This window comes from Mytilus trossulus, chromosome 4 (assembly GCF_036588685.1).
Source record: "Mytilus trossulus isolate FHL-02 chromosome 4, PNRI_Mtr1.1.1.hap1, whole genome shotgun sequence".
NCBI classification, from domain to species: domain Eukaryota; kingdom Metazoa; phylum Mollusca; class Bivalvia; order Mytilida; family Mytilidae; genus Mytilus; species Mytilus trossulus.
In genome coordinates this window covers 9,812,365-9,873,810 of record NC_086376.1, presented here as the reverse complement: position 1 = coordinate 9,873,810, position 61,446 = coordinate 9,812,365, and the positions used below count along the sequence as shown (strand labels likewise).

The window sequence follows — 61,446 nt, the reverse complement described above, 5'->3', positions numbered from 1 at the left end:
TCTTTATTTAAAAAATTCCCATTTTTGGTTGTTTTCTATTATATTTAGTATATTATAAACATGCAAGTCAGGATCCTGTAAATAGTGGTTGCCATTTGTTTCGTGTTACATATTTGTTTTTTGTTTATGTTTTGAACATAAATAAGGCCGTTAGTTTTCTCTTTTGAATTGTTTTACACTGTCATTTCGGGACCTTTTATAGCTGAAATTTTGTAAGAGATTTATTGACGAGAATTATAGAAAAGGAATCAAATGTCAAAGGTACCTTGGGATTGGACAGTTATTTTCTAGCCCGGCTCATCTTTTTCCCCCAAAATTCCCCCTTTTTTATTTTCTATTAATTTTGATAACACATGGATAATATTAGCGCTTAAATGCATATTATGTGCATTCATTCACAAATTTTTGAATTGTTTGAAATACTAAGTCTTTTCTACCTCAGTCATAGCTTAACTTAGCTGTATTTGGCAAAACGTTTTTGGAATTTTTGTTCTGAATGCTCTTCAACTTCGTACTTTATTTGGCATTTTAAACTTTTTTGGATTCGAGCGTCACTGATGAGTCTTTAGCAGACGAAACGCGCGTCTGGCGTATATACTAAATTTAGTCTTGGTATCTATGATGAGTTTATTATTCATAACTATAAATTGCATATTTGTTTTTCGTTCGTATTTTTAACATAGATAAGGCCGTTAGTTTTCTCGTTTGATTTGTTGAACATTGTCATTTCCGGGCCTTTTATAGCTGACTATGGGGTATGGACTTTGTTCATTGTTGAAGGCCATACGGTGACCTATAGATCTTAATTTCTGTGACATTTTTGTCTCTTGTGGGGAGCTGTCTCTTTGGCAGACATACCACTGAAATCCATATTATATTTGTAAAAGATTTAATGAATTTCAGAAAAGGTATCAAAAGTCATAGGTACTTTGGGACATGACAATTGTTTTTTCTAACACGGCTCCTCCTTTTTTCCCAAACAAATCCCCTTTGGTTTCTTTTAATTCTAATAAGACATGGATAATTTTAGCGCTTATCTGTATAGTATGTACAGTAATTACTATAAATAAAGTGTATTTGTTTTTTACTTTTAATTCGCACTTTACTAATCGATCAACGGACCAGCGATCATGGATATATTAGATATATTCTACAGACTCTCTCAATTATTAAACACTGTAACCGCCGTGGATAGTTAACTTGGAAATGATATCAGATAGAAAATACTCTTTATTCGTAGTATTTGTATGTTCAAAGTATAAAGAAAACGCAAACCGGAAGTCTAATCTGACTTAAAAATTCGCCCAATTTCGGAATAATATCCGGACGCCTTTTTACTCGTTTTTCTCCCAAGATAACTCAATCTGAATAATCATATTAATGGATGACAAATGCGACTATGTCATGTACCTATAGGATATATAGGCATGATGATTTATTTATTTTGGAAAGAAGGAAGCGACACACAAAATGAGGTCTTCTCATTTAGTAGTATAGATATAGATTATGTAGTTTAGATGTAGACAGTAAATGTCATTTCACCGTTTAATAGATTCCGATCATTTATGAAACATTTACTTAAGGTGATAGCCAGTAAGTTTTGAAAAGGTATAGGAATTGGAAGCTGACTTAATAAATTAATGTTTTTATTCTAAATAGTATCTGATCGTTAGATTAATGATAATACAAGTAGCGTCAACCTGATAATTTCTAAATGCCATAAAGAAATTGCAAATTGCAGTTAAGAAGATCATAAAACGCATGTTAAACTGTAATGTGTATTTAACTTGAATTTAGCTTACAATAGAGCTTACAAATAAGATACAAACAATACATATAAATGAGTCTAAAGTTTTCTAGATGTAGCTTCAACAGCAGCGCTTCCAACTTAAAAACACAAAATCAGACGAAACGCGCGTCTTGCGTACTAATTTATAATGCCTAATACTTTTGATTACTATTTACACATATGGGTCGATGTCACTGCTGGTGGACGTTTCGTCCCCGAGGGTATCACCAGCCCAGTAGTCAATAATTCGGTGTTGACAGGAATCCCACGCATAGATTACCTTAGCCGTATTTGGCACATTTTGAGGGAATTTTTGATCCTCAATGCTCTTCAAGTTTGAAGTTGTTTGGCTTTATGAATATTTTGATACGAGCGTCACTGATGAGTCTTATGTAGACGAAGCGCACGTCTTGCATACTAAATTATAATTAATCCGTGTACCATTGATAACTATCATCAAATGCCAACTATTCATTGAGGAATTGAAAACGCAGTTTGTTCCTCTCTGAATTTACCAATTGATTCCATTGCACTCAAACGTTGAAATTGCAAAGAAGTAATTTCTTTCATATTTATAGTTAAGATGATTCTTACCTTGATATCTTTGAACTTCCCATGACAGCCGTGAATTTTCCTCTCGTATATAATGTAATGTACTTTCAAAGGGACCAAAAGACCTGATTCTTTCTTGAAGTTGCGCATTTTCGTCTGAAATAATAAAGTATCAATGAAAATATCTATTGCAGTTTTCAAGAATATCATGAATAGTTATCAATACATAATGATTATAAGATAAGTAAATAGTTTCGGAAAGTTTAGTTTGAAAGCCCTATAACGATTCTGCATAATTTAAGCAAATCTAAGCAATTCTTAATTCAACAAAGGCAATAAGCCGCTAAATGAATTAGACGAAGAGTTATGTCATTGGAACTCATTCTACATCTTCCGATATCTAAAGAATCAGCTGCAGAGAGGTATCATGCATCTTGTTGTGATAATTTTTACATTAAAAACCCATTGACCGAAATAGGAATTTAACTTTGGAAAACAAAAATATAATGACAAATAAGATAATTAATTGAAGCTTACCCATGAGATACTGGTTCGAATTCTCAATAACCTTAAAGTGGGCTTCCTTCTGGGGAAGATCCCGATATTTTAACTGAAGTTCCCGGCTTTCTATTCTTACTTTATTTACCTCTTCTGTAAATAAATGATTTATATTTTAACTTGCTTCGATGCATAGTCACCAAAAAGTAACAACCTTTGTGTAAAATATAATATTTTTACTAGTTAACAGCCATAATGAAAATAAAACATTATATGCTCTGTTTGAAACGCTCTTTCAAAATCAACTTTACAAATATATCTACAGTTATTTCGGAGACGGCAAGATCTCTATTCAGAACAGAGAAGCTCTTAACAAGGTAATTCATAGCAGCAGCACTCTTGCCGGGATGTTTCAAGTTAGTTTATAACACAAGAAATGACCCTGTCCTATGATATGATCCACTATATGAAAGTTTAATGTAGAAAAAAAGTATATATCACTAATATGAAATGTTCAATTTGTGCTTTACATCCAAACTCGTCATGATACGGCATTTGAACGTAGAGTCACAATCTGTTTATATTTCTAGATAACTTTACGTCAAGTGTTTGAAGTGATGAAGCTAAACTAATTATTATTTATTGGGAGGTTTGTGGTCAAGTGGTGTAAGTTGTTTAAATACTGCATCACAAGCCTGTAAACACTGATGCAGTGTAATCAAATACCGCACCAGGCAGGTAGGTGGATTCCACTACAATCTTAATTGAGTAGGATTAAATGTCCACATTTCAAATATTTATATTCCGCGTTTCGTTTTGCTTTTGTTGTATGTCTTTTTTTTTCTGCATGAAAGCTTAGTATGCGTCTTATATATTTAGCTCAACAAACTTTCTGCATTTTTCAAATCCGGTATAGTTCATTCATGACACACACTTTAATAGTACTTTATGCTATTTTACTTTTTTGATTACTTAAAATCAAAGTTTGAAAAGAATGTAAAGAAGTATAAAAACCTGAAAAATTTGACTGTTCTAATTATGATGTTAAGTACACAATGGCTTGAATTATGTGAAATAATCTGCTGTATTAAAATGTTCATTATAATTCTATACAATTAATGTGATGGTGAGTAATTTATACCTTGCATAATTTCGATCTCTTTGTCCTTTGACTGTACTTGTGAATTCATTTTCTCCATACACTGAGTTAGAGTATTTCTTGTCTCTAAAAAGATTTTTAAATAATTCAAGCACCCATTCATATTAAGCCATACTTGCTTAGTTTTATGACAAATTAAGTATAATTCTTTTAACTAATATTTTTCTGTTAAGAGATTGATATTGAAACCTAATGTATTAAAACTATTTGCATTCCAAGGTGTTCTAAATTGTTCACTAGCTCATGTAACTTTTACACAATCGACGAATATAAAAAAATATATAATCGGAAAATGTGTCAAATTTAAAGATAGTCATACAGACAAAGAAATATATGCCTGTACACTTTTATGTACGTCCTGAGACAATATATGAGGGTCTTTTTTTATTTATCTATCTATTTCTTTATTCTTTTCTGTTTAGACAAAATTTCATTATTTATTTTAATAATCATCATAGTTCAACGTATCATAAGTCTCCATTTTTAATTTATTTTTGCCAATATTTCTCTGTTATTTATCATTCTACACTTTTTTGTCATTTTTCTCTATTCCGTTAAAAAAACACCTCAAAATGACCAAACTTCCAACCAATGACCCCAAAACCCCGTTCAAAGCCTCATATGTATTTAAAGATACTAACGATTATGTTCCAGTTGTTCCCGTTGTAAATCACTCTGTCTTGTCTGTAATTCTAAACTTGTCTTGATAATATTACCTAGAGATAATATAAAAAAAGTCTTCAATATATTTACTGGCTTAAATATGAAATGCAACTGTTTAGATGATCAAAGATGTTGGATCAACTTCAATAATAACAGCCCCATAAAATCTTTAAAATGTTGCCCTTATTTGCATTGGTATACCTTTTTTTATATTATGAATCGGCTCTCACCAAACTTTTTAGCCATTTTTTAAAATCCGAAAAGTTTAGAAGAAATTTTGGCACACACACCATACATACAAACAAATTGACAGACAGACAAACACACACACAGTACTCATGACCTAAATCAGTTCTAAAGATATACAAAAAAAAATCTTCCATTCCGCTGTTAAAAGCAAAAAGACGTGATAAAACTGGTAAAGATTTTTTTTCACGAGCATTACCTTCCAACTGTTGCTTTAGTGAGCTTATTCTGGCTATTTCTCTTTTCTGATTTTCTATCTCTGAATCTCGTAACTGTCCCATAGTTTGAAGTTGTTCTAAAACAAAATAATAAATGCTGTTTAAAACAACTTACAAAATAACTCTTTGACGAATAACGATAAAAATATCAAACTCACAACGATAATATGATCAAGAGTGAGATTTGGTATTATTGGCGAGGACATCATCCGTCAATTATATATATATAATAATGAAGTAGTTTTTAACGTTAAACTTACGTATGTCGGAAGATGGAAGATAATTCTAAATTAATGTATGCTTTCAAAAATATAGAATAAACACCGGACCTTTCTTGCAGAATAAACAAGTATATAAATAGATTAGAAATAGGTCTATTACTGAAATATCCTCGATATAACCCATCGTTAAAAATCGCCAACATTTTTGTTTTTGAAAGAAGTGGATGATTGCCTGGTAAACTCAAACTTTCAAATAGCCATTACTGGAATATGGCTTTAATGTAACATAGACCTAAAATATTTACCAATACCAGCTGTATATTGTCTTTTGATCTGAAGGCTGTTTTCCTCCTTGATCTGCACATCAGCTCTTAGCTGTTTGATTGTTTCTAAAATAAGAATGTTTTATTTCATCAAGTCACTTTACGGATCGGAACAATTGAACAAAACACATTGATAGTAGCTATTAAATCTTGTTTTATCCAGCAGATTCTACATAAATGCCTGTCAGGTATATGATTGTTGTTTATTATTCGTCTCATGTGTTTCAGTTTTTCGTATTTTCATATCATGGCCTTTTAAAGCTGACCATACAGTATGGATTTTTATCATTGTTGAAGGTCCTACTGTTGCCCATAATAACTTGCTTTTACTTCATTTGAATTTCGGTTGAAAGTTGTCTCATATAAATCATACCACATGTCCTTATTTTCATATAACCATTTAATTAATATAAATAATTTTTTCAATCATATTTTTCAAAGAAAATCTATAAGAGATAACACACTTGTGTCTAACACAAATCTTAAATGTTAGACAATTCAATCCGACGAAATGAATCATAATTTTAATATCTGTTTGATATGATTTACCATCTTTCATTTTCCTTTCTTCTTTCAAACTGATTAAAACCTCTTCTACTAAATCGACTTTATTCCTTAGTTCTTGTATCTCTTTGAGGTGATTTTCTAAATCAAAAGATATTGAATAAATTTCATTATAATCGTAAACTGTCTACAATTATGTCATCAAATCAAGTAAACCTTTATTTCTCCTATAATTCCTTATCAATATATCCATTGGTCAATTCATGCGCTGAACAAATTGAACCTCACTTTTTTGTGAACAAGGTGTATTTTTCGTTATTGAGTAGACATGATATTTATAATGTAATAAGTTATGTGGTTTTAGTAACAGATTATACCTAGATTTTGACATCGAAACCACTAACTATGTTGAGTATCCATAAGTATAAATATCAAAAGAAGATAAAACTGAAATAAGCTCAGGAACAGGACATAGCTTAGCAAAAACGTTTAACAAGATGACAAAAGCACCAGAAATTTAAATGTGCATTGACCATATTTAGAAAATAAATAAAAGCTAGACTGGATGTGGTTACGTTTTAACACAGTCAAATCGTTGTTCATCTGGCAAGTGTATTTCTTTATGACTATGATATAGATATTAAAGAGGTTGTTTATGAAGAAATAATTCAATAGATTGAAATGACAAACTTTATAAGGCTTTGATGTGAAGTGTCAGTACCCTTTTCTCTTCCTAATGTGACAACCATTGTCTCTATATATCGGTAGTGGTCTTCTTTTTCAGTTTTCCTAACTGAAATAAAAAAAAAACATTAATTCCACTAATCAAGCATGATTCTTATGACTATTATAACGTAGAACATTTTCTGATTTTTGATGAGTCTGCTGCCTAGTTATTTAAATTATCCACTAAGTATACATTAACTAAGCATGTAGTAGAAAATAGAAACTAATAGAAAAACTAAATACATTACTTTTGCGAAACTTGATTTTGGAAAGTATGTAAACTATATATATGTTTTCTGAAGATGATACTAGATTTAACATTTAAACATTCAAATCAACAGAATCTTAATTGTTAAGTATCATTAGACATTTAAAAAATATCATCTTTGATTTAAAACAAAACTAAAGGTATGAGAATATCATGATCTTGAATTAGAAAAATATATGCGAAAAATGATGTATGACTACCTTTAAATTTATTTTTAAAAAATGCGTATAAAAAAAAATGTAAAGATTTTCCAAAGGTATATTGTACTTGTAGGAAATGGCATATCTATTCATGATATATTTACTTTACTCACCTAGATCTGCAGACAGTCCTTCGCATTCTTGACATGATTGTTCTAGTTGTTGTTCGGTGGTCCTCAACTGGTCATTAATCTGTTGATATTGTTCCCGGTACCTTTCGTTTTCCTCTGTATTAGATGTAAGCAATAAAATTATAAAAATGAATATACATGTATTTCAAACATTGTTGTGTTTCTGTTTACCATATGTCGTTGCTTAACATGGCAAATTAAACATCTGATTTTTCGGTGATTCTTTTCAAATTGATTTTGACCAAATACATTAAAAGACTACCATTAACAAATTTGTCTCAGTAAAAAATAACAATGGAATTGTACTGAAGAAACATATAAACAATTTTATTTGATACAGAAATAGGCAAAGTACACAGTCATACACGTATACATTATATAAGAAATGTTATAAAAAAAAATATCATACAGGAAAACAAAGGACATTGGTTTAAAAAAGAGCAGTTGAGATAAATCTACCCAAAACTTTTAATGATGTTACTATTTTAACAATTCAAAGATCGCTTGATCTGTATATACAGACAGTTAAAGCAACAATGCTATTTTATAGCTTGTAATAATGAACGAATTTAGTAGAAACGAAACCTTGATTCGATTAAAGTTCTATATCTAGTCCATGCAAGAATTAGGTACGGGACAATAAGAAGCTTCTATCCTCTTAAGTTTCCACAATCACATTGGTTATGCAAACTCGGAGTTTTGGACTTAGCGGAGAAAAGCTTAAAAAATAAATATTTTTATTTCACTTTACCCTTCATAGATTCTAGTTGGGCTGATATGTCTTTCATTCTGGCAATTTCTCTTTTCTGATTTTCTATCTCTGAATCTCGTAACTGTCCAATAGTTTGAAGTTGTTCTAAAACAAAAGAGTATATGCTGTTTAAAACATCCAACAAAATAACTATTGGACGAATAACGCTGTTTAAAACATCTTACAAAACAACTTTTGGACGAATAACGATACAAATATCAAACTCACAACGATAATATGATCAAGAGTGAGATTTGGTATTATTGGTTAGGACATCATCCGTCAGTTATGTAAATTTGATATTGAAGTGATTTTTGACGTTTAACTTTTGTTTGTCGGAAAATGGAATAATTCTAAACAAAATTAAGCTTTATAAAATATAGAATAAACACCGGACCTTTCTTGCAGAAAAAAAAGAAATATCCTCAATATAAACCATCGTTAAAAATCATCAGCATTTTTGTATTTGAAAGAAGTGGATGACTGCCTGGTTAACTGAAACTTTCATATAGCCATTAGTGGAATATGGCTTAGATGTAACATAGACCTAAAATATTTACCAATACCAGCTTCATATTGTCTTTTGATCTGGAGGCTGTTTTCATCCTTGATCTGCACATCAGCTCTTAGCTGTTTGATTGTTTCTAAAATAAGAATGTTTTATTTCATCAAGTCACTTTACGGATCGGAACAATTGAACAATACAAATTGATAGTAACTATTAAATAATGTTTTGTCCATCATTTTCTACATAAATGCCTGGCAGGTATATCATTGTTGTTTTCTATTCGTCTCATGTGTTTCAGGTTTTCGTATTTTCATATCATGGCCTTTTAAAGCTGACAATACAGTATTGATTTTTATCATTGTTGAAGGTCCTACGGTTGCCCATAATAACTTGCGTTCACTTTATTTGAATTTTGGTTGAAAGTTGTCTCATATAAATCATACCACATGTCCTTATTTTCATAATAACATTTAAGTGATATAATTTTGTTTTAAACATATTTTCCAAAGAAAATCTATAAGAGATATTACACTTGTATCTAACACAAATCTTAAACGTTAAATAAATCAATCCGACGAAATAATTCAGAAATGATACATAATTTTAATATCTGTTTGATATGATTTACCATCTTTCATTTTCCTTTCTTCTTTCAAACTGATTAAAACCTCTTCTACTAAATCGACTTTATTCCTTAGTTCTTGTATCTCTTTGAGGTGATTTTCTAAATCAAAAGATATTGAATAAATTTCATTATAATCGTAAACTGTCTACAATTATGTCATCAAATTTAGTAAAAAAAGATTCTCCTATAAATTCTTATCAATATATCCATTGGTCATTTCGTCCGCTTACCAAATTGTCCATTACCTGTTTGTGAACAAGGAGTCTTTTTCGATATTTAATAGACAGGATGTTTATAATGAAATGAGTTATGTGGTGAACGTAAATGAGACAGCTGACCGTTGCCTCAAACAAAATAACACCAAGAGATGCATGTTCTCTTTAACAAACATAGATGACTTGAAATCAAGCGAGCTTGAAGGTGGTACCAAACACTTTTCTAAAATTAATTTGGCTCGATTAAGGTGGTACCTTACACTACAGGGAGATAACTCTGTAAAGTCAGCTAAATGTTTTAATTATGTTGTGTTGTAAAGGGAATGTTAAGCTTCTCAATGTTCAAAATTGGTATTTGTCAAACTGCTATATAACCAGTGTAATATTTTTGACAAAACGGTTGGTTCAAAATTTTTAAAATTTTTATATTTTTGTTAAAGGGTCAAAGTAAATACATTGTAAAAAATTCATGAAAATTAAACGAGCCAAATTAATTTTAGTGAAAGTGAAGGGTACCAACTTAATATTCCCTATAACAAAAATATAAAAATTTCCAAAAATTTGAACCAACCGTTTTGTCAAAAAAATTACACTGATTATATAGCAGTTTGACAAACACCAATTTTGATTATTAAGAAGCTTAATATTCCTTTTACAACACAACGTAATTCAAACGTTTAGCTGACTTTACAGAGTTATCTCCCTGTTGTGTTAGGTACCACCTTAAATAGCTCGAATCAGCAAAGACTAAATTCGGTAAATAAAAAAACCGCACCATTGACTAGATTCCATATAACAGACAAACATATTTTATCTAGTGTTTAAGATTGAAACCAATTAATATAGCAAGTATCCATAAGTAAAAATATCAAAAGAAGATAAAACTGAAATGCGCTCAAGAAAAGGACATAGCTTAGCAAAACATAAGATGACAAAAGCACCAGAAATTTAAATGTGCATAAACCATTTTAGAAAATAAATAAGAGCTAGTGGACTGGATATGGTTGCATTTTAACACAGTAAAAGCGTTGCTAATCTTCGAGTGTATTACTATGTGACTTGGATAAAGAAATTAAAGGGGTTGGTCATGAAGAAATACACAAATTGAAACTCAATAGATAAAAATGACAAACTTTATAAGGATTTAATGTGATGTGTCAGTACCCTTTTCTCTTCCTAATGTAACAACCATTGTCTCTATATATCGGTAGTGGTCTTCTTTTTCACTTTTCCTAACTGAAATAAAAACATTCATTCCATTTATCAAGCATGATTTTAATGATTATTAGAACATTTTCATATTTCTGATGAGACTGCTTCCTGTTTTTTTAATTACCCACTAAGTATACATTAATAAAGCGTTATGAACATAAAACGAAGATTTATAATTCAAACATAAAAATTCATCCGAATCTTAATCTTAAGTATCATTAGAAGTTTTCAAAATAGTAACAAATCTGAAGATCTTTAAAAAGAAGAATATATGCGTAAAATGATAAAGAACTTCTTTTAACTTTATTTTTAATATTTTAATTTTTTTCCTATAAAAGAAAATTTGCAAAAGAGATGTTGATTTTAGTGAGGTTCGTATTGCATAGTCTTTAGTTGTCTATGTTGTCAATGGTTTTGTCTTCTGTACTGTTATTTGTCTGTTTATCTTTTAATCTAAAGCCATGGCGTTGGTAGTTTATTTTCAATCTATGAAATTGACTGTCCCTCTGGTATCTTTCGTCCCTCTTATATTTGTAGGAAATGGCATATCTATTCACCAAATGTTTACTCACCAAGATCAGCAGACAGTCCTTCGCATTCTTGACATGATTGTTCCAATTGTTGTTCAGTGGTCCTCAACTGGTCATTAATCTGTTGATATTGTTCCCGGTACCTTTCGTTTTCCTCTGTATTAGATGTAAAGAATAAATTAAATTGAATTCAAGCGTTGTTGTGTTTCATTTTACCATATGTCGTCGCTAAACATGACAAATAAAACATCTGACTTTTCGATGATTCTTTTTTAAATGATTTTGACTCAATACATTAAAAAACTATCATTCGTCCCAGTAATTTTGAAAAAAAAACCCAATTACAATGGAATTCAAATGAAGAATGATAGAAACTATTCTATTTGATACAGAAACAGGCAAAGGACACAATCATACATGTATACATTATATGAGAAAAGTCCTGAATGAATTTATTAGCACAAGAAAAAAGAAGATTGATTAAAAAATGAGCGGTTGAGATTAGTTTACCCAAAACTTTTAAAGATGATACTATTTACAATTCAAAGATATGTAAAACCAGACAGTAAAATCAACAAACCGATTGTAACTCCTGTCAAATGGACGAATTAAGGAGGAAAATAAACCCTGATAAGGTAAAAGTTCTATTCTCTCAAGTTTTCACAAAGACATAGGTTATGCAGACTCGAACTTTTGGATTTTGCAGAGAACAGCTTTAAAATAAGTATTTTTTATTTTACATTACCTTTAATAGATTCCAGCTGGGCTGCTATGTCTCTCATTCTGTCAAGTTCTTGTTCCAACTGATCTTTTTCTTCTGAAATAGGAAAACAATATCTTAAGCGACTCAATTTAAATCACATATCTAATGCATCATATTAAATATTTTGCCCTATGACGAGTGTTTCGTTATCTATACTGTACTCGTTCTATTTGAGCAGTCAAAAAGCGTTGACCGTGTATTTCTATGTCATATACAGTCACTACCCTGATATCACTTTTCCTCGTGAATATTTTAATAGAAATTGCCGAAATTATAATTAACTATTCATACGACCTATTCAACCTGTTCTTGTTCTTGTTCCAAATGTATACAACGACTCTAAACTTATTTTTTTGCAATTTTTAGAAAATATTTTGGATTTGCAAATGTAAATCATTATGTTTTATGCTTGTTGTTGATAGTTTAGTTCATTCTCAAACAAGTTCGTTCACCATCGAATGCGGTTTTCAACAGGTGATGTACATTTTATTGTGTTGTATATTTCTCCGCCTGCATAATATGAGCACTTTTTTTAAAAGGGTGAAGTTTTTCCAATATTTAAATAAAAAAACAACATTAACAACTATATATTGAAAATGTATATTTTGAGATTGCAGTATAAAGACAATAATAGTGCATTGACTTGAAATATCAACGATATAAGGATTCGGCCCGAAACGGGGAAAAAGCTCGGCTCGCATTTCACCGTTTCTAAGCATCATCCTTATATCGTTGATATGTCAAGTCAATGCACTATCAATGTCGATATAAAAACTATGCACTAGTGACAACGCAATTTTGACTGTAATGTATCTTTAAAGACTGAACGATAAATTAATCTGTCATGTTCAGTCTTTTACAAAATACTCAAACTAATCATCTGAAGTAAAAGTTATGCTAAGACACATCACTTGCAGTTAATGTATCTCTGTTCTGTCGATTTCTTCTAGTTAATCATTTTTGATCTGACATGTTCATTCTGAACTAAGCAGCTCATAAGAGAAATAACAACAAAATACTAGTCATTGAAATTCCAGACTTATCCACTGCTGTTATTCAGTACTGTTCAGATTCTTCGCTTGTAATCAGTTCGTTTCGGCTCAATATCGAATATTACATATATTATTATGTGACTTTTTTTGTTATAGTGATATACCAAATACCGATTTATAACAGTATTGATAGGTGAATTGGATAAATTTTAATTGTGGAAGATTATTTATTAATTAATATGCATTTTTCAATTGCCTGTTTGATAGATGCACTCTAACAATTCAAATATTTGTGATCATATACCTGTTACATTTTCCAGCGCCACCAATTTTTCTTTCATTTCGTCAAGTTCACTATTAACTTGCATCAATTGTTCTTCGAGCTGATCTTTTTCATCTGAAATAACAGTATATTTCGAAAAATAAGCGGCAAACGATTGAAATCTTAGGAAAAAGACTTCAATTTCACACAGTATCTGTGAGAAATTTCATTTGTTTTCACGTTTATTCAAGGTCCAACCTACTCCTATGACATACTAAGACTGAATAGAAAAACATGTATTTCATCGGTAATTTTCCGAACAAGTCACAGACGGTAGTAGGAATATGACATGGATCAAATTAGAATAAAAAATTAAAAATGCTATATAGAAAAAATATGATATCAAAGCTCCTATCGAATCCTAAAATCAAGTTAGGTCACAAAAAAAATAGCAATGCATTTTGATACGTAGCCATCATGGAAAATATATACAGCCTTGGAACTTAATCCATTTACATTATTACACAGTTTAGTGTCGTAATAATGCATTGATCATTTGCAGATATATTTGTAAATATCAAAGCAGAGGAAGAAGGGGGAAATTGTCGAAATATCCGTCAACCTAGCTATTACCTATCATTTATTAGTAGAATTAACATTATTTGAATTGCACGAGCAAATTTGGCAATTAGATTGGCTAAATAATTGCTGTTATTGTACCCTCTCTGTAACACCAAATTCTTAGGAAGAAACTTAACACAGCTAGCAAGATGAACGTATATTGTAACACGTGTTATGAGCAGGTAGTATTAAACAAGCTGACTGACGAATAAGGTCAATGAATTTAGAGTTACAAATCTAAAAGACAATTATCTAATTCTATCACAGTTCTGTGTTCATCATTGTTTACTTACTACTGTTACAACGTATATGAAAACACAATTAGTATCAATTCACAACAAAAGAAAAAACTAACTAGAAAAAGTATTGTACAATTCTTGTATAAATCTTTTTGCAATACTTTCAAATATATTATTTATTATTTGAACAATTGATCGACTGCATACCAAATATCTGCCATAGATACAAAACGTATTTCATTTGGTTTTAAGATAGTTGTTCCATTGGTAATGAAACTACACCATGCTTAATATTGCAGCATTTTCATGTTTGTCAATGACATGTCAACTGAATGTGTTTTAACTTATGCAGTTTGGTTGCTATCACGTCTATCTAGCCTACATCTATACATGTACAAATAAATGGTACACATAAAAAATAAAATCACAAATATACTGATCTCAGAGAAAAATACAAAACGGAAAGTCCCGAATCAAATGGCAAAATCAAAACCTCAAACATATCAAACGAACGGACAACTGGCATAATCCTGACTTGGCGTAGACATTTTCTAAAGTAACAATTATGTGGATTAAACCTGGTTTTATTGCTAACTAAATCTCTCACTTGAATGTCAGCAGCCAAAACTGTGCCACTATATCAATCACAAGCAAAACACATATAGAAACTAACATTTACCATAGCACCATAACACAATGACGTGTTGTATAAGCACAAAGCCACTTCATATGTAAGAAAAAAACACAAAAAAGCATATAGACAATAAATTAAAGATATAAGGAATGTGGTATAAGTGCCAATGAGACAACTCTCCGTTCAAGTCACAGTTTGTAAAAGGAAACCATTATAGATCAAAGTAATGTCTTCAACACGGAGTTTTGGCTTACAAAACAACAAACTATAAAGGGTCCAAATAATGACTAGTATAAAACATTGCAAACGGTAAAACCAACGGTATAATTCCATAAAAAACGAGAAACAAGAAAAAGATGCAAATTCCACCAACAAATGACAACTACTGAGCATCAGATTCCAGACTAAGAACAGATGCAAACATATGCATTGGGTTTAAACGTTTAAATGTACATGCTTACTTACCACTCAATCTTTTATAATCATGTGTCTCACTTGATTCTAGGTGACTTTGAATTTCTGAATACTGTTGTTTAATGGTTTCTTCAATGACTTTAGTAGATATATTTACTTGCTCTTAAAACAAATGTTTTTAATCAATTTTATACTTTGATATAATTAAAAAGAGTGTAGTTCTATGTAAACATGTCATTATTAAAATTGGGGTTCTCAATATTTTATTATACTCCCCCAAAAATTTTAAACTTGTATTAAAAACTCATATAAGTTTGGAAGCAAAATAATAGACATAATTTCAGAACATTAAAAATAAATCCAAATATTGTTTTGCTTAATATGGCTGAGGCAATGAGGCGGCAAAAAAGTATTATGATAATTGTTTGTAAGGGTTACTATTCACAGTAAGTAAAACAAAATACCGTAAATTGGAAACGTCAATTACATATATAAAGAAACACATTACAGCAAGCATTATCTATCAAATAACACTATATGTGATTTCGAAAAAAGTAGAGCCTAACTATACATTTTTGCTCAATGTTGAAGGCCGTACATATAGTTGTTTGTGTCATTTTGGTCATTTGTGGATAGTTGTTTCATTGGCAATCATACCTCATCTTCTTTTTTATATTTAAATCGAGAATAACTTTCTAGAATTACCTTTTCGGTTTTCTAACTTCGCTAGCTTCGATTTAAATTCATCGAGCTCGTCCGTGAGTTGCTGTTGTGATTGGACAAGCTGTTCTTTCTCATCTAAAAAGGTTAAATATTATGAATGTCAGTGGAGGTTTTCAAATTTTAAAACGTTGTCAACAAACATGAGTGAATGTCAACACCAGTTTCAATATTTCAGTTAAAGAGTGGCATAAACAAAATTTATTTTTAGTATAAAATGGTAAAAACGAAAGCCCATTTGATTGGATCATGATACACTGTATTATATTACTTTCATAAAACGAAATGAAAAGTTTTTATAAAAACCCGAATTTGATATTATAACTAATTGCTTTGTTAGTGCACCCATTTTTTTAATATTTTTTTATAAGATACTATAATATTGAGAATGGAAATGAGGAATGTTTCACATAGACACCAACCCGACCATAGAGCAGACAACAGTCAAATGTCACCAATGGGCCATCAATGCAGAAAGAAACTCTCGCACCTTGAGGAATCCTTCAGCTGGCCCTTAAACAAATATGCACAAACTGTAAATACAAAAACTTAAAAAAGTAACAAAAAGCCCCCATATTGTAACTGACCTCGAATGTTTGAGTTTTCCTGATTAAGAGAGTCAAGTTGCTTTTGGAGTAATGCCAACTCTTGATGCAGGGACTGTTTAGTTTCTTCAAAAGATTGCTGAATTTCTTCTGTAAACAGATATTTTCATACAGTACCTTTTATATTATCAATAATCATACGTGTTATTCCAAACAAACACGTTATAATTTGAAAAAATAAAATCATATTACATGTGATAAGTGCTATTTAAATTAAATCAATCATGTGTTTTAGATTTAAAACCATAATATCGTAATTCAATGTATAAAACGTAAGACAAGTTGAAATTATTGAGAAAGCTACCTATCGACATTTGAATTCAAAAGACATTTTCAAATCAACTTTGTTGATAAAAGATAAAGAGACAAACATTGCTAAAAAAACGTCAATGTAACTGTTTTGATGTTATTCACGCTTGGATATGATTTCATCAATGGTTCGATTGTAATCATAGTACATGTATGATATACTGTGTAAAACTATTTAAAGAAAAATCAATTAAATGACAATTTGTGAAACGCGTTTATCTAGGCATTACAGCGTCATATATGAAATGGTTAACTTGATTCTGAATATTGATACTGTTAAATGTTAGTTGTAAGTCAAGCTATGGAAACCTTTTGAATTTTGGGCACAGATAACTATTTTAACAGGCCTGGCATTTTGTTGAGCAGCTGATATTCAAAACGCATTATGTGATACAATTTTAATAATCGGATTAAATGTGTGTCTTTTTTAAAGAGAAAACCAATATATTTCATATCACATGTATACAGTTGTACAAATCAAGATATTGACGTGGACATAAATTGATGCACTTAAAAGAGATTTATACATTTTTATAATACCATTTTTATTTTGTAATTCATTCGAATCCTCTCTCGATTCCTCAAGCTGGCCATTTACAGTTTTCAAATCCCCTTCTAATTGAGTTTTGCTTTCTAAAATGAGAGAAATATAAAAGCGTAAATACAGTTTGCAGCAAGTAACATAATTTTGTTTCAACATTTTTTTAGGTCATATTTAAAGGGACGGTACTTTTTCTATGATAAATTTTCATAGTTGTTTTTAATTGTTTCCGTTTGTCCTTTTTCGCCCTTTAAGTTTCAAAATTCTCTGTGGTATCTCCCGGTTTGTTTTACAGGTTGACGTATGAAACAGAAATAAATATACATGACCGAAAACTCGGCAACGCTTCTTAGAGCTGGCTATGGGATGCGGTACGTGTGTTGGTCATTTGTGAAGGTGCGTTTGATATCAATATGCGTCGTAATCTTCAAGGGGGTGAGTTCTATTCCAAGTGAAGGTAACTAAAGATGACAAAAGTTAAAAGTAAGTTTGATTTTAAATTAATAAGTATTAGTGAACAGAAAGCAGTAGAGTAGCAAATTTAAACTTATAAAATTAAGCTCACAATGGAAACAGATGAATCAATTTTGTCGTTTCATTTCAGCCACGGATTTAAGAAGCCTTGACTCTAACAATCTTCGGTTGCATCTCAGTAAGGCAAACAAAAAACAACTGGCAGTTCTGCCATAGCACATGTCAGCTATACTGAGAGAAAAATATCAAGATAGATATGATAGATCAACACTCTTCTGTATTCAAAACATTCTAAACGATGTTGAAGACTTGCCAAATTCTGCTGAAAGTTATTTTTAGTTTCTTCCATGGACTGCTGACATTCTGCTATAAATTTAAATTCAAATTATAACCGCTTGTAAAGGTTGTTTGAGTTTAGGTTACAACTAAAGCAGCATTTAAGATGTAACTCGCCCGCAAATGTTTCCCTTGATTACTTTGAAACTAAGACAAATCTATACTTTGACCAACTTATGTCAGATGTTGGAGTGTTTAAAGTCACTAATAATGAGATCAAAAGTAGCTTAATCCGTACATCAGCAATGTCACTTTTTAACATTATGTATTGTAAGATAAACAATAAATGTATTCAGTAAGAGGATCAATCCCAAAATACGTTCACTGTTAAAAGTACCAAATAAATAATAAATGATTACTAGTTTATAACCTAAAATACCTTTTTGACTTTCCAGCGGAGCATTATTTTGTTTCCATCCTTCCAATGCGTCATTAACTTGTTGTAATTGTTCTTCAAGCTGATTTTTATGCTCTTAAAAGAAATAACAAAGAAACGCCATTCGACATAACATAAACTAAACAAAGGGAGCAAATGATTTATGTTTTTATGTATAGATGACTATCCGTTTGTGACAGTGAAATGAGTTTGGAAGTTGCACAATGTTTTATATCCTCTTGAATTTTTCCATTATGCAAACGTCTGTGTTATCAAAACTGTAACCTTATAATTCTTTCTCACTACAGATCTTTCACACAAGTAACAAATGACAGATATGAAGTGGATTGGATAGCTTTTCCATGTTTGCCTTTTTTTGTCATCTCCAAATAACTTCGTTAATTGCCCAGTTACTAAATTACAGGGAAAATATCGCAATAAGAAAAAATAAGGTTGACTTTCTTTCTTTTGAGGCTTTTCCATGTTTGTCTTTTTTTTTCATGTCCAAATAATTTTGATAGTTTCCCAGTATCTTAATAACAGGGAAAGTAACGCAATAAGAAAAAAAGGTTGCCTTACTTTCCCTTTGACGTCTTATTCTTTTAGCGTTCTTCATTGTTCTTGATTGATAAAAAAATATGTCAATTTGAACAGCCTTTCAAGAAAGTAACATTTAACTTACCAACAACTTGTTCTTTTTCTTGGAGAGCAGATGTCAATTCTAACTCAAATGATGTAAGCTTTTGTTGTGTTTTCTCTGCAGATTCCTTCCAACTTTCAGTGATACTGTCTGAAAATTGATAAGTATTCTGATTAAAACTGCAAAGACGCCAGTTAGGTATCACTTATCAATAATACACATGACGATATAAATAAATATTCGGGGAACAATGTCCCAGAAAGGGACAAAATAAAAAGATCCGCAATCAATACTCCAGCTAACTAGTCTCTTTCATTTTAAGCCATGGCGTTGTCAGTTTATTTTCGATTAATGAATTTGACTGTCCCTTTGGTATCATTCGTCCCTCTTTAAGAAAGTTATGACAAACTGCTGGTCATGTTACAAATGTATCGACGCAAAAATGTAAAAATGTTTTTGTTATATTTTGATGATTTCTTCCAAAAAAAAAATCTTTATGCAGAATAAGGGTAAAATTTATGTTCTTAACAAAAAAATTATTAAAATCGCAAAGATATGGAAAAATGAACAAATTGAAAACAAGTAATTTTCAAACATAATGAAAAATAAATCCATAAGTCATTTTGTACCAACTGATCTCTGTCTTCTGAAGTGAGAATGACATTGATACTATGGATACAAATGTTCATAAAGTAAGGTATTCGATACTTATCTACGGAAATACTGTAATGATGATTTTTTTTTCACTGAGCGAATAAGAAACGAGAAAAGAGTAAAGAGTAAACAGGATTTGGAGAAAAACAACCCTTAGAAAATTAATCACACAATATAGTAACTCAAGAAGTCTTTATAATTTTGTTTTCCTGTATATTACAGAACCACTCAACCAACTATTAATTTGGTTTTATCATTGTGCCTATTGTGTTTTATTATTCAGTGTTCCAGTAAGAAAACCTTGGCGTATAATTAAAATTTCGCATTTCAGCAAACCTTTTTCACTTTCGAATTCATTTGCTCTTTCTGTCCATACATCAAGCTCCTGTTTTCCACATTTAAGTTCATTTTCAAGTCGAATGTTGCATTCTGAAATAAGTAAAAGAGGAAAACATTACAGCAGTCATTTATAAGTAACAGCAAATTAAAAAAATAACCTTTCACAATCCAAGCTAAAAAATGAAAACACCACAGTAAATATATCAAGTGCTTTTATAGATTCACAAGCACCACGAAAGCTCATAGAAGAATATGTGAAAGCCAAGAATGTATACGAACCTAAACAAACCGAAGAAAATAAAAACTAAACTTTAGGAATACATGAAGTTATAACAGCATTAACAACTACCAAAAATTCAAAGGATATACTCATAAGTTGATTGTGACGTAAAAAAACTATAAGCATCAGAAAATATTTTGAATAGTTTTAAATTCTGAATAAAGATCATGCAAAGGCTAACACTGCTACGGTTGATAAATTCATATAGATTGAATACAGAGACATCACAAAGGAGTAGGTCTTTAAAACTTTGTTTTCCATGGTTTTTACCTCTTTATTCTTTCAGAGTTCCTTATCTCATGTAACTTGCCAGCTAGACGAATAGGTAATTTTATCAAAGTATTTGATACCCATGAGAAGATCATCGAGGTTTAATCAATATATGTCTTCTGTATATTTATTTTTAACATTCGAATGTTGTAAAAACTTTTCGAAAAAAAAATTTACCTAATAAATTACCATTTTCTTTTGTTACTGATTCTAATTGTTGTTGAAGTGTTTCCAATTTTTGGAATGCTTCTTTAGTATCTTCAACAGACTGTTGAATTTGAACTGAAAATACCAAATAATACACAGATACATAATTACATTATTTAAATGCATTTTTTTTTCTCCATTTTATATCGTACATAAAACAAAATAGATGTGTACTTATCAGAAAACGTGACTCACAATTCAGTAAAAGCTAATGAAAAAAAAGGATCGCTTTGATAAATTTCTGTCAGACAGACAGGTAGTTTAAGAATGACCTTTGTCAATCTTTTTTGAACCAAATGATTAAATCGTAATACGTATGAGCATACGAAGCAAAATGTACTTGTCGAAGTTGATGAAGACATTTTATGTCAAGCATCCGTCATATATTTTGCTAATGATGTGTTAATCATTATAATGTTTTTTGTGTCGTTGTTCACCTCTTATATTTAATGCGTTTCCCTCAGTTTAAGTTTGTTACCCCAATTTTGTTTTTTGTCCATATATTTACGAGTTTTGAACAGCGGTATACTACTGTTGTCTTTATTTTTCCCGATACATACAAGTAAAAATTCATGCACGCAGTAACCTTATGTTTGATAATTCAGTTAGAAAACTTTTCTTTTGAAGTTAAATTGTTTGCCATAACGTAATAATCGTTAAACGTGAATTAAATCATAAATTTATGAACACTTACAAAAGAAGAACTAATGAACATTGAAAATAAAAAAAACTAAAAGTCTTAATTATTACCAAAACCAGTAACATTAAGTGTAGTTTACCCATATTATGGTAATCTCAAAAGCATCATTGTTAAAATAGATGACAATTGTGCGACACAACATGGTTTAAAATAAATTAGTCTAATTGAAATTTTACCAGTTTAAAGAATGAGCAAACAATAAAAGTTTATATACGTACACCATGTACACGGATTAGCTCATATAATATTAGTAACTCACCAATACTGTTTTGTCCGTTTGATTTTTCAAATGTATGCTTATTTCGAGAACTTCCATTATCGTCATTCCCGATATTCTCTTCAGCAAGTATATTGGTGGACTCTACTTGTAGTTGTTCATGATTACGAAATCGTTCGTTTGTTGTATCTAACGTATTATCCATATCCATGTTTACATTATCTGATGAACCAAATTCACTTGAACCTGTTGTCGATGAAGTGTCAGCTGCAGAATGATTCAATTTTGCATGGATAAATTTTCTTTGTGTTCCACCTGTAAATTCGCCAGCAATGTTTTCAATCTCAGATGTGTCATTAATCTCTTCCTCTGGGGTATTTTTGTCATCCATTAAATCGTAGCTACTTGCACCTTCTATTTCACTTTGGCTAGTTGTTGACAATTGATCCATACCTTGTAATGTTGTTGAACTTTCGGCTTGCACTGTGATATCGTTCAGTTGAGACATTTGGTCATGTTGTCCCTGATAACTCGAATCAATGGCTGGTGTACTGCTTATGCTTTCACATTGTTCCTCACAGTTGATGGTATTTGTAGATGTAGAATTTGCCTTTTTGTGGTTGATTTCAGCAAAGTTTTCTTGGTTGTGGTAGTTTTTCTCTTGGTATTCTGGAGCTTGATGTATATTATCCCCTGCCATGTTGGTGAAACTGTCTCTTTCAATAAATTGTTGTTCATCGTAACTCTTGTCTCTGCCATCTTCTCTAGTATTAAAGATTAGAGAGGTTTCTGTGTTGTTTTTGGCGCCAATATTACTATCGTGATCGTCCTCGTCAGTATGTGGATCTGTACTTGTATCGGACATCGAGTTATTTTCATTCTCCGTAGTTTCTTCCTCATTGTGATTATTGTCAAGTGTGTCATCTGTGTTCAAAGAATGAAACGTATTGTCACCAGTCTCCTCGTCTATGAAATCTCCCTGACTTTTTCCTTGTTGGTTTTGAACACCGTTGTCAACGCCAATTCCACTTGTATCATCTTCAGTGATTTCCTTATCTGAATCCGCGTTTAATTGCGGAATATGTCCTGTAATGTGAATTTATTGATCTTACAAAAATAAAGAAAATTATTCAAAAAAACACAAATATTGGATAGTATGACTAAATGAACTGATAATTTAAATAGAAGTAAGATTTGAAGTGCGATTTTTTGCTACTACAAGACATAAACATGGACACAAGGAAAATATAATAAGTCCTTGTCCTTTTGTCAATTGTATAAAGTTGTCTCAATAACTATATCATCATTGAGTTTTCATATGTAAAGATTAATGAAAATATGAAGAGTATGGCAGTGCTTACATTTCTTGCTTTATGCTTATGACTAAACAGAGGGTTTAAACACATTGAATTCCTTTGGCCTTTGAACAGGACTTCTATTATAGATAATATATGATATCAAATATGTTTTAGGTTTCCTGAAAACATTTACTCACCATCTATACTTTTCCCGTTTTCTGTTTCATTTATAAAACCGTCACCATCATCATTTCCTTTACCATCCTCAGTATTCTCGTTAGAATGATCATCGAGTGGTCCAAATTTGTTTTTAGTTTCTGTGCGTGATGTACTCAACGTATTACTTTCATCATTGGGAACATTACCGGTTGACTCGGATTCTTTAAAAGTATGTTCAGTAATTAAAATATTAGATGAAACGTTAACAGCTGAACTTTTTAAATTAATAAGAACATCTTTGCCTTGTTTATCACATATACAGTCTTCATGAATGTTTTTAATCTCAGATTGACCATTATTCTTCTCCTCTTGTGTATTTTTGTCATCCATGAAAGTATTTGGATCGTTTTTATTTTGATCTGTGCTATGTGTGATCGAAGAACTAATATTTTCGTTTTTAATATCCTTGTCTGTATTTCCCCCGTGTTTACTGTTGTCAACATCAGTTGCATTTGTTTCTTTTTGTTTTCTTCCCCCTTGTTTACTGTTGTCAACATCAGTTGCATTTGTTTCTTTTTGTTTTCTTCCCCCTTGTTTACTGTTGTCAACATCAGTTTCATTTGCTTCTTTTTGTTGACCTAGACCGACTTCATTCTTGCTTGTGTTGGAGTCATCTCCTCTATTCACGTCTTGTTGATGTTCGATCAAACTAGAACTATCCATATTTTTACGATTTGGACTTTTTGGCTGTGCGATTAAGCTAGAACTATCCATATTTTTACGATTTGGACTTTTTGGCTGTGCGATTAAGCTAGAACTATCCATATTTTTACGATTTGGACTTTTTGGCTGTGCCCTGTCTGAATCAGATATATCAGTATGTTCTGTTTTACGTTTCTTACTACCAGTTCCCTTTTGAGTTGGTGTGACATGGGTCTGGTTTTCGTTTTTATTCTTTGCATCTCTCTTTGCCTTTTGTCTTTGTTTTTGACTTTTACCCATACTTAATCTTTTACTGTGATATAAATTGATAAATGCAATTAAAACAAACGATATGAATTTAGCATCCCGAAATGATAATGTTTCAAATCAAGTTCTTTAATTCCATCTCAAGGGCTACAGCAAAAACTGAAAATGACAATATTCGATTTATTTTCTGAGAAATTGTAATTATCTATAAATGCTTTAATATTAAGATATACACTAGAGTAAAGATTGTCTACCCAAGGAAAAAATAACTGTGTTTAACAAAATCTTTCAGAATTTTCGGTCTTCAGTGCTCTTCAGTTTTAAATATCATTTATTCCTTTTTAGAGTTTATAATCCGAAAGTCACTGATTGATCTTTTTGTAGACGAATTGGGTGTGTAAAAATAATTTGATTAATAGGTCTATATGTTTGATTGTAAGTTATGATCAGTCAAAGAGAATTTTAAATAAAGTTCTAGATTTAAAATTCATAATTATAAAAAAAATAGGCTTACCAGTATTTGGTTGAATCAGTTTTTCAAAACTATCAATTATTGAGCAATCCAAATCAAAGCTCTGCCGCATATTGTGATGCGATTTTGTGTTCACAAGTTTGAAATGAGTGTGTTTATATTTTATTAGAGTGAAACCTTAATATATAATATGAAATATACTCATTTTACTAGAACACTGCAGATTACTCCATTCAAATACTTAAACATATCAACTTCACCAAATACTATCCAGCTATCATGAATTAATTTATTATCTGATTTCTTGTTTTTATCGATTAAAATTACATAATAAGAACAAACATGCACACACAAACTTGATTTCGGCAATTATTTTCATAAGGATAAATATACTAGATGATGGTACTTTGCAAATATATAATATGTTGTGTTCAATTTAAATCAAATGTGCATTTATAAAATTAAGTTTACTAACTATGATTTAAAGATTCAGATTTTTCAAGAATCTAAATATATGATGTAACTGTTTAATATATATAGAAAGAGACATGTATGCTTTTGCAAAAGAGGGGCGAAAGATACCAAAGGGACAGTCAAACTCGTAGATGGAAAATGAACTGACAATGCCATGGATAAAAAATAAAAAGATAAACAGACAAATAATAGTACACTATACGCAACATAAAAAACTAAAGAGTAAACAACACGATCCCCACTAAAAACTTAAGGTAATCTTTGGGGCTCTGAAAGGGTAAGCAGATCTTGTTGCACATGTGGCCCGTCGTGTAGCTCATGTCATTACAAATCCAGTTAATCCGGCAAATTGTTCATCGGCAAACACTAAAAACTTTCAATGTAAAATAAAAGATGTGATTTGATTGTCAATGCCAGAACTATCCAACATATTCCAAATGATGTGAATTTTACACAAAAAATTTCACGTGCAATCAGCTAAAGCATACCATATATTGGTCTATAAAACTCCTCGACATGTCTAACTGTGACGAAAACAACTGCCTGATTTATGATTATTCACACAAAAAAAGTAGAGCATACAGAAACTACTGAATTGTTTATTACCTAATTGGATAACGAAGTTAAACTATATTTTTATTAGTAGGAATGGAATTGAAACAACAATACTTATCCATTTTTCCCGGTCAAACATTCACCAATATATTTAAATATGTACACATAGACATATCTATATGTCAATTCATAGAGGTTGTTTATTAAACAAATTTAGAATAGCATCCTGAAAGTATACTAAAAGATAAGAAGATGCTCATTCATAAACACTTACAAATACTTCTTATAATGCGATTAGACGTCCTAGGCCTTATTAGAAGGTAAAACCCAAAGAAACAAAAGTTGGTGTTTGAAACAATTCGATTTACCATGTCTAGGTTCGTAAAAAGGTCACAAAAATTTATAAAATTGGTTTCAATTGAGATTATCTTTTATAAAGATGTAGCAAAAATTATTTATAATTCATTAGCATTTTATTTTAATATGACCTTACATATATACAGCAACGAACAATTAGTTCATTTGTTTTGTTAACGAAAATCAGCGATAGTACTAATTTTAAACAAGGATGAACAATTTATCTCATGGTGGTACATAACCTTTAAGAACAAGTTTCTTAAAAACTTAAGGTACAGGTTAAAAGAGGGACGAAAAATACCAAGGGGACAGTCAAACTCATAAATCTAAAACAAACTGACAACGCCATGGCTAAAAATGAAAAAAGACAGACAGAAAAACAAAAGTACACATGACACAACAGCCTAACTTATGAATCAAATATTTGTGTATTTAAAACAATTAAGTAATACTTATACTTAATTTGTTTTCTATTTTGAATTTTCTGTGTTTTGTTTCAGTACTTATTTTTAATAAAACAAGATCATAGGAAATTTGAAACATATATCCTTGTATTTATGATATGTTTACCTATATCTATCGTTACACTTTCAAATCTGTTCTAAGGCTTCAACAAACATATAATCGTAAAAAAATGTTCAATAGTCCTGTGTTTGTCACTCTGTGATCTAGATTCATAATATTGTTTACATTTTCTTATAACATTATGTATCGCTAAATTGTGAAGTATTTGAAGGCAGTTTAAAATATGACAGCAACATTAAGGTGGTTTTCCCGCAAAACCGAATAATCAAAGAGCTGAAAGCTCTGAGGGAAAAGACGGCCTATGATTCTTATTTTTTTGTATCAAAATGATGGTAGTATAGACATATCATCATTAATTCTTATATGAAGCATGGTATTAACAAATTTGTAAACTTTGCAAAGTGTCAGTTAATGAACCATAATCATGATAATGGCATGGGGCTAATAAACCTCCATGAAAATGAGACTTCTAGATGCCTCATTAAATTTGCATACCAAAGATGATGTATTTAACATGAGCAGTTTCATTTAAAGTGATCTAATCACACAAAAACAACATTATTTTAACTATGCAAATGTTGTAGTCAATATACCATGATTTAGGAGGCTAGGCCTTTTTTGCTCCATGAAGATTAAAATTGAGAATGGAAATGGGGAATGTGTCAAAGAGACAACAACCCGACCAAATAAAAAACAACAACAGAAGGTCACCAACAGGTCTTCAATGTAGTGAGAAATTCCCGCACCCAGAGGCGTCCTTCAGCTGGCCCCTAAACAAATATATACTAGTTCAATGATAATGAATGCCATACTAATTTCCAAATTGTACACAAGAAACTAATATATTAATAATACAAGACTAACAAAGGCCAGAGGCTCCTGACTTGGGACAGGTTCAAAAATGTGGCGGTGTAAAACATGTTTGTGAGATCTCAACCCTCCCCCTATACCTCTAACCAATGTAGAAAGATAAACGCATAACAATATGCATATTAAAATTCAGTTCAAGAGAAGTCCGAGTAACATTGACCCATCACATACAGTATCTTTTGAACTGACTTAATTACTAACTAGTTTGTGGAAATTAAGCTAAAGTATCAAAGAGAAATGATCATTGAGGGGCTAATATTCTCTATGGGAAGGAGATGTGTTCATGCTATACATTAGCATACCAAATATCAGTTCTCCATTAACTGACCTAATCACAAACTAATACTGCTGTACCAAGTGTCCTTTTCTATCAGTTCTCCATAAATTGACCTAATCACAAACTAATACCTGTGTACTAAGTGACCTTTTACTATCAGTTCTCCATTAATTGACCTAATCACAAACTAATACCTCTGTACTTAGTGATCCTATACTATCAGATGTCCATTAACCGACCTAATCACAACTAATACCTGTGTACTAAGTGACCTTTATTATCAGTTCTCCATTAACTGACCTAATCAAAAAATAATACCTCTGTACTAATAAGTTACCTTCTATTATCAGTCCTCCATTTATTGACCTGAATACTATATAATACCTCTGTACTAAGCTAAAGTTGCACAGTAAATATACCATGACTTTAGAGGCCAGGACATATTCGTGTAATGTCCATGGAGGTGAAATGCAACAAGAATACAATTGCATACCAAGTGTCATTGGCCTGTAACTTGTGATTCAACATTTACTAGATCTGAATACAAACTAATAAATTAGCTGATGCTGCTGTTACTAGCAATAGCATATGCATGTCTTTATTTTTTGACTGGTCTGAAATGAATAGCATGCTGGTGTCTTGGTTTTAGTTCGTGTCAAGTTTGAAAAAAGATATGAATGAGTTGATATGCACATCTATATAGAATGTCTTTATTATATACAAAGAGTCAAAAATTATTCTGTGTTGTTTCAGTGGATTTGCAAGGACAAATATTGGATACATTATACATAACAACAGTTGTTTGGGAATGACAACTTTATTACAAGATGGCTTAAAAATATAGGGGTTCATATGACTTCATTTTTTATTTTGTGTTGATGTATGTTTTTTTGGTTTATTCAGTATATCAGTTCATATACAAAGTTGATATCATTTGATGTGTATTTTGTTGGTGATAATTTCAAGTAGCACATTAATTTAAGCTTTGGTATAGATTTCATCAATGCTTGATATGCTTATATTAAACAAGTATCAAAACTAAAGATATTGAAACATTTATTGTATCAAAATAAACCAATCAGTATCAAATACAAGATTTGTAAGAACTCAAATGTGAATATTATTCAGGATTTCATGTATCAAAGTTATTACTGTACAGTTTCATTTACAATACATGCATAGATATGTTTTATTTGCCTCTAACAGTTTGTTTAAACATCAAGTAAGTGTATATGATTTGGTATAGAAACCATATAATTCATTTACAGTCATCAAAGACAGAACATTTTTAAATAATATTTCATATTTTCCATCAGCTATTGCAGCTGGTTTCTTTATCTTTTGATTGAAGACTTTGCAATAAAATAATGAATACTTCACAATATGTCTATCATGTTTTGTCAAGAGATTTGCTATAAATATGAATGCTGGAGAGAAGTTGAATTTTTTTTTTTTTTACTTAGCCTTCTGATATTAATGGTTGTAGGTTTTTATTTTTGATTGTAATATCACTAGAAAGTTGTGTTGGGCGTTGTTATACTTTGTCGACAGAGCATAAATATTCTGGGTTGAAGCTATTAACATAAGAACTTTATAAGAATCTATTAAAAACATTTCTTGTCTATCAATTTAGCACTGAGTATATGATCAGTAGTTAACTTTGAATCATTTATTGTAGACTAAGAGATACACTGATAATGAATAGATAGTTATAGTTTTTTTTGCTCCATTGCATTATTTTAAGTTCAGTTGAGACACGAGTTTAGAGGATTGCACCAATAAATATACATTTTCGTGAAAAAGCACCTTAATACTATAATATTTACTATTGCACCATCATTATATACATTTCAACATCAACAAGTTATATTGTATCACTAATAAAATTTCAAAAAATACAACAATACATTAAAAATAATGTATCAAAAAATAAATACAACAATACATTAAAAATAATGTATCAAAAGATCACATTAATTGGATGGAATGTTGTTAAACTTGTAGCACCATAACTATTATATGTAAAGTAAATGGTTTATAAGTTAGGATTAGGGTATTAATCACTCATCTTTTTAACAAGTTATGATTGGTTAAACAACTCAACAAGTTATCATGCACCATTTACAAAACTTCACACTGTATAATAAAAGTCATAATAAATAATATAATAAAAAGAGATCACATGAAAAAATGAAAGATTCACTACTAAACATGGTAAAAAATATTAATATATCGAGAACATATAACATGGACGGGAGCTTTGCATACTAATTGCTTTATTGTATTTATTATAAATATCATCATACTTAAATGGATACCTTGTATGAGATAAAATTTATCAAATAGTGTTAAATGTTTGCATTACTTTTGTATGTTTTTCAAATACTAGGAAGTAAAGAGAATGCCTTTCATAGGCATGAACCATTATTTTTAAGATGATGCATCCATTTCCGATTCACTGAATGATACTTAAATATATACATTGCATAACCTATCACATTATGTACATCAATAACTTGTTGTAAACTTTTTGTTTACTTTTGTAAATGACACAAATGTCATGGAGTGTTCCATTCAAATTGATATGAAATTATATCATGGTGATAATGATGATTTGCATTTTGAAATATCATATCAATAAATTTTGAATACGTGAGTAGAATTGACATGTATATATATAACTTAACTTCCAGAGTATGAATGTAAACAATTCATGTGAAAATTCAGGCTTATGATTTGAGGTAGCATTTTCATATCTACATACATAACGATATCTTTTTGAACATTATGAATGCACATCATATCTTTATAACATATATATTTGGCAACACATGGATATATAGATTATATATCAAAACTTAACAATTGGCACTAAATTATTAACATCTACTTTCAACAAACTATACAACAATTCATATAATTTACATCAGAGAACAATTAACCAACAATCTGAAGATTATGTGCACTTATTATTTATAAACTTCATATGCACTCAAATTGACATAAAAAAATAATTTGATTGAGAAGAAATATTAAAGCAACAAATTGTGATGAGTTAAAAATTTCTATAATGTAAAAAAGCAAATTTTCAAAAGGTACTTTCTTTACTTATAATGATAAATTTGTCTTTATAGAGATTTGTGATACATATGATAATTGAAAATAAGTAGTGGTTAATGTTGATTTTAAAGTATAGCAACATTTTAATACAGTAATTTGGCAATAAAATTCATCTTGTTTGGAATTTCAAGTGTGTCTAAAAATTTAAAGTCATTTAAAATCTGTTGTTATTTTCATTCAAGTTACATGTCAATGGATACAGATGATACTGTATTGTTTGCTGATACAACGATGTTTGCAGTAAAAGGAATCATCCCTTCAATAACAGCTTCTATTTCTTCATCTTCTGCAACTATATCTTGTAGAGCTGCAAGAGGGCATTTATAGTCTGAGAAAATATCTCCTTCATGCTTGCAGACCAGAAAGAAGGTATCCTCCTCTTTGTAAAAACCATCTACTGTCACATTATGCTGTTCTGATACAAACTACAAAATAAACAATTCAAATTAGATATTCATTTTAATCTTATGCATCTTTTGCTTGGCAAGATATTTTATTAGACTTTTAATTTCACATGTTTCTACAGATGAAGTCAACATAAGATATGTCGTAATTTCAAACGTATTGGTGTGTATGTATATATTATGACTTGGAAGAGGGACGCATGTAAACATGTGTTTCAGGTAATACAGCACATCAATATTAATTTCAAAATCTTTATTACTAGAATCTTTGTGCGACCTATATTGTGCATGTTAATCAATTGTTCAAAGTCTGAATTATAGTATTTTTCATCATACATCCCAGTATGTTATTTTAACTTTTTGGAACTTTAGTTATTAGCAAATAATATGGTATGAAGTCCAGTTACTCCTTAACCGATATTTGAACGCATCTCTATAATGGTATTTGAGTTTGGTTGAATTATTGATTTATCATCTATTTGATATGTTAAGATTGTTGTTTTGATTATGCAATATCAGTCCTTTTAATTTTTTAAAATATATAAACAATGCATATTTTATCTTGCAATAATATTGGACTAAGTTTTTTTTGTGATATACGTATATGGTCCAAAGATACATGCAAGAGGTGCATACAGGTACTGTACAGACATTCTTGTTTAAGTTTTGATTGCATTTATATTATTGAACATTTACCTCAAGAGTGCTTTGTGGTATTGTCTGAAGACTGATTTCTCCTTTGTGCAAATTTAGTTTAAGAAATGTCACTTTGACGGTTTTCCCCACTTCTATTGTGTTTTCAGCCAATTGCCTCCACAAACTGATCTTTACTTCAGCTGTGGAGTCTTTCACATATATCTGCCGAAGTTTGATAGTCTCCTGCGTCCTCTGAGTTACTCTCTCTACTATGGCATCAACCTAAATAAATTGATCATTGATTTCATTATGTTTGTAAAATGACAATCAGATTTATTAATAATTCTACATGGTTACTTTTTCATTTCATATGTATTATTTTGATTAAGCATATATAAAGATGACTTTAGATGTGTTTTCCATTCAATAATGGAGTCATAAGCATCTATGTCATATGAAACAAGTGACTTGCGAATAATGTTTTACCAATTCTTAAACCAATGCACCTATATATATTATAAACTACAGAAATGTAAGTCTTCTTTGCACTATTTTACAATTTTTATGCAGATATATTGTATTATCTTCTAATTTGTTCTCTCTTTTTATGTGATTTAAAAAATATGGCAGTTCATTGAATCCTGTGTTTTGACTTGGAAGTTTACCGATTATCACTTTATAGTATAACTAATAGTTTATATAAATTGGATTTCTTATATATATATATATATATATATACATGTATATGGGAGTGCTGATGTTGTATGCTTATTTTTTTATCCAACTAGTGCAAGTCTGACATTTGTCTCTTTCTTTGTGTAAGAGTAGCTGTACACTGAGGTATTCTCAGGTTCAATTTTCTATAGATATATGCTTTTTTGTTTTCTATGTTACATGTATTAACAAAAATATTATCATATGTTACAAGACATACTTACTCTCATAACTTTGCCTTTTATAGAGACAAATTGATCTGGAGTGGTCTTTTTTGCTAATTCAATAGGCATCACTGCTGGAGGTGCAGGTGGTTTAGCCAATTCAACAGCCAGAGTTTTGTATTCCTCTGCTACATCTCCAACTCCACCTGTGACAGATACCTTGGTTGCTGAAGTGATGATGATCATCTGATCTCTATAGATGAAATTCCTGATCATGAGTGTTGAATTTGGTTTTATGGTGTTCAACTTGGCCATATCAAAACACTGGCCTTTGATAGCACCAGTCTGGTCAGCAAAGCCTATTGTGGTGTTCGATTTCGTTTGCCCATCTCTTATATAAGTGTTGGTGGCTCCTACATGCACAGTCTGGACTTTTATCGGAACTCTATATGGAGAATTTGAGGATTGTTCCTTCAGTTTGGCAATTGTGAACATTTTCTGGAAAAGAAAAATTTATTTGTTAGCAAAAACAATGGACTATTATTATATGCAATAAGATAATTATCAAGTAACATGAGGCCAAATAAGAAAGTATGTGTGGATCCAGTTACATCTGAAAATTAATTATGGTAGGTAGGTAGGGATTTTTTTTATTTTATGGTTTTTTTTTACATTGAGTCTATGGGAGAAACATTCTGATTTTAACAGTGCTAAATGAAAAATGACAATAAAATCTTTAGGGTTAGCAATCTTTAAGCCAAAAAAGTAGGGATGGTAGGGTTTCTGGAACCACACATATATTTTTATTTGGCCTGATAGTAAAACATAAGAAGATAAGTCAATTTTGAATATATAGCAATAAGTAAATGCATGAATGATGTCTTATATTCATCAACTACTTTTCATACACCCTTGACTACATATAGGGATATATAATGTTAACTTACCAAAATATACTGCCTTATTCAAATCAGGCAGGAACAGATTCAGAACTGGTGGCCAGTTATACCAAGAAAATTTTGTATATTGGATCTAGTATTATGTTATACTTATAATACCACTTAGAAATTATATATATTTTTTTTTATTTAAAGTTGCATCGTTGTGTGTTTCATTATCTTTTAGTCTTTTTCATAAACAATCTTTTCATCAGTAGCTATCAAAAATTTCACAAGGAGTAATGCACACCGGATCAATAATTACAAATTAATTATTATTGTCAGCAATGTTTATTTGGTGATGTTTTTAGGAACAAATCAGATAGGTTTTAGTTTTGTAATAATTGATTTAGTGCAAAGAATTTTGTTATATTATGGGAACTTAATTAATTACTAATGAACTATAGCTAGGTTGCAATATCATGGTTTTGTGTCAATTAAATAATTGGATTTGTATTATTTAAGACAACAGAAGTACATGTTTTAAGTTCTGATTTGATTGGGAACTGGAGATGAGATTGTATAGGATATAACAACTATTTATAAACTTTTTGAGTGATCATTAGATGAAAAATATTCCTATCAACTCAAGAATAGTAGATAATATAAAAAATTAGATTGAACAACTTAGAAATAACAGAGTTTTAAATTGCTTGATGATTTCAAAAATTTGAGTACATTATGATGATATCATGTATAGCATCAGCGAGCATGTGTTTTTCTCAACTTTGAATTCAATGAAATAAAACGAACACCACATTTGGGAACACATTATTACATCGGTAAACATATGAAAATTGGTTTATGATCTGAATAATAACATTCCAAAACACCTGACTTAGCATTGTTATCAATGAAGTTCACAAAGATTAAATCCAATGAAGTATTGTAATCTGTAGTGACTTCTTCAATGAGCTGATTAAATCCATAGGTTTTCATTAAATTTATCAGGGAGCAGTTATTTTGAATGTCAACATTGAAGTCTCCCATTAGGATTGTTTTCTCTTCAATTAAGGAAGAAACAGACTGCATCATAATACTGAAGTTGTTCAGAGTTGAAACTTTTGGAGGACAGTACAAGAATATTACTCGCACCCTTGTATTTTGTTTAACAATTACAGCAGATGTGATTTCAATGCCTCCAGGTCTTCCTTTATAAGTACTTGATAATTGATGCTTTGAATAGACAACACTGCCATGGTGGGGTCTAATCAAGGAGTTACTAACAGAATCATGTCTGTATAGTGTGGCAAAACCTGTTATAGCAACACAAGAATCAGCCTCTTCTGGTTTCAACCGAGATTCAGTTATGCCAATTAAGTCACAGGAACTCAAGTAACTCTCCTCTTTTACATCTTTGATATGTAAGTGCAAAGATCGTACATTGTGGCAAAGTATATTTAACCAAGTCTGTGGATCTGGAAGTTCAATTACAGAGTTTAACACCTTGGTTGTTGAACGCATTCTGTCCATTTCAACTGTTACATCAATGCTAACAGAAATCTTATCTTCTGAGAGATGCAGTATATGCAATCCTTCAAGACTTCGAACACGGCTAAATGCTACATAGTGCATGTGATCATTTTTCCTCCTTCCCAAATGGGCAACTAAATTGTTTACAGTTGATCCTTGTGATTTATGAATGGTTTTGGCAGCTGCCAAGCGTATAGGAAACTGACGACGGAGTATTTGATATGACTGATTGTTGTTTATAAGGAATTTCCTTGTTACTTCAAATATTGGTGTCCATGTTTTGTCAATTTGGTCATTTTTCAAGTATTGAAACTGACGTCTCTGTTCTTTTCCTATGCCTATGTCATTAAACAACACCCATATAATACTACATCTACTTGAATTTACAATTCTATAGTCCAATAACATAACCTTTCCTGCAGCTCCATTGGTTAAACCATCTTCAATATTTATATTCAAATTAATTTCAATCTGCAGGCCTTCAGCAATTTTCAAGTTTTTGTACAATCCCATTGTTTTACTAGGATCATTTGGTACTCTCTTCAGAGCATCATCATGTAATGTTTCTGATAAGTCACCTGTCACTGAATCTATACATTCAATTGTGTCACTTTTTGAACTAGTTTGTGAGAAAACATATTCATTGAATGTGTCAACTTCTGCACAAGTAGTAAAAAGATGTGGCATAGAAGATAAACTACCAGTTTCTGTTTCAACTAATCTTGATTTTAGAGTATCTATATCTGAATGTGTATGGTGACCTTCTCTTAACCTGTTAAGTAATTCAGCAAACTCAAGATCTCCCTTTTGACGCATTATCGTTTTCAATTCATACAAACTAAAGTTATCTTGCCATAAATTTGCTGCCAAATTTCCATATTCTGTTGCAGTGTTGTGAAATATCCAACTGTCCATCACTGGTTTCAACTGATACAAGTCACCAACAGCAATTATACTAACTCCACCGAACTGTCGATTGTTTCCCATTATTTCCTGAAGCCTACCATTAATGAAATTGAACATCTTACAACCTACCATAGATATTTCATCAATTATAACCACTTTCAGATTTTTATATTTTAATCTGTAGGTATTAAGCTGTTCCATAGCTAAAGGTTTGTATGAGAACCCTCTGCTGACAGGTATACAAAAGGTTGAATGGATGGTATTACCACCAATGTTATGAGCAGCTTTGCCAGTTGGAGCACATAGAAGTACTTTAACATCATCTGGATTAGAACCTGGAGCCATATTCAAAATTCTTAAAAGGCCCTGATATATTGCTCTAATCAAAACTGATTTTCCAACACCTGCACCACCTGACAAAAAGTTGTACACAGGCTCATCTTTGGTTTTAAACCAATGCAAAACATGATAGAAGAACCCTTTTTGTTCATCGTTTAAATTCCTTACTAATTCCCTATAGTCATTTTCGGGCATTTTCATCAAACAGTCCTCATCACCTATTTGTTTTCTTGTTATACCTATATCCAGGCCAACATCATATTGTTCAGGTCTCCCAGGATCAAAACAGCCATATTTTTCTGATAAAGTTAAACCTTCAGATCTATCATTTTCTTCTGCATGCAAATTTTCAGGCATAAACTCTGTATTCATATTGTCATCAAAATTATTCTGATCTCCATTATAACTTTCAACCTGCTCAATTAAGCCTCGGTTTCTCTCGTATAGTTTTTTCTGTTTTTCAATACATACTGAATTCTGGGTATACATTTGTTTAAGTAAACTGTACGAATCAGGGATGTCTCTCTCTTCATTTACCCATGGATGGAATAACATTATCAATTCACGGTAATAGTTCTCAGTGCTATGATCTTTATTGAATCTAACATACTTTAGTATTCTTTGAGTCTTGCGTTTTTTCAGTATTCCACCATCTGACATACAGATCTCCTTGTCGGGGCAACTTTGCATGTGATCATACGAATCTAGCAAGGTTGAAGGTTCCTCCTCCTGTGGATCTTCTACATTTTCATGTTGGGGGTCATCTTCCAAACAGTCATTGTCATCTACCTCTGGTAATTCTGATAATGCATTCAGTTTATCAGATTTACATGGATTGTTCTTTTTAGGATAGGATACATCATACCAGGAGGCAAAATCTGCCAGGCATAACTTTAGCAGTTGCTTTGGTCGTCGCTGGTATCTTTTAACAACATTGTCTGCTTCCACATTTGTTGAGGTACTAGACATTTCTTCAAGTTTAGCAACAGATTTCAACAGAGTTATACGCTCGCTTGGAGGACAAGTGTTAAGAAATAAAAAACTACGGGATGATCTTCGCATGGGCAATTGTAAAACAAAATAAGCTGCTTCCTGGGCACTAACTTCAACATGTGTTAAGAATTGATTTGAAATATGACGCATTTGGTGTTTCAAGTCCATATTGTTTTCTTTAGCTTCTTGGGAAGCCCTGTACATTAAATTGGACATCCCTCTTTGACCTTTACTGATGTATGAGACTATGTATGAAGCACAAGAATATGGATCAAGTACAAACTGAACATCTATATTGGCTTGCCAGCATTTCAACATAATTGAATTGTAGGAATTTATTCTTATTTCTGAAGGGTTCCTTTTCAGAAATAATTTAGCTCTTTTCAAAGAAGACCTTACTGCATTACAATATTCCTCATTAGTCAATTTCAACTCATTCAAAAATTCTTCGAAAGATATTTCACTGCCATATTTCATTTCATCAAGTTTATCTAATATTTTATTACAATTCTTTTTACATGTGGATATGAATTTAACGTCAGCTTCTGAATCTATAGGTTGCAAAAGAGTGGTTTTGCTCATAGGAGGAATTGGAAAATTGAATCGACAAACAGAATGACCTTTCTTTCTACATGTACGTGCATGTCGATGGGTTTGATAATTGATTAATTCAGTCATTGTCTCATCTTTTGCACAAGTAACATGCTTGTCTACAAATGATGTTATTTCTTCAGATGTTGCTTTCCCTAACTCAGGTCCATCAACAACCCAAACTACCATATGAATATGAGGTGAGCCCCTTTGCTGAAATTCAACCCGGTAAAAATAATCCTGTATTTTCCCGATTGGTTCTAAAGGACTCATCATTACACTGTGTAGGAATTTTTGTACTCTATAATCAAAATACCTAACACAAGTTACCGGATCTGAATTAATTAGATGGCACTTATCTTGCCAGGACATTTCATCAACATCTGATGTTGAATATTCTTTATTGTTTACTAACTTTCCCAGGGTTATCAACAAATTCTTCCATTTAGTTTCTGCTGCTGAGAGTGAAACAAAGAAATGTGGAATCCCAAGTTGTCTTATCATACCAAATAAATCCTTTTTAGCAACTTCCCAGTAAGCAGTTGAACCTCTTATTTGTCTTAGGATTTGATAGCCTTCATTATGTTTAATTAAATTATCAACAGCTCCAGGAGCTAGTACATCATTAACAGTTATTTTCTTTCCCTGCAATTTGCATTTTCTGATGGCTAATTGAATTCGGTCTTGTATATATTTAATCTGTAGCTTCTTCATTTTGAAGAAAATATTTGGGATGGACATAGCAACTCTTCTATCTACATTACGCAGCTCCCACTTACTTATTGTACTGTAATGTAAAGGCACATGCCTCAAATTATTTGGCATTCGAGTTTCACCACAGTATATTGATGGAAAGGCTAAGAATTCACTGTTGAAATCTTGGAATATGCCAAGGGGAGTATTTCCTTCACCAGGTGCAATATTCAAAACTTGTTTATGTTGCCTAAATCCTATCGGATTGAGCATAGTGTCTAAATTGCCACTTGGTTGATTTTCATGATTCTGTTCTTCATCCCAACTATCACAATCATCATTTGACAAATTATGTATGTCAGTTTCTGCCTCAGATGGAGGCATTTCACATGTTTCATTAGAACGACTTTCTAAAGACCAGTTTGAATCAATATGTATACCTTCAGATTTAAACAAGTTCTTACTAGTTAGCAACTTAACTGCATCAATCACCCTATTAGGTCTGATCATTTCTTGAGCAACACTATGTTTGAATGATATCTTACGTTTCAATTTTACAAACACTGTTTCATCATTATCTAAAGTGCGTGGTAATACCCTAACAGTTTTGTTAATATCTGCAGGTACATTAACAACGTTACCTTTCATGCATAGCTGACCTCCCCTTGGTTGTTGACGTATTGACATAAATGGGATTCTTGGAGATATAAGTCTTTGCTCTAAGTTTGTCAAGCCAAGCAGTTCATTTGGTATGGGAGGAAATTTCATATTGTTACCGACAGAACATTCGGGAATTTTTCCAGACATTAAGTGTCGTTTACATGTGAGACATACCCATTCAATATTGTTTACTGATTTTATACCAGATTTACACTTTTCAAGTAATTTGAAGCTACTTTTGACAGTACTCATGCGTACTACACCTTCTTTAAACCATGTTTGACTACAGGAGCTACAAACATACAAAGGACCCTCTAGTACTGACAAACTGAATTTTTTAACAATATCGTGCGTCAAAGCTTCCTCATCAAGCTTGCTTCGCTTTTGTGGAATAGAATGAGAGCTTGTTATGCGTTTTCTTTTTTTATCTAGTACATCTGAATGACAGGTAACTTGAACTGTTTGTTGTTCATTTGAACATTCTTTTTCAGATAATCTGACTTGGTTTCGGGCAAGAACATTAAAACTGAAAATACAAAAGTTTTTACCACGTGCATTCAGAGGGGTTTTGACCTCAACTCTAATCATTTCGTATACAATCTGTTCTAAATTTTGGCTACTCAAAGAGCAGGCAAGATCACGTATAAAGCTGCACAGTGCAGATAAGTTTTCAAATTTTGAAATATGGCAAGCTCCGTCTGGTATTGGAAGACCATTTCTGCAACGACTGTGTGGGTCAAACAAGTAATATTCATTATTTCTTTTTCTAACTGATATTGCTGAGTCACAGAAAATAAGTATTGCACTATATTTGGAATTACTAGAACTTAGGATAAGGTTGAAAGCAAATTCCAGAGCCATAGAAAAATTATTTTCATAAAAAATTGTTTTTGTCAATGTACCTCCATACGATACTTCTTTCATCAATGCATATTTTTGTCCCAAGAAAATGAAGTGTTTAGGAATATCGTTATACAACAAAAAATCATGTGTTACACCACAATGTTGACGAACATATTTGTACATTTCATCTCCTATGTGCATTATTATTTTCAATTTTTCTTGTGTCCACAAGTGTAGAGGTTTTGTTTCAGACAATGCCGAGAACACTACACAATTAGCCATACATTGTCTTCCCCGTGATTCATTCCCAAAAACCTGATCACCTTGATGGTAATTGCCATATAAGAACAACATTTTCATTTAAATGCACTTCAATATGCCTTTTAATGCCTGTAACCTTTTCGAAAAGCAAAACGAATGCACATTGTATTATTAAGAATTGTAAAATTGAAATTGTTTTCTAAGATTAATTCAATTTTTATCAAATAATCAATCAAAATTCTTGTCTAAGCATTCTACTTGATCAAATTATTCTAGAATTATTATTTGCCAACTTTGAATGATTATTGTAAGAATTATCAAAATATTAAAACTGATTTCTAAGATTTATTTCTAGAAGTGTTGAGTTCTTGTATTATATATTATTCTAGATACATGTACAACACATGTCATTCATGCCTGATTATTGTTAGAATTATCAAAATAATAAAATTGATTCCTAAGATTTATTTCTAGAAGTGTTGAGTTCTTGTATTATCACTAGTATTCATTCCAAGTTCAATGTTATAAGTATTCACCTTGATTATATATTATTCTAGATACATGTACAACACACGTCATTCATGCCTGATTATTGTTAGAATTATCAAAATAATGAAATTGATTCCTAAGATTTATTTCTAGAATGTTGAGTTCTTGTATTATCACTAGTATTCATTCCAAGTTCAATGTTATAAGTATTCACCTTGATTATATATTATTCTAGATACATGTACAACACACGTCGTTCATGCCTGATTATTGTTAGAATTATCAAAATAATGAAATTGATTCCTAAGATTTATTTCTAGAAGTGTTGAGTTCTTGTATTATCACTAGTCATGCTAGTATTCATTCCAAGTTCAATGTTATAAGTATTCACCTTGATTATATATTATTCTAGATACACGTACAACACATGTCATTCATGCCTGATCCAACATATATAATATCTAAGAAACAAATAGACACTTGTGAAGACAAATTGAAATTATAATAACAACATAGTTTCATTCCAGATAGGACCTACACGTTAATCAACCATGTCAAAATTCATACAAAAAGGAAACTGAACTTGATTTATACCTTGATTATAAAAATGTCAAACCATTTAATGAAAGTTTAAAGTGTAATTAATTTCCTATCACAGACTGAATTGCTGGACATGAATTAAATGGATGTAATAATCTTAATCTGAACAAAGCAGTACATATTCAAACATATCAAAAAAGTTCATAATTGCAAAAAGGAAAACTGAATCCAACAGTTAATTAACACATTTTTTCCAATCAAGAGAAAATAAGAAACAAAACCAAAATATTCTTCAATGAAACTGACAGGCAATAAAGTATCTTTCAAATGTCTTCTTTTATGAGACTGTTTCAACATACAAAAGAAAAACAATATATTCTTAAATAATGAGAGACAAATTATAATTTATGTGTCTGCTTTTACGAGACCCCAACAAAGCTTGTGCGCATGCGTAGATGTAAAATATCAGCTGGGAGGTATTTCTTCGTGCAACCAGAAAGGCCGAGTTGTTCCGATTGCTGGGACTTATTTAGAAATTCAACTATCACAATACTAAAATATTTATAAAAATGATAAGTAAAGATTCAGAGATTTTTTTTTATATATAATCAACTGGATGAGAGGAAATAATCATTTATAATTTTGACCTAAATAATCATACTAAAAAGTACCTGTTTGCGCATGCGTAGATAGAATATTTATTTACGTAAGCGGGTGTTTGGACGCTTCCAAAGGCTGATAGTTATATAGTTATTAGAACTTCACAATAAAACTAGTGATTTGTAAAAGATTTGGAATATTAATAATTTAGAAACATTGCAAGTAAAAATTAAGTGGCAAAACAACGATGAAGTACAGCTGTTCAATATTTACAAAATGGCGGACGGGGTCAATTTACTGATAAAGATTTTGCAAGGCCACCTCGTATATATTTCTCCCTGAAATGAACTAATATGAAGTTTAATCTACTAAATTGACACAAGTCTAAAACCTTGAGATATTTCATAAACAATATACTTACGATATATCTTGTTTTTCTTTCTTTCTCGGCAGTTTAGTCTTGCAGGTTGCAGCAGCTGGGTTATCTGTATACATACGCACCGCGTGGGTATAGCCGTATTACTTTTTTTCGAATTTAAATAACTCGATAATCAAGAATAAAAACATTCTTATTCTATGAAAGTATCAAGATTACTAAAATGAGAAGAAAAAAAATGAAATTCGAGTTGATCTGACGAGAGAAAATTACATTGTTCATGGACTATTTTGAGAAGCGACATGTTCAAACATGTGATTCGTCAACACGATTATCAATCGGCAAACTTCGGGTGACTCAGCCTCTACGGAAAGATCGACCGAGTTGTGACGAATAAGAATGCAACGCCCTCTATGTCATAACATACAATCGGAACTACTCGGCTTTTCATATTGCAATTGTGTATTGCATCGCGAGTTACGAGTGTCATAACACAATGCGAAGTGTGGAATTCCCAACTTGACGTCACATGAGATATTTTTAATTATTTACTGATTTTCCGGATTGTAAAATAAACGTAAATAACAATAGTGAGAGCTCGAAATACTACAATTTTGCAAGCATTAGAAATGAAATCAGTTTAAAGACAGTCTGTTAATTTGTTAATCTACTTATAAGCAAATGAGTGTGAAATGTTGAGGGGGTTTCCTAAAAAGTTGCACAGAATGAATGACGTGAGGGAATGATACAATGTCCAATCCCATTGGGATTAAGACGGCTTGAAGCCGTCTTTTCCCAAAAAAACAGTGCAGGAGTTATTTCCCCTATCTAGATCAGAATGTGTAATGGCGGGCGACTTTTGACGTTGCAGACACAGTAACAAATGTAGCAATAGGTAAGGTACGCGTATCGCATGAATAATGAAATATATGGCATATGGTGTCTTTTTTAATATTTTAATGTATTTTCACATCAAGAAATGGAAATAATTTGAGTGAAAGCTGTATTTATCAAAAGAAAAATAGCAAGCGGAGTTTAAGCTCCGCCCACCTGTTTACCTTATTTGGAAATTCAATGTAGTTGCGAAGCTTGCAGTTCATTTGCAAGTTGGTTAATTGAAAATTACTAAAGTAGCCGTGCACTTGTCAGTTGAGATTATAACGACCTGGTTGGAGAAACTGATGAGAACAAATAGAAAATTTATTCAATATGATCCAATGTCTGGACAAAACACGACTTCGGTGTAATTTATCGCTTTCAGGTATTACAATCAAGAGATATATACTAAAATGCAGAGGGAATGGCTTGTGCACTGCAGAGATCAGATAATAAGGTTCCACTAAAGTCAAAATATAGGACACTTCTTAAACATCTAAACTTTGCCTGTATCAGAGGCGGATTTAGGGGGGGCAGGGGGCCCGGCCCCCCCCCCCTTTTTGAGAAAAAATTTGGTTGCTTATATAGGAAATCATTGAAGCGTGACTGAAGCGGCCCCCCTCTTAGGTCAGTCAGTGGGCCCCCACTTATGAAAATTCCTGGATCTGCCACTGTGTATTTTTCAACCTATAATGAATAAAGTCATAAACTATGAGAACATATGTTCGGTGTCTTTCGTATTAAAATGTGTCAAAGAGATAGCAACCCAACCATAGAACAGACAATAGCAGAAGGTCACCAACTTGTTTTCGTGTTCAGACGTTTTATCTTCTATGTTTCGTGTTTAGTAGGATGACTTGATGTGTGCTTCATGTTTCCCCTTCTTTATTTTCCATGTTTCCTGTCATACTCTTTAACTTCTCGTGCTTTTGACATACATCATGTACATGACATATTATTTTTATACAGTATTTATAATAATTATTATCAGTATTAAAATTGAATAGTCACTGCATTCACTTTCCCTCTAAAATTAGAGTACATGGATGATATCAAATATCTGAACTGTGTCCCTGTTCAGTGTTCAGCTATATATATCCCCAGTAAACAGAATCGAGCCATAATGGTATTTTTAAAATTTTCATTGCGAGACCTCATGTCCAAGAGGCAAGATCTGAATTAATTAGATGGCACTTATCTTGCCAGGACATTTCATCAACATCTGATGTTGAATATTCTTTATTGTTTACTAACTTTCCCAGGGTTATCAACAAATTCTTCCATTTAGTTTCTGCTGCTGAGAGTGAAACAAAGAAATGTGGAATCCCAAGTTGTCTTATCATACCAAATAAATCCTTTTTAGCAACTTCCCAGTAAGCAGTTGAACCTCTTATTTGTCTTAGGATTTGATAGCCTTCATTATGTTTAATTAAATTATCAACAGCTCCAGGAGCTAGTACATCATTAACAGTTATTTTCTTTCCCTGCAATTTGCATTTTCTGATGGCTAATTGAATTCGGTCTTGTATATATTTAATCTGTAGCTTCTTCATTTTGAAGAAAATATTTGGGATGGACATAGCAACTCTTCTATCTACATTACGCAGCTCCCACTTACTTATTGTACTGTAATGTAAAGGCACATGCCTCAAATTATTTGGCATTCGAGTTTCACCACAGTATATTGATGGAAAGGCTAAGAATTCACTGTTGAAATCTTGGAATATGCCAAGGGGAGTATTTCCTTCACCAGGTGCAATATTCAAAACTTGTTTATGTTGCCTAAATCCTATCGGATTGAGCATAGTGTCTAAATTGCCACTTGGTTGATTTTCATGATTCTGTTCTTCATCCCAACTATCACAATCATCATTTGACAAATTATGTATGTCAGTTTCTGCCTCAGATGGAGGCATTTCACATGTTTCATTAGAACGACTTTCTAAAGACCAGTTTGAATCAATATGTATACCTTCAGATTTAAACAAGTTCTTACTAGTTAGCAACTTAACTGCATCAATCACCCTATTAGGTCTGATCATTTCTTGAGCAACACTATGTTTGAATGATATCTTACGTTTCAATTTTACAAACACTGTTTCATCATTATCTAAAGTGCGTGGTAATACCCTAACAGTTTTGTTAATATCTGCAGGTACATTAACAACGTTACCTTTCATGCATAGCTGACCTCCCCTTGGTTGTTGACGTATTGACATAAATGGGATTCTTGGAGATATAAGTCTTTGCTCTAAGTTTGTCAAGCCAAGCAGTTCATTTGGTATGGGAGGAAATTTCATATTGTTACCGACAGAACATTCGGGAATTTTTCCAGACATTAAGTGTCGTTTACATGTGAGACATACCCATTCAATATTGTTTACTGATTTTATACCAGATTTACACTTTTCAAGTAATTTGAAGCTACTTTTGACAGTACTCATGCGTACTACACCTTCTTTAAACCATGTTTGACTACAGGAGCTACAAACATACAAAGGACCCTCTAGTACTGACAAACTGAATTTTTTAACAATATCGTGCGTCAAAGCTTCCTCATCAAGCTTGCTTCGCTTTTGTGGAATAGAATGAGAGCTTGTTATGCGTTTTCTTTTTTTATCTAGTACATCTGAATGACAGGTAACTTGAACTGTTTGTTGTTCATTTGAACATTCTTTTTCAGATAATCTGACTTGGTTTCGGGCAAGAACATTAAAACTGAAAATACAAAAGTTTTTACCACGTGCATTCAGAGGGGTTTTGACCTCAACTCTAATCATTTCGTATACAATCTGTTCTAAATTTTGGCTACTCAAAGAGCAGGCAAGATCACGTATAAAGCTGCACAGTGCAGATAAGTTTTCAAATTTTGAAATATGGCAAGCTCCGTCTGGTATTGGAAGACCATTTCTGCAACGACTGTGTGGGTCAAACAAGTAATATTCATTATTTCTTTTTCTAACTGATATTGCTGAGTCACAGAAAATAAGTATTGCACTATATTTGGAATTACTAGAACTTAGGATAAGGTTGAAAGCAAATTCCAGAGCCATAGAAAAATTATTTTCATAAAAAATTGTTTTTGTCAATGTACCTCCATACGATACTTCTTTCATCAATGCATATTTTTGTCCCAAGAAAATGAAGTGTTTAGGAATATCGTTATACAACAAAAAATCATGTGTTACACCACAATGTTGACGAACATATTTGTACATTTCATCTCCTATGTGCATTATTATTTTCAATTTTTCTTGTGTCCACAAGTGTAGAGGTTTTGTTTCAGACAATGCCGAGAACACTACACAATTAGCCATACATTGTCTTCCCCGTGATTCATTCCCAAAAACCTGATCACCTTGATGGTAATTGCCATATAAGAACAACATTTTCATTTAAATGCACTTCAATATGCCTTTTAATGCCTGTAACCTTTTCGAAAAGCAAAACGAATGCACATTGTATTATTAAGAATTGTAAAATTGAAATTGTTTTCTAAGATTAATTCAATTTTTATCAAATAATCAATCAAAATTCTTGTCTAAGCATTCTACTTGATCAAATTATTCTAGAATTATTATTTGCCAACTTTGAATGATTATTGTAAGAATTATCAAAATATTAAAACTGATTTCTAAGATTTATTTCTAGAAGTGTTGAGTTCTTGTATTATATATTATTCTAGATACATGTACAACACATGTCATTCATGCCTGATTATTGTTAGAATTATCAAAATAATAAAATTGATTCCTAAGATTTATTTCTAGAAGTGTTGAGTTCTTGTATTATCACTAGTATTCATTCCAAGTTCAATGTTATAAGTATTCACCTTGATTATATATTATTCTAGATACATGTACAACACACGTCATTCATGCCTGATTATTGTTAGAATTATCAAAATAATGAAATTGATTCCTAAGATTTATTTCTAGAATGTTGAGTTCTTGTATTATCACTAGTATTCATTCCAAGTTCAATGTTATAAGTATTCACCTTGATTATATATTATTCTAGATACATGTACAACACACGTCGTTCATGCCTGATTATTGTTAGAATTATCAAAATAATGAAATTGATTCCTAAGATTTATTTCTAGAAGTGTTGAGTTCTTGTATTATCACTAGTCATGCTAGTATTCATTCCAAGTTCAATGTTATAAGTATTCACCTTGATTATATATTATTCTAGATACACGTACAACACATGTCATTCATGCCTGATCCAACATATATAATATCTAAGAAACAAATAGACACTTGTGAAGACAAATTGAAATTATAATAACAACATAGTTTCATTCCAGATAGGACCTACACGTTAATCAACCATGTCAAAATTCATACAAAAAGGAAACTGAACTTGATTTATACCTTGATTATAAAAATGTCAAACCATTTAATGAAAGTTTAAAGTGTAATTAATTTCCTATCACAGACTGAATTGCTGGACATGAATTAAATGGATGTAATAATCTTAATCTGAACAAAGCAGTACATATTCAAACATATCAAAAAAGTTCATAATTGCAAAAAGGAAAACTGAATCCAACAGTTAATTAACACATTTTTTCCAATCAAGAGAAAATAAGAAACAAAACCAAAATATTCTTCAATGAAACTGACAGGCAATAAAGTATCTTTCAAATGTCTTCTTTTATGAGACTGTTTCAACATACAAAAGAAAAACAATATATTCTTAAATAATGAGAGACAAATTATAATTTATGTGTCTGCTTTTACGAGACCCCAACAAAGCTTGTGCGCATGCGTAGATGTAAAATATCAGCTGGGAGGTATTTCTTCGTGCAACCAGAAAGGCCGAGTTGTTCCGATTGCTGGGACTTATTTAGAAATTCAACTATCACAATACTAAAATATTTATAAAAATGATAAGTAAAGATTCAGAGATTTTTTTTTATATATAATCAACTGGATGAGAGGAAATAATCATTTATAATTTTGACCTAAATAATCATACTAAAAAGTACCTGTTTGCGCATGCGTAGATAGAATATTTATTTACGTAAGCGGGTGTTTGGACGCTTCCAAAGGCTGATAGTTATATAGTTATTAGAACTTCACAATAAAACTAGTGATTTGTAAAAGATTTGGAATATTAATAATTTAGAAACATTGCAAGTAAAAATTAAGTGGCAAAACAACGATGAAGTACAGCTGTTCAATATTTACAAAATGGCGGACGGGGTCAATTTACTGATAAAGATTTTGCAAGGCCACCTCGTATATATTTCTCCCTGAAATGAACTAATATGAAGTTTAATCTACTAAATTGACACAAGTCTAAAACCTTGAGATATTTCATAAACAATATACTTACGATATATCTTGTTTTTCTTTCTTTCTCGGCAGTTTAGTCTTGCAGGTTGCAGCAGCTGGGTTATCTGTATACATACGCACCGCGTGGGTATAGCCGTATTACTTTTTTTCGAATTTAAATAACTCGATAATCAAGAATAAAAACATTCTTATTCTATGAAAGTATCAAGATTACTAAAATGAGAAGAAAAAAAATGAAATTCGAGTTGATCTGACGAGAGAAAATTACATTGTTCATGGACTATTTTGAGAAGCGACATGTTCAAACATGTGATTCGTCAACACGATTATCAATCGGCAAACTTCGGGTGACTCAGCCTCTACGGAAAGATCGACCGAGTTGTGACGAATAAGAATGCAACGCCCTCTATGTCATAACATACAATCGGAACTACTCGGCTTTTCATATTGCAATTGTGTATTGCATCGCGAGTTACGAGTGTCATAACACAATGCGAAGTGTGGAATTCCCAACTTGACGTCACATGAGATATTTTTAATTATTTACTGATTTTCCGGATTGTAAAATAAACGTAAATAACAATAGTGAGAGCTCGAAATACTACAATTTTGCAAGCATTAGAAATGAAATCAGTTTAAAGACAGTCTGTTAATTTGTTAATCTACTTATAAGCAAATGAGTGTGAAATGTTGAGGGGGTTTCCTAAAAAGTTGCACAGAATGAATGACGTGAGGGAATGATACAATGTCCAATCCCATTGGGATTAAGACGGCTTGAAGCCGTCTTTTCCCAAAAAAACAGTGCAGGAGTTATTTCCCCTATCTAGATCAGAATGTGTAATGGCGGGCGACTTTTGACGTTGCAGACACAGTAACAAATGTAGCAATAGGTAAGGTACGCGTATCGCATGAATAATGAAATATATGGCATATGGTGTCTTTTTTAATATTTTAATGTATTTTCACATCAAGAAATGGAAATAATTTGAGTGAAAGCTGTATTTATCAAAAGAAAAATAGCAAGCGGAGTTTAAGCTCCGCCCACCTGTTTACCTTATTTGGAAATTCAATGTAGTTGCGAAGCTTGCAGTTCATTTGCAAGTTGGTTAATTGAAAATTACTAAAGTAGCCGTGCACTTGTCAGTTGAGATTATAACGACCTGGTTGGAGAAACTGATGAGAACAAATAGAAAATTTATTCAATATGATCCAATGTCTGGACAAAACACGACTTCGGTGTAATTTATCGCTTTCAGGTATTACAATCAAGAGATATATACTAAAATGCAGAGGGAATGGCTTGTGCACTGCAGAGATCAGATAATAAGGTTCCACTAAAGTCAAAATATAGGACACTTCTTAAACATCTAAACTTTGCCTGTATCAGAGGCGGATTTAGGGGGGGCAGGGGGCCCGGCCCCCCCCCCCTTTTTGAGAAAAAATTTGGTTGCTTATATAGGAAATCATTGAAGCGTGACTGAAGCGGCCCCCCTCTTAGGTCAGTCAGTGGGCCCCCACTTATGAAAATTCCTGGATCTGCCACTGTGTATTTTTCAACCTATAATGAATAAAGTCATAAACTATGAGAACATATGTTCGGTGTCTTTCGTATTAAAATGTGTCAAAGAGATAGCAACCCAACCATAGAACAGACAATAGCAGAAGGTCACCAACTTGTTTTCGTGTTCAGACGTTTTATCTTCTATGTTTCGTGTTTAGTAGGATGACTTGATGTGTGCTTCATGTTTCCCCTTCTTTATTTTCCATGTTTCCTGTCATACTCTTTAACTTCTCGTGCTTTTGACATACATCATGTACATGACATATTATTTTTATACAGTATTTATAATAATTATTATCAGTATTAAAATTGAATAGTCACTGCATTCACTTTCCCTCTAAAATTAGAGTACATGGATGATATCAAATATCTGAACTGTGTCCCTGTTCAGTGTTCAGCTATATATATCCCCAGTAAACAGAATCGAGCCATAATGGTATTTTTAAAATTTTCATTGCGAGACCTCATGTCCAAGAGGCAGGAAAAAAACCACTTGTAATAAAGCTGTGTATTCTGTTATAACAGACAATTGTGTACAAGCATGAACGGATGCAAATCATATCATTTATTAAATGGAAAAGGCCACAGCCTGTTTAGAAACGGTCAATTTTGACGGTATATTAAATTCAGTCTGTCTGTCTGTTCCAGAATTGAATATTTTTCGTCGCATCTTTCTCAGGAAAATAACATGGACTTCTTAAATTTGGTTTGAGGGTTTATATGAGTCAGCAATACCGTGTGATGCTTTTTCATATTCATCACTCAACAAATTCCTGTGTACCTTAAAATTCTTAAAGTGTATGGGGGTATCAAAAGTGATCAGTAGCTCACAGATTCACTTGTTTGTTTTATAGTATTTTATATTTTTTGTGGGGGAGGGGGCTGGCTATTGTGAGCAGTGTTCTCAGCACTTCTAGTTAATCATAAAAATTACATTAAGACGAGCAAAAATTAGCAACATGCATATCCTGGGTTCATTTAATTTGCATTAATATAAACATTGTCATTAAAACATTTAATCCCGCTGCAAATGTTTGCACCTGTTCTAAGTCAGGAATCTGATGTACAGTAGTTGTCGTTTGTTTATGTAATTTATAAGTGTCTCTCGTTTCTTGTTTTTTATATAGATTAGACCGTTTGTTTTCCTGTTTGAATGGTTTTACACTTGAAATTTTGGGGCCCTATATAGCTTGTTTATTGATGTGAGCCAAGGCTCCGTGTTGAAGGCCATACATTGACCTACATGTATAATGGTTTACTTTTATAAATTGTTATTTGGATGGACATGATAGAGAGTTGTCTCATTGGCACTCACACCACATCTTCCTACATTGTATTTCTATTGTATGGCAAAAGTGATTTTTATTTTAAAAAATATATGATTCATTATCATGATTATACATGTTACGATGTATACACAGGTTCATACTATTTTTGACATACATGACATATAGCTCTGTAATTTTATTCACTACTTGTACATCTTTGGATTTTAAATGTTTGGCTTTGAGCGTTCCTGATGAAGGTCAATCTAGACTCAGCCAGAAAAGTGCTATGGACGCATGAAATTATTGAACCTGCTGTTTTCAATTTTTCATGCTCCTTTATTTTTAAAAAAAAGTTTATAATTACATTCTCTTTTTCTTTTAGGTCACCTGACAATAACAGGATTGAGGTTACAGTATGCCATTCAAGCTGTGATGAAATATAAAGTTTGGTTTGAATTTGGAGAGCTTCATTACATGTATTATAGACAGGTAAATTGTTTTATCCTGCAATTATCTACATGATCTAACTATTGTACATGTACAATGGGACAACTCACCTGAAGGGTCCCAAGTTAAACAGAAATTAAAAACTATATATATGTCATCATTTAGGCCTTATGGCCTTCAACAATGAGAAAAACACATTCTGCCACATTGTCTTCTCTAAAAGGCGCCAAATCATAATATTAATAAACCTGTTGAAGTAGAAAACTAATGGCCTTATTTATGTGAGAAAAAAGTGAATGAACAAACAAACAAACAAACAAACAGCAACAAACAACAAGTGCTCAATTAAAATATTAGACACATACATAGTCATGGGTAATACATTGTAATACATGTATTTGTACAAGTTTATTTTATTTTATACTTGAAGAAGTAAAAAAAAATACACATAACACGTATAAGTAAAAAGATAATGTTTGAATAATCTAGCCTTAATTTTCTCAAAAATTTACTTGTACAAGTAAACCATGTAAACATTTCTTTCAATCCTAAAAAAAATCCTCAAGTTTTGAGATGTGAATCATGCCTTTAATGATCATGGTGATTTTTCCCAGTTTAGCTCAATTTTTTTTTTATTTTAAGTTCAATGTTTCATCTCATTATATGAATCCATCAAAGAAATTGATTGAGCAAAGATCTTGCATATTTGTGCAAGGCCTTCAAAAATTGCTCCTTTGAGGCTTGTAAATGAGCAGTGTTGTGAAGATAACAGACAAATGGGATTTTCATTGTCTATGAAATTACACTTAAATGATTGGTAAAGACATCTGCAGAGAGTCCACAATTTAAAATTCGATTAGTGCAAAGAAATCTCAAGAATACAAGAAAAAAAGGATGTAAAACAAGTACAATGTAAAACATTCTGAATGTGTAAGGGACATAACTATGCCATTTTTTGGTTTACCCATACAACATGTACAAGTAAATAAGATTCACTTGTATAAGTATCCTACAAATTCACTTTTTTTTTCCATTCTTCAAGAATTGCAATACAATAATTAATGTACTTAATATAAATCATGATAATTTCTGAATTCAAAATGAAGTAAAATTGAGAATGGAAATGGGGAATGTGTCAAAGAGACAACAACCCGACCAAATAAAAAAAAAATAACAGCAGAAGGTCACCAACATGTAATTCCCGCACCCGGAGGCGTCCTTCAGTGTCTGTATATATATGTACGAGCAGTAATATTTATTTACACAGACATCACAGATATGCCTATAACCATGATAATAATAATATACTGAACTTGCTAGCTAAAATTTCTTGTGGATTCTTGATATTGATCATGTTGATATTGAAGTATTCCTGTCATTGTTCACATTTGGAAAAGGAGATACAAAATAATGAAGTTCAACATAATATTTAAATATTTAGTACATAGTGCGCCTTATTAAAATGTGTTTGGAAAATTTATTTTTTGTTCAAATGTTGAATGAAGGCATTACTACTGGTAAAAAAGGACGAGAATTATTTTGTTAGCATTTTAACAGTACTTTTTGAAGAAGTATGTTTGCACTAACTTTTGATTACTTTTCTCATATTGAAAATTTCATTTGATATATACATTGTACTTGTATTATATTTGCATTTTCATATTTCAGGGATGAAGACCTGCAGTCAGACACCAGTTAAAAGTTACTTATAACTCATCATGGCCATTATGGAAGATCTGATTAAAATTTGTCTAGAAAGCCACCAAATATGTCCATGAAAAATAGAAAAATGACAGCAATTCTACATAATGCACCGTACTAAGTAGAAGCATTGACTGTTTCAAAACCAAATAAATTGGAATTTAGTGTATTGATGCTGAAATAGAGAGGAATATTATTAATTGGACAATTTAACTTCTTTTTCATCATTATTGAAGTTGATGTATACCATCTTAAAGAGTTTTTACTTGACACATGTGACAGTTAAAAGGAATACCAAATATACATAATAAAGGCCGTTTGGAGATTTGTGAATAGTCTTAAAATAGGAGTTTCAAAAAGGATTTCAGTTAAAATATTGTATTTCACGGATGTCAGAAATGTAATTTTATGTCTCTTTCATGAAATGTTTTAAAAAATCTGCAATATCTAACCAAGACGAGTGAGAGATCTACAGATAGACATACATTGTATGATATTCAGTTGAACTGTAAACATGGTAAAGGGGAATTTTGAAATATTCATTTATAAGACTTCTATGAGTGTTTTGTTATTTTTATGGCAATTACAGGAAAGCGATGTAAAAAGTAATTCAATATAGATATTAATCCTACCAGAAAACTTACAGATATCATATGTACATTTCAGACATATACAAATTACATCATGTACATTGTACATGTACAAATGTAAGCATGCAATTCACTGATGCACCACCTATGTAGTTACATGTACATGTAATTATAAAAGTAAGAATATGACATACATGACATATGATTGTCAATGAAACAACTCTCAATCAGAGAACAACTAGTCATATACATGTATTAGCCACCAGAGAACAAGAAAATCATATTTTGTCATGGTTTATATTTCAATCTCATTTCATAACACAGACTATACAGGTTTACAAAATGTTCAAAAGCATTATAAAGTGTTTTGATTTCAGTTGTTGGTCATATTGATGTTGGCCTTCAATACTGAGCAGGACCTCTGTACAAATGTACAAATGTAACATCCACAGAATGTTTGAACCAAAAAATGTTGGATATTTTTCTTTGCTTGCATTTATCATGTAGTTGCTCTTTTGTACATATGTACATTAACATGTTCATATGCATTTAATTTTCTACTGGTATACATGGTATACTTGGAAACTTGTGATGGAATATTTCCACAGTATAAAAAAATCTTATATCTAGCAAGATTAGCAACTGATGTTAGATATACATGTACAGCATTATATTACCATATGCATCATGTGCATACATAATACATTTTACATGTACATTTGTATGGCAATGAGACAGCATTTCCAACACACAGACAGAAATTACTTTCTATATATTTTAAATTTGAATGCATCATACATGTAATTACATGTATGTAGTACAGCTAGAATTTCATTAAAAAAAAAGATGATGTGGTATAATTGCCAATGAAGTTTTGATTAACAATTAAGTTGTGTTATTTTTTGTGATTGGGTCAGGTAAAGATTAACCCATGATTTTTGGTAGGCAGTACATTGTAGTTCTATAACCGTTAACATGGTTAACACTTACATACATTGTATCATTTTATGAGTTTCCGTCTGACTAATTGTCCTTTCCCCTATATCATGGAAATCGATTCATTCTGATTGATCTGACACTTCGGGATTGTGGTTATGTATAAATTATATTAAGTTAGTTAATTCTGTATTTAGATGTATATTCTGGTACATAAAATTTCTTCTATTAGGACAGAAAAGAAATACCATTTCAGTTGACTCCAATCTCAGCAGTTGATAGGAAATAAGTTTTCTGATGTTAACATCTTTGAGATGAACATGATGAACCTGAATTAAAATATTATGGCACTTAATAATGAAAACACAATTGATTGATTGTGCTGAATGTCACATAAGCACATACGACTATTTCTTTGCTGTCCATTTGTATTGGTGGACACTTTGCACAGAAGGCAGGAATTTAATATGAAATGAGCGGCAGTAAAAAATAGGTCACTATTTCCAACTTCATGATAGAATTGTATTCTTTGATGTCTTTTGAGGTTGAGAAATTAAGATGATATATTTACAAGGCTGCAGATTGAATCATAGCTATATAGGTACAATGTACACTGTACATATATACCTAAATCTGAAACATCAGATGAGATTAAAATAAGTCGTATACAATGTATGCATCTGAAATAATTTTTGAAACTGGTACAAACTGGTATATACATGGAGTGGAAGCATAAATTATAGAGCACAAAGTTTGTTTTTTTTTAAATTTGGGGTACTCAATGTCTTATCTTTTAATCTTTACTCCAAAAGGTAGTTTGTGCAAATATTGAAACTCACACATTCTATGAAAAAAGGAATTATATCCCCAATGTTAATGCTGGTGTACAAATTTTAAAATGTATGCCTTTGAATTACAAACATAATAAAATCAGTAAAAGTAGGGCAGAATAATTTTACCAAGTAACTGTAAGGATATTAGAATAAGTCAAATACTGCTCCAGATTGGTTGAAAGGGAATATTCTGTGTAATAAGACGCAGGAAATAACTATGGAGTCCGACATAATAAAAAAAAGCAAGCCATACAAAAAAACTGGCAAATAGATGCAAAAGAATCACCAGAATGAATCTAAAAGTGACAAATCATGATTTACAATTGATACCAGTCACACTTGATAAGCAGGAGATATTCAACAAATAAAATCTCCATCTATTGATGTGATGCAGGTAGGAGTTAAGTATATTTATAATTTAAACATAACCAATGACACACCCAATTTCTTTATTAATGCAGCTTTTTTCATTAAAATGTTAATGATTCACAATACACAAACACTAGAAGAGACCTAGTAGGCTAATCTATTAAAATTTATATAATGAACTTTTACTTGCAGAACGAGAACTTTACAAGCACACGAGATGCGATTCCGGATTTGAACCAAAAAAAGGGGGAAGGCTGCATTCCCCAACACTACATGCATGTAACCCACGTATGGGGTGTATAATAATGACCTTGTAGGCTTATCTATTAAATTAATTTATATATTGAACTTTGATTTGTAGAACAAGAACTATACAAGCACCCGAGATGCGATTCCGGATTTGAACAAAAAAGGGGGAAGGCTGCATGCCCCAACACTACATGCATGTAACCCACGTTTGGGGTGTATAATAATGACCTGAATAATTATGTTTTTTGCCTTCAATAATTTAAATAGCAATAAGACAATAGTTGTTTCAAACTTCGCACAAACATATTATCAAATGAAACGCCGGTGAAAACAAAATATACACGTAGTTTTCCCGTCAGCCGATCCGACTACTAGAGGGTCTTTCAAACGCTTTTTTCGTGCATTTTAGGGCGATTATGCTACAACATGTTAGAATAATTGAAAAGTGCAGGTGCAAGAGCTATACCAACCCACTGCATGCTGGTATTGGTAGAAAGGCAACATTTCAAACTTTTCGAAAAGTGCTGCTACTGGTTATATAGCGTTCGTGTAAAAGAAATTTCACAACCCGAAGTGCCAAAAAATCAATAAATCGATTAAATTCTCCATGTTTTATTGTTTTTTAATTACAAAACCTCTAATGAAAATTAAGTGGCAGCACTTTTCCAGTAAAACAAGTTATCCTGATTACAACGAGCCCAAAATCAGGGCGATCCGATTTCATCTTGCACCTGCACTTTTGACTTTTTTGGGAAATGTCTTTACTTTCAGTTTAAAGTCACGTGACACTAGTGTATTTATATTTTTCTAAAAATAAAAGTTTGTTATATAAATAAGAATAGACCCTTTTCCCCCCGATTACTCATATGACGTGTATTTTGACTTTTAGGCAGAGAAAACTCACTTTGAGTACAATATGATTTTTTTTGTGTATAAAAATGGAAATTTTCTTGAAACGACCTTAACACCCCTGCGAGGGTTCGAGTATAGATTGCTTTTTACTTTGAGATCCTGGTTAAGCGTCCTTACGCCTTTTAAGTGCCCTGCATTTGACCATCTTATTTTTAAATATTGCACTTAGAATATCGTGCTTTTGATTATTTTGTTGTCTTACATATTGTGTTTTGTCTCGTGACCGACGTTTGTATTGATTTTGCTTTTCTTTCTTTTCTTTCATTTTTTGTCTTTGATTTCTTTTAAATAAAGCGCTTTTGGAAACCTCACTTTTTGGACTTTTGATTCGGCTTGTTTTGTATTTTTCTTAATATGTGTTGTAACTTTTATTTTTCAGCTCTTTTCGTTTAGTTTCTTCATCTCTTTGTAATACTTAATTCTCCCTTTTCCGAACATGAAATTCTTCTGTTCTGCAATTAAATATTTTACTCATTTATTGACAAATTACGATGGTTTTTTATTTTTATTTTAGATAATTATTCATTTTCTATTTGATCATAACTACCATTTTATATTGCTGTTCTTATCGAGTTTTTTATGATTCTATATATTTTCAAAGTTTGTAATTTGGTTATTTTGTTTTGTCCTCTGATCTGAAAACATAAAATCGAACTGAACTTGTTATTTAAAAACAATAAAATTTAGTTCATATATCATTTGATAATACGAACTGCTTTTAATTGTGATGGCCTAGGAGGGTGATTGGCCTAATGAGTTCATCTAGAGTAACAAAAAGCCTGGCAATTTTAAGATACGCTCGTGGCGAGATTTGTTCGACTTCGATCCTAATTAATCGACAGTTATTGCAAATATTTAAATTTTAGATCGACTTGGTGTCCGTTTTCTCCTACCTATGATGACAGGTTAATAAAATAAAACAAATGTCGTTCGTTTATACATGTAGTGGTGTTAAATACCAAAACAAAGAACAAACTTTAAGAAATAATTTGGAAACACATAATGTATAGCGTCCCGAATCGAAAACGTTCAAAACGTGAGAAAATTGTTCAGCGGACAAACTCGGAAGACATCTGAAATTGTTAAAAAACGAAGTCATTTCCACTTAACAGCTTATCATAAAGTATGTTATCGTATTGTGGGGTGACAGTACAATTACGCAAAATCTCTATTTTGTATGCTACGAATTGAATATTTAATATAATGACGTTGAAACTGAGTGTTTTAGTAAAACTTCGACATTGGAGAATCGACTTTTCCCGATGCCAATGCGTTTTATTTGTGGTGCGAGTGGTGTGTAGGAATAATTTATGAAAACAATTTTTTTTTCATCTGATAGTTTAAAAAGCGATAATGTTTGATAACTTACGATTTTCCCATGGCGAGGATTATTCATTTTTGAAAAAAAAATCAGCTTTGACCGTTTCACATCAACGCAAAAAAACAACAACAATGACGTCATGAATTATATATGACGTTTATCATTCATGCGAATTTTCGTGGATTTTAAACTCTTCCTTAGACCACAAAAATTCCCGCAAAAGTTATTTTGCGAATAATTTGTTACGTCTGACACGCATATTTGTGACGTTTTGGCAATATTTGTATCATTATTTGAAACTATTATGAAAAGTTTAAGATTTTTTATTTTTTATTTTTGGAAACAGTAATACCTGCCTAATCTATGGATATAAATTTCATAAAGCTGAAATATTTAGATTTCATAGAAGAGTTATTTATCAAATTGCTCTGTCCCATTCCATGGCATTGACGCAATAACGTGCTTTACATCGTAACGAGTCAACAAAAGGTAATTAAGAATGTATGTCATGAACAGACAGGATCATTGCGTATCAATTATTTTTTAGACACCCTATGATAGAGAAAAGGGTATTTTACCGATGAGGAATGGATAGTGGACAATTAAAAAGTTGAAATCATCATGTTTGTCAAAGATTTTAATTTGAAGCGGTCAATCTGTGTCAATATCGTGAAAAATATCAAGTTATGATCAGACCTACTAGTTTTGGTAGTATCTTGATTTCAAGTTCATATGATATGTAAGTACTCACATAATCAGAAACTATTGAGTAAAAGGACATCAGAAATATATCCGAAATTAAATCTAAGAAGTTTTTGTGGGTCTTTTTGTCTTTATAAGAGGTTTTCTATTAGTTCTATACTTCTACTTTATTTCCATGAACAAATTAATGATCAGTGTATTAAAAGAATAACCATTCCAGGAATTCAAATAGCGTAATAAATTAGCGTCTGACCAAACAACAACCGTATGGTAATTTACGCATTCAATACGTGCATTCGTGAATGTGTTGTTCGGTTATTCGTTAAATATTTTTCTAATCAGAATTCTTGGATTAGATATTCTATAAATATTGGTAAAAAAATCATGCACGGTATGTGGGTGGGAATTTTGAACAAATTGTTTGATAAAAATCACAAGTTAACACATCAAATGCTGATGATAAAAGAAAGTGACCACAATGCACTTACACGTGAACTCGTGTTGACCCGCAATGCCATTTTTTCGGTCATCCGGTCATGCATTGGTCATAAAAGAAATTTCTCTGCACGTGAAAACAAGTTATATAATTTCAATAATTTATCGTTTAATTAAGTAGGACACTCTGACCCTTTGACCAGACTAGAGACATTATACATTTACGGTAATAATAGCTCATTCTTTTATTTAAGTCGGTTCGGTTTAGCCAATTAAACAGAATTATCTTCTCTGCTGTCTTAAATTATTTTATTCCGCTTAATTTTCAATTAGCAAATAAAACTGGTAATTGTCTCCGTAGTTGTGTATTTGGTTTATTAGAATATTATTTCGTTTGTTTACTTGTATTTTCGTTTTTTTCACTACTAGATGCATGCCATCTTTTCAAGTCCTGACTTGGATTTTTAAATAACATAAACAACAAGTCATTTGTTTGATTTATTTTCTTATGCGTATAGTGATTTTGTTACAAGAACTTTTCCACCATAGTTTTTGTTTATTTATAAAGTTCAATTTATTTATACACGTATGCATGTGTATGACCAATACTATGTTGGTGTTGATGTGTTTACCTTGGTTTTAGTTCGTAACCCGGATTTGTTTTTCTCTTAATCGGGTTATGACTTTGAATAGCGGTATACTAGAACTACTGTTTTTTGTATTTCCCTTGTTGAAAACTTACACTTGATTACGTGAAGCTATGTACTGACTACGGCTGGTCCTTGTAGTTCTGTTATGACCTTTATAATTTATAAAGAAGTGCCATAAATTGTACAGACGACAGTAGGAAGTCTAAGCGGCAAAAAAAAACATGTTTTGTTCTCCATTTTTCAGAGCAGGCCACTGAACGAAAGACTCCAAAGATCCTTGAAATATTGGGATGCATGATATAATCTCCGCTGGAATTGTTGCAACACTAACGTTGAAAATTAACTAGAGAAAACAAAGTACGACAAAATCAACAGAAGACTCTTTACAACAACAATATACAACGTAACCTAATTATATATAAAAATTAGGGAAATGTGCCAAAGAGAAAAAAATCCGATCAAATAGCAGAAAAAAATCAAATACATATTTTACAAATCCTATCCTGTCTTTTTAAATCACAATAGATGTACAATGTATGTAAACTATTGCCATCGTCACTTGACACTCACTGTTATCTTTTCGTGCCCACAAAGCATTTGAAACAAACAACTTAGTATTTAGGAATGCTCTTCAGATAGTCCACTAGAAAAGGAATGTTTGC

The 61,446-nt window shown here is 31.5% G+C and overlaps 1 protein-coding gene and 1 long non-coding RNA gene across 2 annotated transcripts; one reads left to right on the top strand and one right to left on the bottom strand.

Annotated features, from left to right (window-relative positions):
* Positions 1–911: 911 nt before the first annotated feature.
* On the bottom strand, positions 912–42,774 carry LOC134714444 (uncharacterized). Its single transcript, XM_063575686.1, has 28 exons — positions 42,674–42,774; positions 23,428–24,404; positions 21,975–23,018; positions 20,986–21,090; positions 20,256–20,348; positions 19,308–19,415; positions 18,629–18,721; positions 17,439–17,531; positions 16,572–16,679; positions 15,970–16,062; positions 15,316–15,426; positions 13,399–13,491; positions 12,085–12,156; positions 11,382–11,495; positions 10,762–10,833; positions 9,386–9,481; positions 8,810–8,893; positions 8,250–8,354; positions 7,481–7,594; positions 6,895–6,966; positions 6,219–6,314; positions 5,652–5,735; positions 5,107–5,202; positions 4,640–4,714; positions 3,981–4,064; positions 2,879–2,992; positions 2,384–2,497; positions 912–1,060 (listed from the first exon to the last, which is right to left on the bottom strand). Exons 1-28 carry the CDS (start codon positions 42,745–42,747, stop codon positions 912–914), a joined length of 4,533 nt encoding a protein of 1,510 aa, XP_063431756.1. The 5' UTR covers positions 42,748–42,774.
* Positions 42,775–49,619: 6,845 nt separating this feature from the next.
* LOC134713719 (uncharacterized) lies at positions 49,620–54,234 on the top strand. The gene is made up of 3 exons (XR_010106368.1): positions 49,620–49,700; positions 52,022–52,128; positions 53,755–54,234. It is a non-coding gene; the product is annotated as an uncharacterized LOC134713719 (long non-coding RNA).
* Positions 54,235–61,446: the final 7,212 nt, after the last annotated feature.

What these genes read in the sequence shown, in the direction of transcription:
- LOC134714444 (XM_063575686.1), bottom strand. Translation starts at nt 42,747, where the DNA reads ATGTATACAGATAACCCAGCTGCTGCAACCTGCAAGACTAAACTGCCG. An exon ending in AAACGGGAAAAGTATAGATG is followed by an intron (nt 23,019 to 23,427) that starts GTGAGTAAATGT and finishes TTCACATTACAG; the next exon opens with GACATATTCCGCAATTAAAC. An exon ending in TGAATTACAAAATAAAAATG is followed by an intron (nt 16,680 to 17,438) that starts GTATTATAAAAA and finishes ATCTGTTTACAG; the next exon opens with AAGAAATTCAGCAATCTTTT.